Here is a 72089-nt window from a genome sequence, read left to right on the forward strand (position 1 = left end):
TCACAGGTTGCGGGTTTAAATCCCATCACCTTCTCTAACAACTTTAAGCAACATACATACTCTAAATTGCTCTAGTAAAAATGTCCTAGCTGTATAATGGGTAAGTAATGGTAGGAAGTTTACTACAGTGAGTGAGTCTCTTTGGAGAAAAGGGTCATGTTCAGTGAATGAATGACTATAGCAGAGCATAATCATAATGTACCCCTCTATGACTTATACCGCAGAACAGTACGTGTCCTTGCAGTTTGCCCCAGCATCATTTTACTGGCTGTAAAAGGTGCGCAGGACCATCAGCGAGGTCGCACTTTGCCTTCTGGGTGAAACTTGGAGCGGAGCTCGTGCTCATGAGACATGACCACAGCGCGAACAAAGAGGAGCGGCGTCCGGGGGGTCCGGCACTAGGACCCAGCGCGGACGAGGGGCGGAGACCGGCGGACTCCGCACAATGAGGAGCAATTGGAATAAAATGGTACAGTGAATGGAATTCGTACCAGGGACCAACGCCGCGCCTGGAATTCGTACCACACGCAGCATCACAGCGCGCACGGAAAGACGGAACGCAGCGCTCCTCCAGCTGAGCGAAGACAACAAAGGAAAACCAATTAGTGGTTAATTTTTTATTATTTATTTATTGAAAAGAAGAGGGAACCGTTAATCTCGGCGCCGCTGTTATTTCTCCGCGCGATGCTCAAAATGCACCTGCGACGATTTTTTGCAGAGAGGAGATCTTTTGTCCGAGTCGGCCGTGTTTAATTCAGCAGCAGGAGCGCGCTGCAAATGCGCGGATTTCGGCTGGGAGGGAAGTGAAGTGCAGAAGCTGGTGTGACACACCGAGAAAGAGACAACGGGGGGGGGCTGGAGAGCGGCGAGGAGCGGCTTTTTTTCTGCCTCTCCGGAGTGGCTCTGAGCAGGCAGCGTGGCAGGACCATAATAAATAATCATAAGAGGAAGAAGAAGAAGAAGAATCGAGGAGCGTTCGACAGGAGACGCTCCCGATGAAGGTCCGTGTGTGTGTGTGAGTCGCCCGGTGGAGAGGAGCCCTTCCTTCGCAAGTACAAAGAAAGACCGTGGAAGGAAGATCTTCATGGGCACAAGGAGGAGGAGGAGAGCGCTCATCGTCTGGACACAGCGAGCGCCGCTCCCTCTTCACACCTCCGTCGATCGCAGTGCCGCCCCGCCACACACACCTTCCACCTGCTGAGCGAGCCGAGCAGAGCCGAGCGGTACCGGTACCAGTACCAGTACCACAGTATCAGTACCACCGCCGGCTTCCAGCGCTGAACGAGCGGGCGGCGGCGCAGCGCTGCGAGCCCCACCGGCTGTGTGAACGCGCGCAGGGGGTCCCGGGAGCGCCGCGTGGATGCAGGACCATGGGCCAGAGAGACAGGTGGCCGGCAGGTGAGCGGCGGCGCGCCGACGCCGGAAGCCGGACGGTGAGCGCGCCTGCGGCAGCACGTCACCGTCGGCGCGAGAGTCGGTCCGTCGTCGTCTTGCGTTTCTTTGCGCTTCTTTACGCGCGCGCACTCAGTAAAACTGGGTGAAATGTGGGTGAGCCGTGGTGAAATTCTTTGAAGCGGTGTTCGGTCAAGCCCCCTTTTTGCGAATTTCTTTCCGGCTCACCTCTCGCGCGCTGTACTCTTTTGTTCACACGCACAGCCCATTTCTTGTCAGTTGACCGCGAAAAGATGCTGGCCGGGCGGGCCGGGGCTTCACTTCGGATATCCCTCCCTCGTCATGACTCATGGAACATTTAATAACTCCAAAGCATTAAAATTATACCCAGATAGAGCCCGGGATTCGAACTATAAACGCGGTCGTGTATGTGTGTCCTCGCACTGTCATCTCTACTCATTTTAAAGTGTCCGCTACGGACCAGGCAGGTGGACGTGGACCGGCAGCGTCACTCACTCGGTCGGTGCCCTTTTGCTTTTCTCTCGCGAGGAGCTCAACTTCAAAGGAGAAACTGAGCCGGACCTCCAGATATTTCGAGCAGGTTTTAAACCCCCGCCTTTGTACTTTGAAAACGCACTAGAATTAGTCATTATCATTCTCCAACTGCACGCTCTCCGGAAAGAAGCGTTGTTGTCTGAAACATAAACTGCCCCCCCCTTCCGTCGTCTTTCGGTAACAGCTCGTCCTGAGCTGGGTCACGGTGGACCGGAGCCTATCCCGGAATCATTGGGCGCAAGGTTGCTTTCACCCCGGACGGGACGCCAGTCCATCGCAGGTCGGGCATTCATTTGCGAACCAAATGTGTCACCCAACTTTTAAAGATGATTCCTTGTCCCACTTTGACTTAACATATTTACATACTAATTCTTTTCTTGATTCTGATATTTTGACTCCACGGTTGGTTTCACCTCACCCCCCCCAGTCAGTGGAGCCCGGAGAGGAGTTCTTTACATACATCGCGTGTGTTGAGAGATTCGTCCTGTAGGAACGAGCACATCCATCGATACGGAACGGGCCGCTGTGGTGGCCGCTTTCGAAATTATAGGGTCTTAGAATAAATGAATACATCGCAAGATATGTTTTAAGCAAACACTTATTACACACATATGTCCGTTTTATTTACCTAATTTAATATGCAAGTCTCACAAAACGACATATTTACATCTTCCGTGTACACTGACTGTACAGTATGACTCATTCAGGAAAAATGATGCCTTATTATATCTCTGTATTCTGTACATGTGGCTTGAATGAGCACTGCTCAGGACTGTCTGTATTCCACTGTAATGCAGCCACGTCCATGCATTTCTGTAGCAGAATACATTACACTTGTATGCCTTTTTAGATTTTACATTAATTCATTTAACTCGCTCTTTTCACCAAAGCACCTTACAGTGATTTACTCGTTTATACAGCTGGGTAATTTTTTACTGGAGCAATTTTTAGGCTTAAGTACCTTTATCCAGCAGTATGTCTGGCTTGGATTTCAGGGGCAGCTGATAGTGTAGCGATTAGAGTTGCTCCCTCCTTTGGACCTAAAGGTTGCAGGTTTGAGCCTCACCTCCAGCTGTAGTACTCTTGAACAAGGTACTTACCCTAAGTTGCTCCACTGATAAATACCCAGCTAAAGTAAACCAGTAAATAAGTGTAAGTGTCTTAACATTATAAGTTGCTTTGGACAAAAGCATCAGCTAAATGAACAAATGTAATGAACCTACAACCTTTGGATGTGATGGCTTTGCTATGCGGAGGAGCCCCTTTGTATTTAGACTCGATGCATCTGAGCGGGAGTTTCCATCGGCACAGCGGTCCGATATCCGGCGCTGGATTGTCCCTGGCAGGAGCAGCACGTGGACCTGAAATTGGCCCCCCGCTTTCACGCTCGTGTGGCCAGGTGTGCCGAGCTCTGCGGCTGCAGTTCCGCAGCAGCAAGTATTGGAGGCCGGGCTGGATAGCGCCGCAGGCCCCCCCGCCCCCGACAGTAACCCAGTTTCCCGCCGAGCTCTCGCACCCCTCACCGGCCCGTGTCCTCGTCTGCCTCTGCCGCTGTGGCGTTCACCCTGCCTGCGAGCGCTCCCCTGTGCACCGTGCCTGGGGGGGGGACTGCGGCCTTAACGCTCCTCTGAGCGCCATTGCGGGGTCTCTCGCGGTGCACCGACACTGACACTCACACTCTTTTAACTCCTGTGCATTGCCCTTCCCTGCCTTATTGATTTCTCTCCCGGAAGCGTCTTCCTCGAAAGAGAGCGGTAAACATTTCAAGGAGAATTTCTCAACATGCTTTTGTTCTTTTTTTTTTTTTTTTTCTCCTTTTATTTGCTATTTTTTCGCCACCGAGCACATCTCATCTTGCTGGTCGGTTGCAGGATTTGTGCTGCGTGTTATTTTGGCAATAACTGACTGATGTCCACTCCGTGCTGCCAGTTACTCGGTTAACTAGTGTGGTGAGTGTTTTTCCCACAGGTCATGCTGGAGCACCGTGAAATGAGGTCAGTCTTCTCTCGCTTCCTCCCTTTAGCTCGCCGCACCCTTTGCCTATTACTTCCTGGACGCGAATCTCGGCGCAGAGCGAAATCTAAGCGCTTTACCACGGTGGTGCAGGTCACCCTTTGTGTAAACACGCACCAGTGTAAAAGTGGTTGGCAAAGGCGCTCGCCTCTATTGATGAAGTTTTCGCTATCCGTTGATACCGTAGAGTAGAGGCTTCGACATCTGTGTTGCTCTCTTTTCTTCCGCATGACACAGCTGCGCAACGACAGTGACAGCTGCAGTGTAGTGTGTGTGTGTGTGTGTGTGTGTGTGTGTGTGTGTGTGTGTGTGTTACCATAATGACTAATACGGAGTGTTATTACAACACCATAAGGAAATGTCTTTCTTTTTTTATTGGTGTCATGGGGCGATTGGTGGCATAGTGGTTAGTGCTGCTTTTGCACCCAAATGTTGCAGGTTCAGATCCCACCTCCAGCTGTAGTACCCTTGCCATACGGGGTCGCGGGGAGCCGGAGCTTAACCCGGCAGTACACGGCATAGGGCTGGAGGGGGAAGGGACACACTCTAGACGGGACACCAGTCCATCCCAAGGCACCCCAAGCGGGACTTGAACCCCAGACCCACCGGAAAGCAGGACGAGGTCCAACCCACTGCACCACCGCACCCTCCTCTAGTAAAATTACCCAGCTGTGTAAATGGGTAAACAGTTGTAAGTCACTTTGGTGAAAAGCATCAGCTAAATGGAAAAAAATGTACATGTACATGTAAAAATGAGCAGCACGGGGTCACGACAGCATTCGGGTAGAGACGGTAACCTGAGAAGCTGCAAATGTGTCCACGCACACAAAGTGGGGGCTTGAAGTCAAAGGTTACAGTTTATCCCAAGCATGATAAATGTAGCTCTTATTAATAACTTCCGGAAGGGTGTCCGAACATTGCGGGATTCATTATACCTGTCGTGCAAACGTCAGTTTTTCAGTTGGGATAAATTTAACCTCTTCACTCGTCCGTATATTCGCAGAGCAGCCTTCCGGTGTTGACGGCAGCATTAAAATACAATTCCTTGCCAAACATGTAACGGTAGTTACCCTACGTAGCATAACAACATCAAGAAAGAAGTTTAGGTTACAATTTAACAAGAAAATAGATGGAGAAAAAAAAATTTAGTTGAAGCTTTCTTGGATAGCGCCTTATACCCCGGTCCTGCGTACGACGTAGTGAGCGCGTGGAAGTTTTCGTTACGGGCGTCTTCCGTCGTAACGGAGGGCACGGCTCGGCCACGGACCCAACGCCGCGCCGTTCTTCCGGCACGTCGAGCGTTTCGGAGCCGTCCTCCGGCACGGTACGGGGCATCTGCGCGCCAGCCTGTCTCGCCCACATCTGCGGTGACGGGTGTTTGCTCAGGATCCCCGGGAGCCCAGGTGTGGGTGAGTGGGGATTCAGTTTCTGCCAGGAGTGCTGCGGTAAAGCATTGCGAGATGGGGCCTGGCGAGGTAAACATCGCTCCCTTGTGTAAAGAGCGATGCGACTGCGTCTATGTACATTAACTAAGTCCACATCAGCCCTTTTGTAAGGGAGCTGTGCTCCATTGTCAGAGGCTGGTTAAACGGAGGAGCAGCTCGATCATCACGCGGGAGAACGCGCGCCGTGTATTACGGATCCAGGACGGCTGCCGTCTCGTGAGGCTGAACGGGGAAAAAAAGCGAGCGGGCCGTCGCCGCGGGTGAAACGGGACGTCCGAGAGCGGCGAGGAGCCCCAGCGGGGGTCTTGTCCACGCAGGTTGAGCGCAGACGGGCCTATCGGCTCTGAAAAGATCGCTTGAAATAACAGGACTGCGCCCGCAGTTATTGTGGTGGAAACGTTCTGTTAGTAAGACGACTGAGTCCTTGAAGGGATTGTGGGTAAAATGATTCTAATGATCGGGGTTATCGTCCTTTCTCTTTCCCAAAAAGTTGCCTTCTTCGACAGCCCTATGGCTTCCGTGTGTGTGTTATATACACAGTACTGTACAAAAGTTTTAGGCACTTGCTTGGGGAAAAAAGCTGTAAAGTGAGAATGCTTCCAGAAATAATGCTCTTAATTAATGAACTTCCTACAAAGGTTACTAACCATACATCGTCAACAAGCGCTTGTCCCAAGCGGGGTCGTAGCGGGTTTGGCCGGGTCCTGCTCTCCGATGGATCTGGGGTTCGAGTCCCGCTTGGGGTGCCTTGTGATGGACTGGCGTCCCGTCCTGGGTGTGTCCCCTCCGCCTCCAGCCTTCCACCCTGTGTTACTGGGTTAGGCTCCGGTTTGCCGCGACCCCGCTGGGATAAGTGGTTTCGGACTGCGTGTGTGTGTGTGTGTGTGTGTGTGTGTGTGTGTGTGTACTTTCTTTAACGACATACAAAACGTTTACTGTAATACTGTAACTTTTTGCAAAAAGAAAGCTTGTAAATCTAAAATATGCTCTTTCCCATTGACATTAAATAACCGTCTAAAACAAATATTTTTGTGAAACATCTAAGGGCCGAAGACTTTTGCTGTGTGTGTGTGTGTCTATATATATATATATATATATATATATATATATATATATATATATATATATATATATATATATATATATGATATAGCACTGATTGATAGATGTATTGATATGTGTACATACGATATATGTACATACATACTGGATATGTATATGTGATATATATGTAGACGTCCTTGGAGAGATTGTGAATACGTACGTGTGTGTGTGTGTATACATTTGTTTAATAGAAATTACTGTCTCGCCATATAAAAATCCAAATTTCTCTAAGCGTGAAACCTTTTTGTTTCCATGCGAAACAAAAACAAAAAAAATCAATATTTTGCCAATTACTGCCATTCCCCAAATAACAAAAATATGCTTCATTAAGAAAATGATAGCAGCTATATTTAAGGAACCAAGCAGCTGAGCTCTTAATTTGCCGCGATTTGGCCGTTGTTTGAATAAATCTCACGGAACCGCACAGTGAAAAGGATATCCACGCATCGCAATTTGAATCCCAAAATTTTGCCTCGCGCATTTATCAAAATAATTGGTATCCGAACACTGCCACTGTCCTTCATAACTAAGTGTTTAAGGGTAAAATCAATATACGTGAAATTTAACTAGAATACTGGAAAATAAAGGCATCATTTAAATCGCTTTTAGCTGACAGGTGGGTTTGAGGAAAATTTCTTCTGACAGAATGCAGCATTCAATTAATAAATCTCAGTTACATCTATAATATAGTGCAGTGCATTACTACGAGGGCAGCGAAGAAGATCATAATAAGATCTACGAGACTGGCACTCTGCTGGGAGATTGAGCTTTAAAGGACTGGACATCCACCGGCTGCTCAGCAGACAGACTTATGTTATAGATCAATAAATAACATGCAGCCTACAATCTTGCCTTTGATATTATTTTTGTAATACATTTCACCCATGAACCATCGCCTGCACTTGGCGCCTTAGGTAAAATGCACGTCCTTATCCGGCGTTTGCACATTTTTACCTGCCCAAGAGTTGTAAACGTTTTGTCATTCTGCAAAATATTTGCCAAATGTCAGTGTGGACTCTTTGCAGTCATTCTGTGTTAAACTTCTGTAAATTCTGGAATCCCACTTTCCAGTACCTAGGTGGGGTTATACCTCTAATACGTAATTATTTAGCTGATGCTGGGTATTCTTACTGGAGTAATTCGGAGTAATTAAGGCAGCTTCGCCCAGTACTACTGGTAAATGGAGAGGAAAATGTGTATCATGCACGTGCAGAATCATGAACGTGTTGCTTTGTAGGAATTTGGTGCGATACACAAAAAAAAAAACGGTACTTTTGACTCTGTGCTGCTACAATACTGGACCCGTGGGGTTTCTCTGCAGCTAAATTCTGCTTAGAATTGCTAGAATAATGTGTCCTTCATTTATTTGATCATTTCCTTAAGCAAATCTCAACAAATTATTATTGAACCTCATTGAGATTAATAGATACCATATTTGCTTAAGTGCTAAAAATGATTGTCAGCCATGTGAACAGCAGTAATTAACAGTTCAGCAGAAATAATGACCACGCTGTCCTCTTCATTTAAAAGAAATCATTCCTAATGTTGCAGGTACGCCAGGAATAACAGTAATTCCATTGAGCCTGGTTAGAAATCATAGTACACCCTAAGATCAACTTTGCTGATCTCTGCCCCATTAGACACTCATCCATTAACTCGAAATTGCTTTATTTAAAAAAATTATGGCAGTTATATTTAGCTCATTTTGACTTCACATTTTCTGAATGAACACATTCGACGAATAACTCGGAAACGTAATTAAATTAGAATTTAGATCGAGCGAACACCAGCATGCACGGGGTCATCGAGAGCAGGCTTGAATACCCTTGGTCTGTCTTAAATGAATAAAGTCATTAGAGAGAAAATTATGAACTACAATGTTATTTTCTGTAGCAGCTCCTCAACCAGCTCTTGGCAACGGTGGCCACGCTTGGCGGACCACGGCGAAACCGGTGAAACGGAGAGCTTGCGGCGCTGCGGCCGATCCACCTGAAAACCGCGGCCGAACCCGTCGATCGATACCGTTAAGACGGGCCGAGAGTAATTTTAGCATCTGCCACAAACTGTGACGCGAGTCTGGGTTCATCGATCTCTGGGACTCGTTGGGTGATTACTTTACAAAAGGCCGAAGGCGTCTGTGGGAGGTAGTTCGGAGCTACGGTTTTTCTTTAATGATTTTTACGATAGTCCCAAGATCTCGAGAACTGAGCACTGAGAAATTAGCTGCAATAAACAGCCCGTCAGCTCCGCTTCGTAGACTCGAATACGTCGAAAGTAACGGTGCGGCATTCCGAAAACCACGGACGCGCACGGTTCTCGGTCATTGGGATGGAAACGAGGAAGCGGTGTCGTCGGGGGGGGGGGGGCTTTACACTTCTAAAAATTAATCCTGAGATTTTACAAGAGGCAAAACCCATACATTACATGACTACATTTTGTAGAAAAACAATCCTCCTGTCTAATAAATATAATGCAGTAAATAAATAAGAAAAACTGCGTAATAATTAAAAAATTTTGAAAAAGTAAAAAGGGCCTAAATAAAAACGTACCTCGATTAAATACATAGACATGCAAGGAAGGGGGCTTTATTTGTTTGATTCAGTGCGACATGCTAATTCCTCAGTTCCCCCCAAGTCTGCGTTTCAGTGTCGGCTTCAGATGATCCGTTCGGCCAACAGACTTTCCTGACGGATTCCTGTGTCTCGGCCGCGTCCCTTTACCCTGTCAAACCCCGCTCTCGTATTGGTGGCGACCTGCATGCGATACGAAGAACTGGGCCGTTATTCCGTTTCGTCGCTGAAGCCCCAGGTCTGAAGGACTGGATGGTAGATCCGCACACAGAAACAGGCGGTAAATTCACCTTACCTCCCTTTTACCACCTCCCGCAGCTCAGCGCATCAGTTCATTTCCAAAGTGTCAAAACATTACAGCTTCTGTTTCTTGTTAGAAGGAAGTTCATTAAATCTCGTCGGTTTCCTTAATTGCCTTCCGTGGTCCTAGCTTGCCCAAAGCGTTGCTTTCTCGACGCAAAACTTACTTCATGAAGTATTTTTAGGGTCGTTCCCGTAATACACCATTGTATTTATGTGTGTGAGCGACAGAGAGAGTGTATGTATGGATGGATGAGTGACCCAGTGTAAGTAGTGTATCTAGCAGTATGAGTTTTCAGGGGCTCTGGTTTCCTCCCACACTCCAAAGACATGCTGTTCAGGTACCCCCATAGTGTGTGAGTGACAGAGAGAGTGTGTGTGTTCCACTGATGTACGGATGAGTGACCCAGTGTAAGTAGTGTAACTAGCAGTGTAAGTCACCGCGGTGAATAAGGTGTGTGGGCTGGTAACGCTACACAGAGTTCATTGTCGTTCAGGTTGCTTTGGAGAAAAGCATCTGCTAAATAAATAAATGTAAATGTATCACAAGTGTTTCTGCAGGGTGGTGTTGCCCTTTTGACACTGGGCGAATGCAAGCCTGGTGAGAAGCGATGGTTTGTTTTTTGTAAAAATGGGATCTAGGCCTTTTTCCAACGTTGGCCTTACTCTCATCAAATAATTGCTGGAAAAAAACTATTTCTGGGGGGTGGGATTGGTGGTGTGCTGTGGCAGCTGGGGGTTCGTTCCTTGTTTTCTTGCCCGTTGTGTCTTCTGTTTGAAATTCAATCAAGCCTCCTTTCTCTTTAAATTTCCCATTTGCTCCCTCACTCCTAGTAACCTAGCAACCTAACAAAAATGTCTGGCTCCTAATTGGTGAGCTTTGGCTTTTCATTCATTCATTCATTTATTTATTTTTGAGGGCCGGTTAAGGGACCGCGGAGAGGAAGGAGGAGAGGAGAGCAGATCGAACACCAAGCGCCAGTCTTGGCAATGAGTGTGTGTATCGAACTTGGGTGCGTATCGAAACCCGGGGCCAAGGAAGCGGAGACGCAGTAACCGCGCGTACGGAGGACAAAGGCTTGTTTTCATTATTTGTCACTTCCGAGGGGGAGGAACTGGGGTTCTGAACTAGCTTCCCGCTGAGCTGGGAGAAATTAGCTTTTTTTACAGCGCGCTCACGTTGGCGAACGGAGTCCGTTCCCAACAGTTTTTGACGCGCTCAATATGAGAAATGGAACGTGCTCCGCTCTTAATGTTCTCCTGCGGAGCGCTGCCTTTTAGAGCATCGGGGAGCGTAGAAAGGAAGACAAAAGAACCCAAAATAAAATGGCCTGTTTTCCTTCTGTTCCAGATTCCGGTGAAAATGCGTAAACGATTTTATGTCATCATAAAACGTATTTCTTATTCCACCGGTGACATTTCCGGCCGTTTTCAGCGTGTCTGGTAAATCGCACGGGAACGGTCGGGTCTCACGTGACAGCTGTCTCATCACTCTAAGTCCACAAGATAGTGCGGGTACAGCGGTGTCTGAAAGTATGAACCCTGTAGGGGTGGTCATTATTCTTGTATAAAATATTAAAATAAACTGGTAAAATGAATAAATGACTGTGATTTACAGTCCTGGTTCAACTTGGATTAACCAGTGCAACTTGGGCTTCGCTTATTTTTACTGGAACTGGTCATTGCACACATATTATGTCACATGAGAAACACCGATTCTCATCAAAGGACCGTTTCGTGATAGAACTACGAGACAAAAAGGGTCGTCGTACTTTCGAGCAGCTCTGTAAATGTTCACTGGGTCGATAACCACGAAGCACATCACACACAGTTATTTCACCATGTAATGACAATGGAGAATTTCCCGGGAAACCACGTAAAGCCCGAATGCTCACGTTCTTTCTGCTGCAGTGAGCAGTTATCCTCCAAAACCCAGGTTTCTGCTGGTCCGCCGGTTTTGGTCGCAGATTTGCCCCCACCCCCACCCCTGCTGCGACCAAAAGCGCGTGCCAGGCAGGACGGTCAGGGATGAGCGCAACTCCCTCCGATCCAGGTGCGCGCCAGGGTGGAGCCGAAGGTCAAGATCAGCGTGAAGGTGGCCGCGTGATCTCGGACGTTTCCACGAACCCGCTCCGCAAGGCGCGGGACCGAAGCCCGTTCGCGGCCGAAAGCGAAATCGGTCCGACTCCCAACCCAGGGAGAAATGTCGGAAGGGTTTCGGTGAACGGGACCGGGTGCAATAAAGGGAGCCACGCTGTGAAATTATTTCTAATCTCTCCTCCCCGAGACGCGCTCGTGGACTCATCGCGGCATCGTAAACGCGTGGATGCGCGTTGAGGTTTTCCGATTGTTAAAACTCCCTCGAAGAAGAACCTAGAAGCTGAGCTGACCATGCCAAAGTAATATAAAAATAGTGTCATATTACGTGTATATTATACAGTTATAATTCCAAGATGATAACACTGGAAAAGACAGAGGCTAAGAATGTACCCGCTGCATCAATATGTAGTTAAGATGTTAAAAATGAGAACCACAAACAATTTCTGGAAAATTGAGTATCTATCTATCTATCTATCTATCTATCTATCTATCTAATGAAATATGCACATGTGGAAGCTGAGTGGTACTGTACCCTACTTGTACATCTGGACCCGTGAGCTGGTCTCGGCCCAAGCCGTCCCTTTCGATGCCCTTGGTTTCCTTGGGTGTTCTGCTTCTTAATGAGTCACGTTACACTGATCTGGCGCAGCAAATGTGCGTCTCAACTAACAAACGTATTCCGGATTTCACAGCAGTTCAGCCTAGACTGAACAATTTAAATGGTCAGCGTTTTTTATAAATGAGGCTGGACATAAAATGGGGAGAGTAATGACTGCCTGGGTTCGAGGAGACATGGTGGTATCCATCCTTGGCTTCTACTGAGACCCCAGAAGAAGAAAGAGGTCAAGAGACACTTTGCTCTCTTGGGCTCTGGAACTGGACGCAAAAAAGTTACCCCATTAATCCATTAGAGTGGAGTGGGTCAGAAGTGGACATCTGATTATCACTCTTCAACAGGAATTTGTCTTATTATTCTGTTATTATTATTATTATTATTATTATTATTATTATTTTTTTTTTTTTTTTTTATGGGGAATGAGATGCCTGAGTGCACACATCTGCAGTTCTGTTTCAGGAGGAAATTGGGCCAAGAAAAAGCATTTGTCTTGTAGCTGTCAGGACACACTCCTTGTGCGATCGCTCTTCGCGATGAAGGTCAGCCTGGGAAAGGGTTCATTTTGGGTTTTTGCATGGTTTTGGGGAAGGAATGAATGTTATAAATTTGAATTTTGCATCTGAGCTTGAGAGTCTGTTTATGTAGTATCGATACAATTACAGGTCGGGTCTTATTCCTAAAGAAGCGAGTGAGATGAGGGGTTTCAGTGGAAATTTTATACTCGTTGTACTGAAACACAAGCTTCCCTTACGAGTCTTAATTCATTCCTGGAAATGGGTTTGGTCCAGGTGCTCTGGTTTCCCCCCACAGTCCAAAGACATGCATTTGTGGTCAGTTGGTAACTGTAAATTGCTTGTGTGTGTGTGTGTGTGTCTGTGTGTGTGTGAGAGAGAGAGAGCGAGAGCGAGAGACTGAATAAGTATGTGATTGCCCTTCAGTGGACTGGCATCCAGTCGAGCATATACCCTACCTCATGCCCAGTGCTTCTGGATTAGGCTTTGCACCCCAGGACCCCTTTCCTGGATAAGTGATTATCGATAATGGATATTTTTTTTATTGTTGCAAAATGGGTAACTAACGGTTTTTTTTTTTTTTTTTTTCTCTAAAATTTCTTATCTATGGAGCTGAAACTCCTAGAACTTCCTGTACTGTGAAGTCTGTTGAGAAGCTGCTCTTAAATTTTCATTGTGAAGTAAAGATTACTTACATATACACTTATTCATTTAGCAGACAATGCAACATAGAACTCAAAGGAATGAAAATTGCATTTCTAGTTAATTTCGCATTAGCAGCCAGTTGATTATTGAGTAACCAATCAATCTAGAACTGGATCGGTTAGTCAGTTATTTTTATCATTATGGTATCTTGTCCAGTGAGTATTCTGCTTCATTCCCATTGCTTCCAGCAACCTATGCCATCACACAAAGTCATGCTTAATGATGCTGCTATTCAAAACAAGTCTACGTGAGAGTAGTTCTGCTGTCGGTGTGAGAGGATGTGGGTTCGATCCCTGCTCGGTGTGTGGAGTTTGCATGTTCTCCCCATGTCTGCTCTGGTTTCCTCCCACCATCCAAAGACATGCTGTTCAGGTTCCCCCATAGTGTGTGAGTGACAGAGAGTGTGTTCCACCGATGTATGGATGAATGACCCAGTGTAAGTAGTGTGTCTAGCAGTGTAAGTCACCATGGTGAATAAGGTGTGTGGGCTGATAACACTACATAGAGTTCAGTGGAAGTCGCTTTGTAGAAAAGCTTCTGATAAATAAATAAACTTAAAGGTTTCCTTTGTCTTTTTGATGTTTTGTAGTTAAAACTTCTTTGCTTTGAGGACCTTTTTTATGATGGCTTTACACTGTACTACACCAGCTGGGGATGGTGGCTGCCTGCCTTGTGTCCGGCTCGGCGTCACCAAGCCTCATATTCTGAATTTCTGTTCTTGTTTCCCATAAGTGTTGGTTTGTAGCTTTGTCTGTGAGTTTTAGGGTACAAGTTACACATGCTCATAAGTCAAGATTCTTCAGATTGTTACGGGAGGGACGTTCACATTTCTCGTCACTAGGCGTGGCATTATTCCCATTGTTCCGTTTGTTGTACCGCATGGTGCTCATACAAGTTGCTCTGCGGTGAAGAGTGACCTTTATGTAGGTCTATCAAACTAGGAACACCTGCACCACACTGCAAAAGCAGCACCTTCTCTCCCAGGTACCACAGTCTTCTTTCCGCTGTATTTACAGGTGGGGGTGCTTGCTTGGGTACCTAAATAAAACACTGCCTTATAATTAAAATCATCAGTCTATATTCACTGAGTAGAAAGTGGTGAAGGAGTTCTAAACGCTCTCTGTAACTCTGTCCTTTTTTGGCACCGTCTAGGAGAACGACATCTCGGCGTTTGACACACATATGACACGTTCTGGTTTTGAAGGGTCTTCTCCTGTGGACTCCACTGTTTTTATTAGCACGTGGAAATGGGTCTCTTCCTCCTGCAGACTCCGGGTGACCTGCTTGGGGAAGGCGTGCTGTCACGTACCGGGGGACGCGGCACGACGTGTTTCCGTGGCGCCGTTGCGGCTGTATGTCATTTCCGCAAGGCCTGCTCCTCCGTTGGTAACCTCTAATGACGCCTTGAATGTTATCGCACCGTTACCTTAGCCGTCTACATCCGAATTCCCGGTATCGGTTACATCTTCCTTCTGTACAAGAAGCTTTCCCGTCAAAATCAATCGCGAAAGGTCATTCGGCAGAGACCGCCCGGCGCGTGGCCGCTTGTTCGCCGCACGGCTCCCGTTGAGGAGACGGCGCTCGGTTCGCGGTATCGGACACGTGGGATCGAATCGAAGCGACGGCTCCGTCTCCCCCGCGGTCTCGCCCAGGAGAGGCTCCCGCGCCACTAGGACCGCGCGGTTTCCGCTCGAAAGGTCAGTTTCGCCGCGCGGTTCTGCCGCAGCTCTTCGCACCGAGGCGCCTCATCGCGGCGGGGGACGGGAGGGAGGCGAACGGATGTGGCGATTTGGCGCGGGTTCGAACGGCAGCGCCTCCCCGGCCCATGCTCTGCAGCAGAACTGAAGTTATGCTCTGCGGTGAGGCTTTGTTGGGCGGAGGGGCCCGGCTGCTCTGCGGGGCTCCGAGGAGATAAAACCCAAATGTCAGCAGTAGGCCTGCTGTAATGTGCAAACGCACAAACGATTAAAGACTTCAAATAAGCAGGCGGCGAAGGCGCGGTGACAACTGCGAAGGGTGGCGGCGGCGGAACAGCAGAGACGCCTAATGTGCTCGTGGCCTGGTGAGCGCGTGGCCGAATGGGATCATTATAAGAATAGCTTTTTTCCACGCTATTCGAGGCCTTGGGGAGAGTTTCGGGTTCACCGCGCCCTCGCCGGAGATGCGGCAGCGGAGGAGAAAGTGCTCTCCAGGATCCCGCAGACGTGACCGAGCTTGTCGCGAAAGCTCGCCTTCCACCGGCGCCCCGCTGCAGAGGCCCCCTTTTCCCGCGCTCTCCGCTCCTCTGACAGCCACACCAATTACAACTATTGCCATGGCAACGGTGTTGCCGTTAAGACGGCCACGTCCGAAATTCGGAAGGTGACCGATTTCGTCGGCGATGTTTTTGCCGTCCGCTCGCAGATAGAAACACCGAATCCCCCGGAATGGAATCATCTTCCTTGGCAGATGCAATCCGACACGTTTCAAGCGCTCGCGAGGATGAGAACAGATGACCTGCGGGAATACAGGGCCGGAGAGACTGGCAGAGAGGAACTGCTGGAGGATCGAGGTCCATTTGTCAACGGCTCCTAAAGTAGTAATGACCACCCGGCTAACAGTCCTTTCCTCTGTTCTGCGAAAGGAAGAGACGGAAACATCCCCTTTGCCTACATCCCTTCATTTAGAAGTTGCTTGTCTTGCAGTGATTTACCCATTTATGAAGGTGAGCCGCGCCCCTCGCTTCCCCGGAACTCAAGGGTCCTACAGTAGGAGTTGGGATTCAAACTTGAAGCTCTGACCGTCGCAGCCCCCAGAACTTTGTTTCAACCCACAGTGGTTCGTGTCCTTTTTTTTTTTTTTTTAACTTGGTCTTATGACCCACACATGGTCACAGCAGCCTCCAGGTAGGGATAGCATGCTGAGAATTTCTAAGTATGTCTGCATACCGTCGCACCCCTGACCGCGTCCCCGACGACCGCGCACATGGCGGATTCGGAGGCAGAGTATAAAGAGGTTGACCGGACGCACCCGACCGCGAAACCTCAACTTGAGAAGCCGCAGCTCACGGTGATCTCCAGCAAAATCTCTTTCCCTGTTCCCCGTCTTGTTCCATTCTCATTCCCCGTCCTGGACTGCTACGATTTGATGTTTTCTGGCTCGTCGACCCTCTGCTCCGTGACCACGACTCTGACTTTTGTGTGGTTCCCTGAACAATGTCCAACGATCGACCGATCCTTGCCTGTCCTTGACCGTGATTTTTGTCCGCTCCTTACTGGGATAAAGCCACCCCACTTGAGTCCGTTGACTTGGTTTCCTGAGTGCGCCATGACACATACATAGAGCCTCGAGGTCAAAAGAGTGCAACGTATCACAGGTATGACCAGGTAGCGCCTTCTAGTAGCTTCCGGAAGGGTGTCCAGATATCCCAGAGTTCGTTAGAATCATCGTGTAGATCAAATGTCACTTTTTTCCATGGGAGAAATGGAAACGTCATTCATCACCATGTTCACAGCGCTCACGTTAAGATGCTTCCCCTCCCGTTCGGTTCCGGGCGGCGCCCCTTTGTCGCTCGTGGGCAGCGGTGAACACCCTCCACCATCGCACGCTCCCTGCGCATCGGCGTCCTCCCATCGCCCTCACACCAAAAGTTCAGTTAGGACACGTCGCCGGATTTCGCATCCAAACAAACCAGCTGCAGACCTTTCGCCAATCTAATTTACTGCCTTGGTGCGTTTCGTCCTTCCCCTCACATTGAGGGTACGACTCACGCCTTCGCCTCCTAAGTTTACAGGTGCCTTTTTCAAATCCCGTGCTGCTGCAGTACGCTTGGAATGGAAATTACCCTAAATTGTTCTGGTAAAAATACCCCGCTGTTTAAATTGTGTAAAAATTCTATGTGCATATAAACCTGACATGATATACACAGTATATACACATTATACACAGCATATAATGTACATTGACAACAATATACAGAACATTTAATTTAGCAGATGCTTTTGTCCAAAGCGACGTGCATCTCGGCAAAAGTACAATTGATGCATTACATTAAGAGAAGGAGACATAGCTGCAGAGATGAAAGTCTCAAGCAAAGCCAGTTCGTTCCTTACCACTTGCTGTACCGAGGTTCATCGTTCAAGGAGGTGCATAAGACACAGGATAGATGAATCCTGATACCCTCCTACCATTTTTTTTTTTTTTTTTTAATTTTTTATTATAAGATACACAAGCAATCAACCACAATGCCGGAGTAGTGGCCGATTAAAGGCTTTATCTGGTGATGCTCATGAAGTTACGGTGCATGACCATTTAAACCGTACTGACAACAGAAGATTGAAGAGTAATGCTTGAAGTGTGTGAAGCCCTTGTGTCCCTTAGTTCTACCACAAAATGGTCATTTAATGAGAATCAGTGTTGTTTCTCATGTGAAATAATAGGTGTGTAAGGACCAATTCCATATGTTGTTTAGAGGAAATCGTGTGTCGTAGAAACGCACAAGTAGTGCAGCTGTAAAAATAAGTGAAGCCCAAGTTGGATTGGGTAAAGTAAGTAGGTGTCATGGCCGGTTCCGGAAGGAAGCGGCGGACCCAAGGGCGGAGTGGAGTTCGTGGTTTATTCGGGGAAATCCGAGAGACGTGGTCACAGGACGGGCAATGGGTCTTCGAGGCGCGAACGTCATAACAAGGAGTATCCAAAAGGTAAGGTCGGTAAACAAGCAAGAGGTCGTGGATCATAAGGTGGTACAAGGACGAAGGATCAGGGTCACGGGACAGGGACAGGGACAGGGAAAGGACTCAGGGATCAGGGAGGACTAGAGCACTAGTCAGGAGGTCGCAAGCAACAAGGCTGAACAGCTCCTGGTCTGGCACTACCTTTTACGCCTCGGTCCGCGTCGGGCCCCAAGTGTTCTGCGTTGGCTCGGCGGCGTGGGCGTGGCACTAGGTAAGTAAGAGCAGGGGTGTAGATCGTAGTCATTTGTTCACTTTACACGTTTAATATTTAAGATTTCGATTTTATGTGTTTATCGTAGGGGGTGCGGTGGCACAGTGGGTTGGACCACAGTCGTCCTGCTCTTGAGTGGGTCTGGGGTTCGAGTCCCGCTTGGGGTGCCTTGCGACGGACTGGCGTCCCGTCCTGGGTGTGTCCCCTCCCCCTCCGGCCTTACGCCCTGTGTTACCGGGTAGGCTCCGGTTCCCCGCGACCCTGTATGGGGCAAGCGGTTCTGAAAGTGTGTGTGTGTGTGTGTGTTTATCGTAATGTTTTATTCAAGAATAGTAAGCGTCCCTATAGGGTTCGCACACTTTCAAGCAGCACTGTAAGCCGCCTTGGGCGACGGCGTTAATAACAGCAGACAAAGTGCTGACTCTCAGCTTCCCGTTCGGCCCCTTTTTCCACCGTTAAACCTGCGACCGTGGACGGGGCTTTACTCGGGTTTACCGCGCAGCGCGGCCGTGAATAGGGCACGGGTGCTGTAAATACGCAGGGCATTTAGTCGTAAGCGGGAGACGGGCGCTCGTTTGCGTCCGTCCTTCTCTAAGGAAACGAGGTGCCGTCTTTCTTTTTCATTGCGTTGGCTTGTATAGCAAGATCAGGAATCACACTTTCGCTGAGAACGATGCGCGCAAAAGCTGCGGATGAAGCGAAGGCCTGTTTCGTGGGCTCTCTTAAATGGGGCCTTGAATATCTCTTTAACCACACAGGGGGCCACGTTGCGTTCCAACATTCGCATCTGAAATTTCTTTCGTTTAGAAGTAGGAGCTGCGGCAGGTCCGGCCGAGTCGGCGGTTCCGATGCCGGAGACGGATTTGGGAGCGGAGCGCGGTCGCGGTCCAGAACGAGGAGATCAGCAAAAGTCGTCCGCGCTCGTTGCACTCGGTCTTCTTGGACGGAGACCTTCAAATGTCTCCTTGTCCTCCCGGCTCACAGTGTGTCTCACAGCTGCGTTCTTCCTTGTCCTCTGTCACCGAGGAGGATTGAAAAAAAATTGGAAAAGGAACAAGGATATGGAGCAGTGATGCCTGCGGAGGGGGGGAAAAAAAAAGTGCCATCTTAAAAAAAGGGTGTTTATTTTTAAATGGTCTGATGATGCCGCGTGTCGTCGGAACGAGGTCTGCCTGCGTGACGGATCGGGGCGCGTCCAAAAACACGCGGCGGCAAGAGGACGCGAGGGTTTGGACACGCGCGGGGGCTCACCGGGTTTCTTTGCGTGCAGTCTGTCCCACAGTGCCAAGGTGAGCCTGTACCCGGGCGAAGGAGGGGGAGTGGGCTGCGCGGGGGGCTCGCCCACGGGGAAGATGGGATGCTGCGGGGTCCCCATCGAGGACATGCAGGCGCTGGCCATCAGCTCCCTGTCCGCCGCCGACGTCCACAAGCACTACGAGCACATCCGCGAGCTGGGGAAGGGCACCTACGGCAAGGTGGACCTGGTGGTGCACCGCACGCAAGGTAGGCGCTCGGCCTCGGGGGGGCCCGCTGGGGTGGGCGCGTCACCCTCCATCAACGGTACGCGGTAAGAACAACAGCAGGAGTAAAAACGACAAGAATGAGGTTGTACCTCCAACTCGATGGGCCTGGGCCTCCGCGCGTCCGCGACTTTGTCGGCGTCGGAAGCTCGGCTCCAGACGGCGTCTAAGGATGCACGCTTGTAACCGGAAGATGACCAGTTCAAAGCCCAAGGCTCCTAGAGCAAAATACTTATCCTGCACTGACTATGTTTTTTTTAAAAAAAAAAAAAAAAAAAAAAAACACCTAATTGTGTAAATGGTAGAATTTTTGTTCTTTGGGGATTTTAGCAACTGATAAATCAGTTTTAAAAAATTAAATAATACTCCTTCATTTAGAGCTGACACTCTCGGAGGGGCTGCTGGTAGCATAGCAGTTACAGCCATTGCCTGTGGACCTGTAGGTTGCAAGGTCAAATCCCACCTTTGTCTATCGCACCCTTGAGCAAGGTACTTACCATAAATTGCTCCAGCGAAGTTACCCAGCTGTACAGATGGGTAAATAATTGCAGGTAGATCAACACCGCGCATCACCTTGGAGAAACACATCAAGTAAATTGCAGTTTTGCTAGGAAAATGCAGCATTTTTGTGTCTGTGAAGTTTGGGTCCTTTATGCTTTGAGTGGTTAAATAGAAAGTCACACATCTGTCTCCACACTGATCAGTACAAAGGAGAGTGTAAAGGTGTGCGTTTCCTCGAAACACTAAGTGCAGACTAACCATGAGGTCATGTGCGGGACTCGTGACGATCCAGCCACCGTCAAACAGCATTAGCGTGTTGGTTCGCGTCCCCACAGCCCCCCTATGAGCAGCTCGGTGCTTTATTAGCTGTGGCAAACAGGCCACCGACAGCCAGAGTGACAGCTGTCGGAGGGGAGAGCGTCACATGGTTCTCACAGGCTTCTTTATCAAGTCCCGAGACCAAACAGAGCTCAGGGTATGTGAGACAGCAGCGCTGCTTGCTGTGCCACTGTGCCACCCAGTAATTTATAAAAAAAAAAAAGAAAAAATTTATTTATTTAGCTGACACACTTCTCCAGAGGACCTTACACTATTAAGCTATTTGCACTGATTTTACTGGAGCAATTTACAGTGAAAACCTTTCTCAAAGGTACTACAGTGGGTCATTGGGATGTGAACCTGCAACCTATGACTCAAAGGGCAGCAGCTCTGCCCACCATGCCACCTGGAGTAAAAGAGTAATTTTTCTCATGCAAAGGGTTAGGGCTGTTAGGTAATGTTAGGGTTAGGGGGGCACATCAGTGACCCCACACATTCCATGAAGTCTTGCTAGTCGTGTTCAAGCGAAGCTGATCAAGTTAACAGTGCAGATGCTGTGTGTGTGTGTGTGTGTGTGTGTGTGTGTGTGTGTGTGTGCTATTTCAGGAACAAAACTGGCTCTGAAGTTCGTGAACAAGAACAAGACCAAGATGAAGAGCTTCCTGCGCGAGTACAGCATCACGAGCAACCTCAGCTGCAGCCCCTTCGTCATCAACGTGCTGGACGTGCTCTTCGAGACCGAGGACAGTTACGTTTTCGGCCAGGAATACGCACCCGCCGGAGACCTGTTCGACATCATCCCCCCCCAGGTACTCTGCAGATACGGTATCTCTGCGGAAGGGCCGTTGACTGCTCCCTGCTCTCTTGACGAGATGGTTTGGATCCGGCTTTTTCCAGCCATGGAGAAACCTGCATGCAAACTGGCTTGTTAAGTGAGCATAAAAGGCCTGTTTGTAGAACTGTTTTTTAATGTAGGTTCCAGGAGCTTGAGAGTCTTGGGCAAAATCCATAGCCATAGCTCACCGACATCACCTCTCTTAAATATTTCTCTTGATTAATTTTTTTCTTAATTTTCACATGTGAAAGATTGTTTATGCTGGAGACGGGGTTAATTTCCCTTTATATTAATCCATTCAGTATCATCAGTGTTTGTAGGAGCTTATGTATGTGTCTAATGACCCCAAGCAGACTATGACCATCTTCCACCTCTGGTCGTCCGCTCCCCAGGGGTCCAAAATCGAAAGCCTGATGGTTTTCACTTTCGGCTTTGATGTAGCAGAATGATCCCCCCTCTCTCAGAGCTGCTGAATCCCTTTCGACGTTCAAGGCTCTCGCAGCTGATTCGGACTCGCTTGTCTCCCGATCGCCGGTCTGCTTTCTAGACTTGTGTTAGGTCATGCGGCAAGATCACCTTCCTGTCCGAATTTACTCTGCATGCGGCTACTGGTCTAATGTGCGTCACCGAAAAAAGCAGCACTGGACAAGCTGACATGGAAACGCGTTTAGCTTCTGGACGTCAAGCAGCTAAAATTCCTTCCCTTGTAAAGGTCCGGCACACGTGGATAAACTGAGACACCGAGGACACTAAGTGCAGCTCCTGGTTCTGTCTCTCCTGCTGCAGGTGGGTCTTCCAGAGGAGATGGTGAAGCGCTGCGTCCAGCAGCTGGGGTTGGCGCTCGACTTCATGCACAGTAAGAGCCTGGTGCACCGTGACGTCAAGCCGGAGAACGTGCTGCTCTTCGACCACGAGTGCCGGCGCGTGAAGCTCGCCGACTTTGGAATGACGCGCCGGGTGGGCTGTCGGGTGAAGCGCATCAGCGGGACCATCCCCTACACGGCGCCCGAGGTGTGCCAGGCCAGCCCCGCCGAGGGCTTCCTGGTGGACTGCAGCCTGGACGTGTGGGCCTTCGGGGTGCTCATCTTCTGCATGCTCACCGGAAACTTCCCCTGGGAGGCCGCGCTGCCCTCGGACACCTTCTACGAGGAGTTCTGGCGTTGGCAACGGGGGCCCTGCCGGCCGGGCGTCTTCCCGTCGCAGTGGCGCCGCTTCACGGACGACGCGCTGCGCATGTTCCAGCGCCTGCTCGCCATCGAGCCCGAGAAGCGCTGCGCCGTCAAGGACGTTTTCCACTTTATCAAGTACGAGCTGATGAGCGTCCCGCGTCGGCGCGCCTCCTGCAGGAACAAGCGGACGGAGCGGGGCGTCGTGGCCACCAGCGGAGGGTCCTCCGGCCCGCGCGCCGCCCACCGGCACCCCGAGCCCTCGACTCCGCCCTCCACCACCTGCCTCCGGCCCGCGCCCCTGAAACGCAGCGTTCCGTCCGACCCCAGCTCCTCGCGCTCGGACGCCGCCCTGCACCAGTCTCCCGGCAGACAGGAGAAGGGCAAAGGTCAGATGGTCATGGCTACGGCCATCGAGATCTGCGTGTGAGGCTGTGCTCCTCGGCATGAGCCGCACCAACGCTTGAGGCTCATGGCTCATCTCGGACTGACCACAGGACAGCTTTTTTTTTCACGCCAGAAACTGTTGCTTTTCCACACGACGAAAAATATATCCGACTTGTCAAACACCAAGCGAGGCTGCGGTCGTGTCGGTTGGCCTCTCAGTCTGGTGCTGGACCGATGCCGCAACAACTAGAGAGCAACACCTCCCCGGTCCAGCAGGACGTCTTCACAGCAGGTGCGAGATCGGCCTCCTTCGGCACGCTTTTGCAGCGGATCCGCTGTGCTCCCGGTGCCCTCCTGTCGCCCCTCTTCCTGTTCGCGCTCCTGCGCCTCCGCTTTCCCACGGTTCTCTGCGAGGACTTCTAGGGACGAGTTTGAAGCGAGCGAGTCTCCCCTCGCGCCGCGTTCCCTGAGGAGGCCCCGGATGGTCCTCCCGCGTGAGTCCGTTCCCCGCCGGGGCCGGTGATGTCAGGGCCGCGCTTTGCACCGCGCTCGGAACCAGCCGCCGATCCGCAACCGCGGAGACGTTCGCAGGACTACAACCGGTGTGCGTGAGACGAAAACTTCCGACGAGGTTGCGAAACAAGCACCAGATGCCCGAAAGTAGCAGAGAAGTGATGGGTGTCTTGTCATTTTTCTGTTTTGCCCGTGCGTGTGTATGTGTGTGTGTGTGTGTGTGTGTGTGTCTTTTGTGCGCCTGGCCAGAGGCACTGGACTCTGCAAGTGTATAAATGAAATCTCAGGACTGCGCTCAGGGGCAGACCTCCTGTTCTGGAGCTGTTTTTGGCTTTTTCAACATCTACCTTTCCTTAATTACTCTCCAAGGACTTCGACATGGGACGGCTCCCGTGAATCCATCATCACTGCGAGAGGACCGTCGGGGGGTGGGGGTGGAGGCGGTCGGGGGGGTCATCTCTTCCTCAGCTGAGTACTCCGGCTGGTACCATTGTGTTACAGGGGTTTACATTTAGAGGGGAAGTTTTGTACGTGTGTGTGTGTGTGTGTGTGTGTGTGTGTGTGGATACGTGTTTGATAAATCAGCAAACCGAGTTTTACTATTGAAATCTTAGGAATAAATGCTAAAGCACAAGCTGTTAGAATAAGGGATTGATGTTGCATAGAGTTGCTATTGTTTTACATCATCAGTCCCTGCCCCTCCCCTTCGCCGCTTCCCGAAATAACAAAACCGCGGCAAGTTACTGTGTGTTCTCAGCCTCAGCCCCCACCGCCGCCGATCATTTGGCAGACTTGGCGCTGCCTCGCGTGCTCTCGGACGCAGTGGTATTTTCATTTTGCAGAACTGTTCCAAAAAATCTTCTTAAATCTTTGTTTTAATATAAGAGGATTGCCACATGATTTTTTTTTTTTTTTTTTTTTTCTTCTTTCAATTTTCCACCCCCCCCTTAAACAGAAAATCTATTTCCTTTTCTTGCAATAGCGAGGTACGGGGTCTGCCGGAGTCCAGCACCACGGTAAGTGTTGCGGTCGGGGTGGCGCACATCTCAGATCGGCCAGCAGAGTTTGTTTAGCACTTGTAGGGACACGCGTTGACGTTTAAAGTTCTGCTGAACGCTCGTCGGTTGACTTGATTTCGGCAACTCTCCTACTCCAGCGGAACAGACTGCAGGTTTTTCCCACAATGCTTTGCACAGGCGTGTCAGAGTTCCTCTGCCAGAGGTTTCTCAGTCAGTCCTACTTGTCTTAATGTTCAACATGTGAGTAGTTAGGAAAGGAAGGGATGGGGGGGAGGGGTGTGGGACAAGGAGATGGGATGTCCATCAGAGACATGCACTGTATGTAGCAAAAAAAAAAAGGCGACATTCTTATTAAATCACCTATTGTACAAAAAGGATCGAAAGTTTTTTTTTTCGTAGTAGAACTAGACGAAAGGATCCCTTAAAATAGGGCAGCGGTTGGGCAGAAGGCGACGGGAGTTTCTACACGTGGATGCGATGCCGAGTGTCAGAATCCGGCTCGTCCGAGCTGTCATCACTTAGGCAGCCAATTTCGCACGTCGCGAAGCCTCGACGCCGTCGCTTTCTCGGCTCTCGAGAAGCGGAAAGGATCGCTTCATACCTGTCCTCGTTTCCGCTTCACCCGTCTTCCGTTTGGATGTGTGACTTTCACGCAGCCTCCATTGCGCTCATATCAAGCCGCGACTCTCCCTAGAACACCGTCCAAGTTCTCCCATGTGCTCCCCGACCCTTGTCCGCTCGCACTCGCACGGGGTTTTAGGAATAGGTTCTATTTCTGCCTTAGGCCTCTGTGTTTCCAGATAGTGCAATAATATAGAAGATGACAGGAGTAGTTGAACTATGCTACTGTTTACCTCACTTGTTCTATCTGTACCAGCTCAGCTTGTTTCCCCCTCGTATGCATATCTGTGACAATGTACATAAAGGGACATTTTAATACCACCCGCCCCTCCACCAATAAAGAAAGGAAGAAAAAGTAGTCTCCTAGCCTAAGAAGTCCAACGTGTGTACTGTACTTGAATATCAGTGTCATTTTCCCTTATTGTGTGTCATGATACCTGTTTAAAGAAGACTAGAATTAAAGCTCATATTTAAAGTGTTTCGCTTCTTTGTTTCCTGAACCTTCTCTGTTTTTCCACGATGCAGGGATGGTCACTCTGTGCTGTCCCGGCAATGGCGTGTTCCCGCGCTGCGGTTTCGGAAGGCTTGCGCGGGTTTGCATGCCGACGCGAGACACGCGAGGGGATTGGGTGGGTGTGTGTGGCCTGTTACTCCGGCTGTGGGGTCTCAAACCCTTCTCCTGAAGGGCATCAAGCCAGTTGCTCTTTTGTACTATATTAAATGACTTATTTCAGCTGGAATGAAAGCCACCCGTTTACTTTTATTTATTTATCAGACACTTTTCTCCAAAGCAGCTTCCAATGAACTCTATCTAGTGTTATCAGCCCACACACCTTATTCACCATGGTGACTTACACTGCTAGACACACTACTTACACTGAGTCATTCATCCATACATCAGTGGAACACACACACACACACACACACACACACACACACACACACACACACACACACACACACACTCTCTCTCTCTCTGTCACTCACACACTGTGGGGGAACCTGAACAGCATGTCTTTGACCTAGGGGAGGAAACCAGAGCACCCAGAGGAAACCCACACAGACACAGGGAGAACATGCAAACTCCACACAGACTGAGTGGGGCTTGAACCCATGTCTTCCTGCACCATCCAGGCACTACGAGACAGCAGCACTACTCACTGTGCCACCTGTTGAGGGCCAGGTGGCTCTTTTGAGGTACTACCAGGAGCGTCAGTTACAATTACCTGCCTTCCAGTTCCAGAGCTTTTTTTCTTTTATCTCACTAACTTTCCGCTGTCATTGACTTCTGTTCTCAATACTTTCTTTTTTCTCCGCCTGATTTTCCAGCATTAAATCAATAACCCTAAAAATTAAGCCACGCAGACTCACATTTTACCAGCATTTAATCATAATGAGAATGAGTTTATTGCTGACGCACACAAGGAATTTGCTGTGGTTCTAGATGCTTCCAGTATTTACAGATGGCAAACAGCTTCCACAGAATTACAGAATAAATAGATAAATAACATATTTACAGAGTATACAAACACAGGAGTATAAATAGTAGTATAAATACAAAAAAAATTTGATAAGTCCATCCATCCATCCATCTTCCTCTGCTTATCTGCAAAAAATTTGATAAGTAAATTAGAAAAAGTGGTTGGATATTGTTACGCTGACAGGAGACCTATAAGGGAGTGTTAACTGTTAATATATAATAGTGAGGACTGATTCAGGGTTTCTTCTGTGCTGGATCTACATGATATGACTCCATCGTTGGACTCTCACAGTGTCATCGAGATCCGTGCAGCAGAATCTCAGCGTTGGCTTACTGCTGACTTAGTTGAGAGAATCATGCAAAATCAACGTCAGATTTCAATTTTTAATAATCGTTACCATCAGACACGAACACCTACTGAATTTTGAGTGGACAGGCATCCACCTTCTGTCTTTTTTTTCCCACTGTCCCGACTGAGAGTCACTAGGCAGCATCCTTCTCGTCACCTCAGCCAACTACTGCCTTCATTCCTTCATGTCAACCTACCTGGACCACCCACCACAAGCGCAAAAAGAAAGACGTGTTTTGCTCTTAGCAACATTCTCAACTCACTCTTGAAAGGGGTCACATGTCACTTACAGCCTGCTACTTTATTCTTATGGACTTTTCCTTCAGTCTATAACCCTTCTTCATTTATTAAATGGACATTTTAAAGGAATATTTAAAGGTCGCGGATAACGAGTTTGTTGCCGGTTGATGTCAGCTCCATGCCATAACTGTCAGAGCGTTGCCATGCTGTCATTGGGGCAGCGACTAATATTGGCAAATCCACTTTTCCCCATTTAAATCTGAGAGGCCTTAAATCAATCATATTTTCAATACCTGTCTCCCTTAGTGTATGGCAGGCAGTGAAATCTATTTAAATAGACTGGTTGCCCACTGGAACATCTATTAACGCATGGCAGAGTTTTTATCTGTCTTCTGGTGGAAGGAGGAGCTGGGGAGAAAGAGGAGGGAATGTAAATGTGACTCGGAGAATCAGAATCACGGCTAACGACCTGTCACCGGGCTTCTACTGGTGCGTTTCTATTGCTTAGGAATGACATTAAGTGTCTAAAACTGGAAACAAGAGCCGCGCTTGTCTGATGATGCAGAGATGTTACCTAATACGTTCACACGAAGCAGGGACGCAAAAAATGAGGCGCTGAACCTCAGGTAGCTGACTGCCTCCTTCGTTGAGGTACACGTGGGAACCACGCTATCGTAACGCTCTTCTGTGTGCAGGAGCCCGTGGGCTGATGAGCCTGGATAAGGCAAGAAAAAAAATATTGGTTCTGCTGCTCTACCTGACCTTAACCCTAACTCCATTTCTAACCCTAACCCTAACTCTAATCTCTAACCCTAACCCTTAATCTTAACTCTACTCCCTAACCTTAACCCATAACCCTTTACCTTAAACCCTAACCCTAAACCCCAACCTGAAACCTGTGCCTAACCGTAACTCTAATGGCTAACTCCTAACTTTAAACCTAACCCTAACCCATAACCCTTTACCTTAAACCCTAACCCTAAATGTAATCCCTAACTCTAATCCTAACCGTAAATCCAACCCTTAATTTTAATTCAACTCCCTAACCCCTAACCTTAATCCTAATGCCTAACTCCTAACCCTATCCCTAACCTATAACCCTTTACCTTAAACCATAACCCTAAATGCAATCTCTAACCCTAATCCTAACCCATAACCTCTTACCCTAACCCTAACCCTTAATCTTAACTCTACTCCCTAATCCCTAACCCTAACCCATAACCCTTTACCTTAAACCCTAACCCTAAACCCCAACCTTAAGCCTGTGCCTAACCGTAACTCTAATGGCTAACTCCTCATCCTAACCCTTTACCTTAAACCATAACCCTAAATGCAATCTCTAATCCTAACCCATAACCTCTTACCCTAACCCTAAACCTTTCCCTTAATCTTAACTCTACTCCCTAACCCCTAACCCCTCACCCAAACCCTAACCCTGTTGCAGTTTTTCGGCTCCTCAGTGACACTGAGGTCATCTGTTAGAGAATGCCTCGCAGCCATCCTTCTGCTCACGCATCTATTTCTCGGTGACGATGGACTCGACACTCTTTCCGCAACGTGAAACACCACACGTGTCGCACACGTCAGCGCTGGAATCGTTTCGTTTCCACCCTCAGCTTCGCAGACACGAGCGGGCCTGCACAAAGCCGAAAGCCTTTTCCCGGAGCTGTGCCCCGAGCCCAAGCTATTCCTTACATTTACGATTCGGGACATTTCGAGCACTTAACTCAGTGCTGGTACTCTGTTTACACAGCCCATGTCAGCGAAAGCTCTTTCTACACGACAAATCAAAGCACCGGAAAGGCTTCAGATCCCGTTTCACCTAATTACGTTTTCTTCTGAGACACTGTCTTTAGTCATTCGTCAGACTCTGCAGCCTGAACGCTGCCCGTGTGAAGAAAAATAGATTTTATTACTGCAGACAGTCTTGCAGCAGAACCCTTCAGCTGCTGAATTGTTATTATTGTTGTTGTTGTTGTTGTTTCTTTTTTTTTCCCAAGCAAGTGTTAATTGCTTGCTGTTAAATGGTGTGAGACACATTCCAAGAGCAGGTGTAGGCTAATTAGATTAGTGGAAACAATTTGAGGTCTTGCTGAATAATGAGGATGTAAAAATACCTCCTGCTTTTTCGGGATCAGAGGTGGTTCTCTGCGTTCACAAATGGGCTTGTTAACCACTCAGCCGAGGGAAAATGCAGAGAGAAACGTGGATCTGATGTCTGGGGTGAGAGCGCTGGGAACACATGCTCAAATGCCGTGGGGCGTACTGTACTACGATACGTCAATCTTCGTAGCGTGCCGTCTGAAATCGCTGCGGGACTCTGCAGCCCCCCTGCTGAGAGCAATGGACTGTTTTCCCTTTTCCGGAAGCCACCTCTTTTATTCCTCCTCCACGAGAAGCCGCACGGCATCCGAGCTTCGAACCGAACGTCTTTGTGCAATTCTTTCTTGCGGTATAGACGGCACTCTTACATCTGCACAGGATCTTACGTTAATTCATTGAGCCGACGCTTTTCTCCAAAGCAACCTACAATATTAAGGTACCTACTATTTACCTATTTATACAGCTGGGTAATTTCACCGGGGTAATTTTGGGTAAGTACCTTGCTCAAGGGTACCGCAGCAAGAGGTGGGAGTTAAACCTTTTGGTCCGAAGGCAGCCGCTCTAATCAGCACGCCACCAGCTGTCCCTTAGAAGCGCGTCTGTTGGTCTGTGATGGGTCTCATCAGCAAGATCGACAAGTCAGCATACGGAGACGAGGCGCAACGGCTAATGGACTGGTGCGGAGCCAACAACTTGACCCTGAGCGTGGACAAAACGAAAGAGATGGTCGTTGACTTCAGGAGAGCACGGAGCGACCAATCTCCGCTGAACATCGGCGGCTCCTCAAGAGCATTGAATTCCTTGGTGTTCATCTGGCAGAGAACCTCACCTGGTCCCTCCACACCAACTCCATAGCCAAGAAATCCCAGCAGCATCTCTACTTTCTGCAAAGGTTGAGAAAGGCATATCTCCCACCGCCAGCAACACAGGGCGGATGGCTGGAGGGGGAGAGGACACACCCAGGACAGGACACCAGTCCATCACAAGGCACCCCAAGCAGGACTCGAACCCCAGACCCACCAGAGAGCAGGACCTGGCCAAACCCACTGCACCACCGTACCTCCCCATGGTTCTTCGAACAAATGCAGCCATTAGAATTTTCTTTGGTGAACCTTCAACAGAATTAACAAAGCAATTCATTCAAAAGGTGGTGGCACAGTGGGTTTGGCTGGTGCCTGCTGTGTGGTGGGTCTGGGGTTTGAGTCCTGCTTAGGATGCCTTGTGATGGACTGGCATCCCGTCCAGGGTGTTTCTCCTCCCCTTGCGCCCTATGTTTCCGGCGTATGCTCCTCCTTGCCGCAGCCCAACTCGGGATAAGCGATTATCGATGTTGATTCGTTAAAAAGCCGAGATAAAATCATCCAAAAGTCAAGGCCCGGTGCCTTTGCTATCTTGGGTTCAAGCGATAAACTATCTGAATCGTGCCATTGTTGTCACGCCACCGAAGCCACCTGAACTGAAGTTGCTGGTTTCCCGGGTGACACGGAAAAGACAACACAGGAGACGCAGGATAACGCTGACTTTCGCACCGTGCAGCATGCTACTTGACCTGGATTCCATAAATAAATTACCCAGCTGTGTAAATTGTATCTTCTGTAAATTGCTCTAGATAAAAGTTTTCACTGAAGAGCTATTATAATAAAACATTCTGCTTTTTTAAAGGCATTTAAAAGCACCGTATATTCATTTTTTCATTTAATTCTTTGCGGATAGCTGCAATTTTCACATAAAGTGTGCCCGTTTTGGAAATCATTGTAAATGTAGGGACAGTTAGCCTCCACGTACCAGTTACTCGTGCGCTGGCTGGAAGTTTCTGGAACTTTTTAGCGGGATCCATTGTGCCATGACAATGTGGAGCTTAAGACGCTCGTTCCGCTCCAGCGAAACTGAGCTGGAACCCCGAATGCAGTGCTGGTGGTTGTTACTGCGCTGAGCTCCTCCGGGATAATGCAAGTTTAGGTTCCCCGGCCACACGAAAAGACGCGTGTGCTTACGGCCTTGCTGCGACGGCAACCTGCCGACGAGGGCGGACCCCTGGCGCCGTAACAGTACTACCCCGAGAAGGCTACGGAGGGCCTGAGTCACAACTGCGATATCGGGTTTTGTTTGTTTTATGACAGACATCCAATTGCTTGTTTATGCCTTCGGTTCATTTACTCTTCTTTCTTTAAATATTTAGTGTATTTCTTCGTTTTGGACCCGTGCGTCTGGTGCGTAGTTGCAGTCCTCCGTTGGCAGCTTCTCGGCTCTGTCGCAGTAAATCAGTCCCGAAGCACGTCCTGCTTCCTTCAAATTTTAACCTGGATCAGTGCGTGTGTGTCTGTGTGTGTGTGCGAGAAAGAGCCGAATCCTCGCTCTTTTTGCCTCTGACATTTAAGGTGGCCTTTCCTTCGACCCCGCATTAGCGCTTCCGGCTCGCGCCGCACACGGGTTCTGCCCGTTCGGCGCCAATGCCAGCGGTCTCATTCCGAGCATCTCCCTTCTGCAGGGAGAAGGACCCGTCTTTATCAGGGCAGAGACATCGCCCGAGGACAGGGGCGTGCGGCGCGTGTTCCGGCACGGGCCACGACGGCAAATCCGAACCCCCCCCCCAACACACACCCGGCGACTTCGCGATGTGACGTCAGCCCAGTGTTATTAAATCCCCGGGTTCTTAGCAGGAATTTTTCTCGTGGACCAAGGCCAGTGTGTTACCGCCTGCTGCCATTGCCATAGCAACACACCAGGACTGGCTCCGATTCCAAAAGCACCCCCCCCAAAAAAAAACAGTCTGTAAAGCCACCCGCCCAGAACGCACATTGCATACAAACAACGTTTGCGTTACTGCGTGACTATACAGTACACACCGAATACGGTATATGAATAGAGCAAAGACGTTTTCCATATGGTGTGTATGGAATTTGTGCGGCTACAAGCCATGAGGACAGACTAATGCGCACGGAGCGGTGCTGCGAGGACAGAGTGCTTGCACACCTCGGCGGTCCAACGGCTCGTCCCCCCCCTTCGTGCGTCGAGCAGGTTGCGTTCCGTGCCGAGCGCCCGGCTGACGGAGGGAAATATGTTCTCGGTTAGAAGCCGCGAAGAACCTGGCGCGAGCCGCGCGTCTCCGCTCCGGAGCTCCGCTGCTCCGCTGCTTTGTCCAAGCGCGCGGAGGGAACGGCAAGGGAGCACGGAGGGCCGCGAGCGACGGCCACAAGAGCGCAGAACCGCCAGTCATGCGATCCGGCCTAATAAACTCGGCCCCGGGGAGCGGAGCCTCCATCTGCCTCGCTGTCGAGCCGCTTTGCTTTGAAAGGGCGAACCTGCGGGGCTACAGGCTGGGATTCTGCCTGGCTTTCAGGGTCACTCCACGCTTCGGGGCTCTCTGGCGCTCGGGGCACTGTCACCATCTTCACCCTCCCGGGGCTCACGCTGAACCCTGCCGGGCTTTCACTCACGTGGCTATTTTTCCATAGCTTTTCAGCCAGGTAGCCATCATCATGTGATTTCACCTAATTTAACATCTGATCTCCTCATTTTGTTGTTTATTGGCTTTAAGTTGGAGAAACATCTAAAGGACACTCAGACATCCCAAAAAAAAAAAAAATTAAGAAAAAAAATAATAATAATATGCAAACATGGAACCGTTTTGCTCCAGAAGAATCATCTTGTTGCCTTTCTGCTCGTACCGCTGTCTACCTGTGGTGTATTAAACACACATCCCCAGTGATGTCTGCAAGAGTCCTGTTATTAATTGTCAACCGCTGTCCTTAATTACCCTGAGACGTATTTGTGTAATGAGGAATTACGATGATTAGGGCCGTAACGCTAGTGAAATGTTTAAAATTTGCTTGCAGCATTTGATCTTCTTATCATCTATAACTTTTGGATGAGTGCTATCGTTTTGTAATAACATTTAATTTATAGGCTACAATATAACAAATAAGAGCTGCTCCTTGAATGCTAATTATGAACCTGTAAATCAGTGTCAATGTAAATGCATTTGTAATTATAATTTTCTGCAAATTAGTTTCCATGTCTGTGAAAGGAGGAGAAAAACATTTAAGAATAGCAAGGTCCATTTACTTTTCTCGTTTACTTTATATTCAGCAGAATGTTGTTTGTGCTGTATTTCATGATTGCCCGTGAAAACAAGATCAACAATACGGGCGCAAATCCTCACCATGATCTATGTGCACTTTTTCCACAGGGGTGTTTCCGAAGTAAATGCTGATGCAGTGATTTATTACAAGAAATATGCAATGTCAGTTTTTACAGCAGGTTTTTTTTTGTGTGCAGTGCAAACTCCACATCCCGCTACGTACTTTGTCACATCTGTGATGTTGTTTTAAGAAAATGAAAATAATGGGATATGGCAGAAACTGGGTATAATACACACACGCAGACACACATTTTCTGAACCGCTTGTCCCATACAGGGTCGCAGGGAACCAGAGCCTACCCTGCAACACAGGGAGTAAGGCCGGAGAGCAGGACCTGGTCCAACCCACTGCGCCACCGCACCCCCTACCTGGTTATAATAATCTATTACAATTAAAACTGCTTAGATATTATTGGGGTTGCCATTCTTAAGACTGAATCATTATTATTACATTTACATTTATTTATTTATCAGACACTTTTCTCCAAAGCGACCTCCAATGAACTCTATGTAGTGTTATCAGTCCACACACCTTATTCGTCAGGGTGACTTACACTGCTAGATACACTACTTACACTGGGTCACTCATCCATACATCAGCAGAACACACACACTCTCTCTCTTTCTCACTCACACACTATGGGGGAACCTGAACAGCATGTCTTTGGACTGTGGGAGGAAACCAGAGCACCTGGAGGAAACCCACACAGACATGGGGAAAACATGCAAACTCCACACAGACTGAGCGAGGATCAAACCCATGTCCTCTCGCATCACCCAAGTGCTGTGACACAGTAGTGCTACTCACTGTCCTACCATGGCTTTATTTTAATTATTATTATTATTATTATTATGGGGGTGCAGTGGCGCAGTGGGTTGGACTGGGTCCTTCTCTCCAGTGCGTCTGGGGTTTGAGTCCCGCTTGCAGTGCCTTGGGACGAACTGGTGTCCCATCCTGGGTGTGTCCCCTCCCCTTCCAGCCTTATGCCCTGTGTTGCCGGGCAGGCTCTGGTTCCCCGCGACCCCGTATGGGACAAGCGGTTCAGAAAATGTGTGTGTATTATTATAATTATTATTATTATTAATATTATTATCACAGCTACACATTGCACATGTTCTCTGTGAGACTGTGAGTCACTCCACTAAGTCGTGGCTGGTCAATCATATCGACATCACCCTGTGTGCTGTAACACCCTGTTGCGGTCATACAGTTTCTGCTTTCATTTTTCTCATGTTTCTCAAGGGGTCGCGCCGAGGTCAAGAGGCTGGCATTTGAAGCAACAAATCCATTGATTGGCTTCCTTTTCACGAAGCGCTTAATGTGGCGGAAGGAGTGTGCACCCCTCGCGGTGGCTGGCGTTTTGCACCCAGCGAGACGGCTCATGCCCCTCGGAGCTTTTGGAGCCGGTCCATTGTCACTTCGGTTAGTCACAGGACACGACCAGCCTTCTGCTATTCAGCCCACTCTTAACAAACAAATGTGCTGATACTTATTCATTGGACATTTTAGACAGTCATGGAGACATTTACCAAAACGTGGCTGCATGGCACCGGCTCCCTGGGACAAGCTGCTTTAACCCCTTAAGCCTGGAAGTTTCTCACTGATTTCAGGTATCATTTATTAAAGTACTACACCCTAAACATGACAGACAGATAGCCTTTTAAGTATATGGAAAGCAATCGTTTCTTCACTTAATAATACAGATTCAAACAATGCAAATCATTGCTCAGAAATCCATTTATTTTCTTTCCTGGAAACTGATATGAGCGAAATACAACTAAATGTATCATAGCAAGATAAACAAAATTAAACGGAATCATAAGTACACTGACGCTGTGTTATGATATGCCATAAATCACCGAGGCAGTGCAAGTCAATTAGCTGGCCATCATAAATCACTGACCAGTACCAGTTAGAGGAACTACTGCTGCATTAAACTTGAACTGCCTGTAGGGTTTCATTGTTTTAATTTGCATACTCATGTTTAAAAATTCCAAATCAAGAGCCTTGTGCCATTCAGTCATCCACAATGTATGAAGAGGCTTGGGGTAGCTGGTAGTGTAGTGGTTTGAGCTGCTTCCTTTTTGCCTCAGAAGTTTCAGATTTGAATCTCATCTACTGATGTAGAATCCTTGAGTAAGGTCCTCCTTCTTTCTTCTTATGCCTTCCACCCCTCCTGTGGCCGCCAACAAGGTCTGTTCAGGCGTCCCTAAGAGCTAAGATGTCATGAAGTTTCTTTGTTGGTATTTCTGTAGCTGGCAAGGTTTTTACGGTGTGGGGTAGCTAGCCCTACGCCCAACCCTGCTCCTTTCTCAGCCCAGCTTTCGACTATCCATGGCAAAGTTCTTGAGTAAGGTACTTACCTTAAATTGCTCTCTTCAAATTACCCACCGTTATAAATGAGTAAATAGTTGTCGGTAGCTCAGCATCTAAGATACTTTGGGGAAAAGCATCAACTAAACGAAAAAAGTAAGAGACTGACTTTTGCGGTTGTGCCTCCCTTAGGTTCACCCAGTTATGGTGGATCTCAGACAAGGGGGTTGAAACCCTCTAGAGACATAATGGTCACCTGTACCAAGGAGTCCCAATTGAAAACACATGTGCCCTTGTTTCTCTGGGTTGTTGAGGTGGCAAAATTTTATTTTAGGTCAACAGCCCTTTGTTGACTTTGAGTTCTTTTTCAGGTCATTCTCATCCACAGAAATTCATTCTGGCCTAGTCACGGTTTCCTGGCAAGTACAATTTGGCAGAAATGTCTTGGTGCTTAATAGGGGCTCTTTTTAAGATAAATGACACCATTCATCTTTTTTAATTAACAGAACCAGGCCGCAACAGCATGGAGATAGAATCAGCATACCAAGAAAACACAAACGCTAACAATATTTAACAGGGTCGGTCATGAAGCACTATCTTATAAATTCAAAAATTCAATTCAATTTATTTTTATAGAGCGCTCTTCTCACACAGTGACAAAGAGCGCTTTAACACAGGCATAAAGCAAGAAAAACAGATACAAACAAAGAAGACAGTCGACTAATAGCTACCATAATGAAGAACTTATTATAGAGCTATAAGTATACCTACTGGCCACTGGGAAAAGGAACAAAAACTCCCAACTGAAGGTTGAAGGAGAAAAAAACCTCTGGGGGTCCATGGGCCAGTGGTTTCCCACCCCTCCTGGGCATTCTAGAAAGTAACAGTTGTAAGCCAGTGTGTAACAAGTAATAATCATTATGTAACGACCCGCGTTTCTGGTTTTATGTAAATAGTTGCATTCTGGGAAATCTGTAAATAGAGTCTGTAACCACTGGGGGCACTTCGGGGGGAAATGGTGGGTTGGCTGTGGCTTCCAGGGTACTAGGTAGGCTGGGAAGGCTGGCTGTAAGTGCAGGTCCTGGAGAAAATGGGGTCTGTGGCCTGAGAGCGTGCTGGTGCTGGTGCTGGTGCTGGTGCTGGTGCTGGTGCTGGTGCTGGTGCTGGTGCTGGTGCTGGTGCTGGTGCTGGTGCTGGTGCTGGTGCTGGTGCTGGTGCTGGTGCTGGTGCTGGTGCTGGTGCTGGTGCTGGATCATGAATGCTGTCTCTGCATCATGAATGTTGTCTCTGCATCCTTCTTTGCCCCATCCAAACCCCTGGTACTACGTACCACAATTTTGTTGGTAAATGGCATCTTGGATCCCCAGCTTGGTGTAGAATGTCTTGTGAGTAAGCAGATATTCCAAAATTCATAAGGATTATGATGCAGGTTGAATGTTAACTTTTCTAGCAGAAGAAAGTGAGGCACTTGAATCGGCAATGTATTCGTGAAGGAAGCTGATCATAACAATGAAATATATTTCCTTGCCAAAAGAGTAGGAACAATCACCATACAGTATGTTCCACATCCTCATCAAACACGGAACCTGGGCTGTGATTTCACGTGGAAATGGATGTAGACAAGTCAAAATGTTGTGAATTACTTTTTGTGCACTTGAATGAAGCCCATTCCAGTAAGGCTGTGTCCTATCACATTCCCAGAATAAATGTACCAGAGCGCCCTTACATCCAAAACACAACTGAGGTGTATATACTTTGAAGATGTACTGGACTAAGGTAGATTTTGCGAATGATCTTTAGATTTGGTTTCGGAACACCAAGAGAAGATGGGGCAAACCAGAGAGCATATAGACAGCCTTTAATCGCCACTCAAGGACAAGTCAAGGTCACACTCCCACGTCTCCCCCATTGCATCATAAGAACAGGGGACCAACGCTTGCTAATATAGTATGTAGAGCAGATGCTATACCACTGGAACTGTCCCGAGGAACAAGCAGCTGTTTTTTCCGGACAAATTAGTTTTCACATGATTTACCACAAGAAGAGCCCCTGACCAGAGGCGCATCAGACATCAAAGATCCACCATTATACTTCACAGGAGATATGATTTTTTTCTCTCTCTTTATGCCCCCCACCGATCTGGCACCATATGTACTAAAACATGCACAGTCAAGTTTTGACCTTATCTGACTGCAGCACCTTTAGCACCAGCTCCAGTCGATGTACAGGTACGGTTTCACCAAACTCCAGGTGCTGCAATCAGCAGGTTCAAAATTAAGGTGTTTTTCCAACAACCCTTCGGAATGGTCAACTGCCATGGATGTAACATGTGACAACTGACTTGAAGGCTTCACATTTATTCATTTAGCTGACACACACTGGCTGAAGCCGCTTGTCCCGTACAGGGTCACGGCAAGCCAGAACCTAACCCGGCAACACAGGGCATAAGGATAGAGGGGCAGGGGACACACCCAGGACAGGATGCCAGTCCGCTGCAAGGCACCCCAAGCGGGACTTGAACCCCAGACACGCCAGAGAGCGGGGCCCGGCCAAGCCCGCTGCGCCACCGTGCCCCCATTTGACTGACACTTTTTTCCAAAATGATTTACAGTATTAAGCTGCCTACGATTATTTACCAGCCTGGGTAATTTTACTGGAGTAATTCAGGATAAATACCTTGCTTAAGGGTACTACAGCTGGAGAGGGAGTCAAATCTACGACCATTTGGGTCCAAAGGCCACAGTTACCACTACCAGAACCACTACACTGCCAGCTACCCATCGTGACCCCAACATAAATAAAATAGGAAATCAAGGAAGGCCAATATGCAGTTCCTGAAGCAGACAGATACAGTGACTGTTTTTCTATATTAATCCAAGTGTTCATTGACATACACCACGCTGTTGCAAAAATCAAGGTGTGGTTAAATGGTGGAATACAATGTAATATGGTACTCGGGTGTTTAATACAACGGGGGTGCGGTGGCGCAGTGGGTTGTACCGCAGTCCTGCTCTCCGGTGGGTCTGGGGTTCAAGTCCCGCTTGGGGTGCCTTGCGGCGGACTGGCGTCCCGTCCTGGGTGTGTCCCCTCCCCCTCCGGCCTTACGCCCTGTGTTGCCGGGTAGGCTCCGGTTCCCCGTGACCCCATAAGGGACAAGCGGTTCTGAAAATGTGTGTGTGTGTTTAATACAATGATTCTGACGGTAAGCATCAGTATATTCACAGCTACTATCCACACCATCCGTTATCTCTGCATCAGCAAGTCAATGTAGGAGCACCTGGCAAAAAAGCGTCATAAGGCCCTTTTACGTCCATGAAGCCCACATTGTTTTAACTATGAACATGCGCGCGCACACACGCACACACACTGTCTACAACCACTTGTCCCGAGTGGGGTTGCGACAAACCGGAGCCTAACCCGGCAACACAGGGCACAAGGCTGGAGGGAGAAGGGACACACCCAGGGCGGGACGCCAGTCCATTGCAAGGCACCCCAAGCAGGACTCGAACCCCAGACTCTATGAACATGCAGCCTTGATCATTTTTCCTGCTAATTTTATATTTATATGAGAAGCGTCAGATGTTGTCTTGGTGTTTCTGCACCACGGGCAACTAAAGAGGTGTGCCCAGGTGGGGCACGTAAGTTTCTCTTAAAGGTTGGGAGTGGCAGAGCCTGCACAGGTTGGCTGAATATATGAGTCCTCATCTGCACGACCAAGAAGCGAGGCTGTGATCTGTGGTGCAAAGTTTCTGCCAAATTAACGTCAATAAAGGTAGAACGCAGGCGACCGTCCCGAGGAAAGACGAAGCGCATACTAATGCGATTTCCCTGGATATGCTTAAGTCATCTGGCGTATGTTATGAATGAAATCACATTCCCATTTAGCTTCTTCATTGACTGCAGTTCCCTCAAAGGCAGAAAAGCACAACACGTTTGCCCATTTTCCATTCTCCGCACAGATGTCATGACGGTTGTTGATTACACATGTTCATAATTCTGAATGGTTTGTTTACAGAGTGAACCGCTTGGGATTCGGTGTCTACTGTATATCCTTCCCCCCGTGAGCGAGAAGGGCCATGCAGAAGAGACGCGAAAGTAACATGAATATGAATTATAACCGGCACCGTTTTCCTCGTGCACCAGACACCGTTGCCTTGCACCTCTGTTTTTGTGCGTTTTGTGAATCTGCCCCGCTCTCTCCCGGAGGCTTCCTGTGTGCACGTCAGCTCGGTTTCTGACGCACCAGCCCCATTGGCTGGGTTATTTTTGTTATGCAGCCGTAACTTGCTCTGCCAAGTGACTCACATCATTATTCAGCTGGCTCAGACTGTGGAGACCACTGGGAATGAATACGAAGAAGAGGCCGAACAAAGCACTGTTCTTCAGCTGCTTGGGATCTGAACCTATCCCGAGCAAAGCGTTGGGCTGGTTCACTGCTAGACGACAGTGCATGACCCAGTACATTGTGCCATTGAAACTATTGCTCAGCCTCGTGAAGGTGTCGGAGGCTCCTTGAACCTTATAAATGCTTTTGGAGGGAATGGTAACAGCAAGGACCGGTAACTGCTGTGCAGTTTTTTCATAACTCCAGACTTGCGGTGGGGACCCACAGGCATACTGTGCAATACGCTGCCATAGCATTCCACCACATTGCACTTGATCCAGTATTGTTTTACTATGCACTGGGCAATGATCAACCACACACACACATTGTCTGAAGCCGCTTGTCCCAAGCGTTGTCACGGTGAACCGGAGCCTAACCCAGCAACACAGGGCGTAAGGCTGGAGGGGGAGGGGACAGACCCAGGACAGACTCAGGACAGACCCAGGACAGACCCAGGACGGGACGCCAGTCCACCGCAAGGCACCCCAGGCAAGACTCGAACCTTAGACCTGCCAGAAAGCAGAACCCAGCCAAACCTGCTGTGCCTCCGCACCCCCCCACAATGATCAACTAATAAAATAAAAAAGAAGAGCAACTTTCCTGAAAGGAGTTTAATCAAACTTGATATGCCAGTCTTTATCTTCTTGTTGAGATGGACTGTCTAGTGGAGCATGGATTTGTCAGATGCTGGTGAATTTGGGTAATGGACAAAGGGAAAAATGAACACTCCTTGTAGTGTGAGAGAACTGAGTGCATTAGATTTATCCACCGCTAGAGCCTCATGAAGCCAGAGTAATGGACATTAAATGGGTAACTGAAACAAGCACATGACAGAGTGGAAGTGTCCAGCATGGAGTAGATTTGTTGCTGTGGTGTAAACGGCTTAGTAAATGGACTAGTCGTACAAACCAAGACTTTTTAGGAAGCCTGTTTAGGAAGTGAGCTCAAAGGGCGGTTCCCTAACAGAAAGATGCAAATTCAAAAGATAATGGTAGTAAAAGTTCATCCATGATAAAGCTGTAGGTAGCATGATGGTTCTGGAAGTAGAAAGGCAGTTGAGAACATGAAATGTTTCTGGTACAGCTTCCATGAGAAGCCTGTCCGTTGTACCTTTCAAAGTGGTACTTAAGACAAAATCGCAACAGTAAGACCCAGTGTAAAAATATGCAAAATTTTAAGTCACTTTGGGTAAGAGCAAGAGTCGTCTGTCACCTCTCAAGCACCGTTATAGGAAATATCCTACAAATAAGAAATCTGTACCTGGTCACTACCTGTACACTATTTGCTACGTTCATGATGCCAATAGTTTACAGTATCAGAGGTACCATTGATCATCATGGACCACAGAACATGAACTTCAGAGTATTCAATCTTCCAAACTTCAGTTGTGCAGGAGACATGTTCATAGAACAGGAGCCAGTTTTGTCTGAAGACCCAGTCACAATGACATGTCCCATAACCTCATTAACTTTCTACAGCTTGATTCATCACCTTGTATCAAAGAGAGCTTTGTACAGAGGTGGAGTAAATTTTAGAAATGCCACCCAAAATTGTACTTAAATTCTTAAGTAACTAAGTCATAGCTACACTTGGAAATATGCAGATGACTCATGATTAATAAATTCCAGTCACCAATGGATATCGGCCATGGAAGAAACCTGACAATGAACACTAAAAAAAGTGTTTCTAAAGAAATGAGCAAACTAACTGAGCTCACACAAGCCAACAAGTCAGCATCAGAGCTGGAGGTGTATCAGTCACCATCCATCCATCCATCCATCCATTTTCTTGACCACTTGTTCTTCTAGGGTCGTGGAGGCAACAGGGAGAGCAGAGAAGCCCAGACGTCCCTGTCCCTTGCAACTTCCTCCAGCTCAACCCAGGGGATCCCCAGCCGCTCCCAGGCTAACTAGGAGATATAATCTCTCCAGCAGGTCCTTGGCTGACCTCTGGGTCTCGTCCCAGTTGGCCGTGCTGGTGTACCTCCAAAGGGAGGTACCCAGGGGGCATCCTTACCAGATGCCCGAACCACCTCAACTAGCTCCTCTCAATGCGGAAAAGTAGCAGCTCTACTCCGAGTTCCTCCCGGATGGCCGAACTCCTCACCCTGTGTGTCAATCACATCAATCAAAATCAAAGCTGTAATATTAACAAGTGTTTCTGAAGGGATGGTGTTGAAAGTTGCGATGGCTTACGCCAAACAGCTGCATTGAGAAAGAAGTGGTCATGAGCCAAAGCTAGAGATTCTAGATGGACAAGGTGTGAAAAACCACAAGACAATGGCTAACAGAATTAGCACAGAACTGAATGGAATGAACACCTCTTTGAACAGAAACCCTACATCATGGGGTCTGCAAAGCGCATATTTACGGTGGGGCTGCCATTTGGAATCTGCTGGCATCCCAGGCCACTGATTGAAAATGCATTACCTGGTGTAATAAGCACAAAATCTGAAGTGGGAAAAACTGAAATGGTTTATTGCATAGTTTTTGCTCTTCTCATACGATCCAAATAGGTATGCGTTTGGAAAAACCTAAAGGATACATTCAGCCCACATTGTCTTTTACCACCTGTTAAACATGGTAATGGATCTGTGATGGTGTGGGCAGCCATCTCTGGGGAACGGTTGAATCCTCATGGTCCCTTTTCATGGTCGCAGGACATTCTGTGAATATCATGTTGTCTTAAGGTGCCAGGTGCACCATATGGGGCAAACATCGTAACCTCGCTATATTCCCATATTCCAAGTCATTAGCACTGTCCTACTCTCTGCTGCACTGATATCAGCATGATTTCACACACACTAGGATGACCTCCTCACCCGATCAAAACACTTTTTGAATTTCTGTGAATTTATATTTATATTTTCCTTCCCAAATACAGCCTCAGTATGGTAGCACTCACAGTTCCAAGAAACTCATAGATTGATCTGAAGGCAAAGGATGTTCTTTAGTCGTCACCACATATATGGCTTGGTGTTTCCAAAATGTTGTCCACCCCCTGTAGTTTATTTCTCCTTCTTGCTTAAGGCATATTTTAAAATATTGTCAGTAGGCGGTGTGAATCACTTCAGTTACAAAGCCACTTTATTAACACAGCATAAGGCCATTCATTAGCGCTGAAACATGCAAGCTGGAAAGCACCTATTCCAGGGAGAAGCTTTTGCAGCCTAGATGACTTCAACGCAGGTTCCGAAGAGGAACTGAAAGCAGAAAAAAGGGCAGTAATAGACAGCAGCAGTAAGCGCAGCGATTACATGTAACCTGAAGGTCGCTGAATCAGTTACCACTTGGGGCCCTGCTTTAGTACCCTTGAGCAAGGTCCTTAACCTTAACTGCTCTTGTAAAGCATCCAGCTGTTTAAATGGGCACAACTATAAATTGCTTTAGATAAAAGTGGCGGCTAAGGAAGAAAATAATGAAAGGGAAGATAAGAAAAAGTTTTAAGCACCACCGTTTCAAATAAAAGTCAGTAATAGGTGAACAACTGCTATTGACTTACATTACTTTACCATTAATTAAGATAAGCAAAGGAACTATGTGACCTCACCACAAAGAAATGTTTGCAAAAACGTTAACTACTGCTAAATCCCCAATGTTAGAAGTAGTCTAATTACCTTATTAAATTAATTGCATGTTCCTCATATTTCTTATAGCGTGCTACTAAACAATAGGAGCATTTATTTCTCTTGATTTATGCATAAATCAGAAGGCAATGCATTATTTGGGGGATGAAAGGGGGATATTAATTGTATGACCTTTTAAAGGTTGGTGTCAGAAATGGAAGGTGTGTCTATTACAGGGTACGAAAAGTATTGAGCCTTTCTGCTTAATAGATGGACATACCAGTGAAGGTCTGAGATGTTCGTTTAATTAATGATTGGAAAATGTATGGCAGGAACACATTTCTATGATCGGATTAGGCATACTTATGTTTTAGTATTGTTTTGAAGAAACGATAAAAGCCGGAGACACACACAAAAAAAAAATCCCAGAGGTTCGCAAGCTGATTTGAAATGTGTCTCCTTGTTAGCAGGGACTGTGTTGTTGTTCTGACCTCCGCCAAGTGCAGAATGTGACCCGCTGTGACCTTGAGAGAAAAAAGAAATAAACAGAAAGTGGGTCGATCCCTGCAGACTGTTTGAGAATGAAAAGGATAATTCTCCAGGCTCTTGTAATTTACCATGTTCCACCAGCTTTAAAATGAACATTTCGATAGGCTCTTCGCTGAACTATCTGTCCGGATGTAGATGCCTAACATCTGGTATCTCGCAGCTACAGCCACTACAGTTAGAGTCAGTGACCACATCCACAGTAATCGAAACACAGGTGTTTTTGTAACTTAATTTGCTGATGTGCTTTCATAGCTACCCTGTCGGCAATTTTTAGCAAGGCACAAACTGTCCGGTGAGCTAGAAAAAGTAAACATACTACGTCTATGTTTTTAAAATACAGGCAGTCCCCAGGTTACGAACGTCCGACTTACGTACAACCCGTAGTTATGAACCGAACCCCGTAAAGCCTAAAAATTCCAGTTGCATACAATGATTCATAATAAGAAACGGGCGCTACTATGTGACTCTCATCAAAACATTTTGCGTCAACAGCGGTTTGTCGGCTCGTGGGAGGAGCGCGTGAGGCCGAAGTTGGACTAGGACTTCCTTCTTGTTAGTCAGTCCATGTTGCTGTTAACAGTGTCTCGTGTTTGTTACTGTATTTGGCTTTAATATTTTTCGTTTTCACCCTTGTTACCATGACACCAAAGTGTAAATATGATGCAGGTGATGGTGACGCATTAAAGAAAAGGAAAACGATCACGATTGAAACTAAAGTGGAAATAATAAAGCGATCGGAAAAAGGTGAAACGCCAACGAACATTGGAAAAGTATTAGGCTACAGTCGGTCGACGATCGGGACAATTTTAAAGGACAAAGCGAAAATAACGGAGCGTGTAAAAGGCTCTGTCCGGATGAAATGTACAATTATCCGATTTACGTACAGATTCGATTTAAAACAGACTCAGGAACGGAACTCGTTCGTAATCTGAGGGCTGCCTGAAATATTTCAAATATTTACACTTGTTTCCCCGCAAATTATCAAGAGTTTAAGCAAACTGACTAAGAAACTATTATACTATTCTGGAGGCCGCTAGAGATCTTCACAAATTCCACACTATTCAACAGTCAGTCATTCATTAATCCAAAAACCCACTGCATAATCCGTCCAGCATCACAGACCGGAAAGAGGGAAACGGTGACATTATACATGTCGTACTGCATACGCGCGACCCGAGCTCAACCGGAACCCTTTCCGAGCAGAAGCCAGTCCATTTGGACCGCAATCATGGAAAGTGTCAAGAGTGCAGTGCGGATCTGTAGAAACATGGCATTTCCTACTGAACATGTTTTATAGAAACAAATCTTCCGGAGAAGCAGTGAGAACAGCTGCAAACCCTCCAAATGGCAAAAGGAGGAGAAACAAATAAAAGGTATCCGGGCGCTCTCATGAAGCACAGCTCTTACGATGACTTGAAAAGGACGTTTTTTTGCGAATGGAACAGACGCACGGCGGAAGACGCCGCCAGTCGGAATCGGGCCAATAGCCGTCTGTGCGGCCCCAGAGTTCTCCACGCCGCAGAGATGGCAGGGAAACTAAGCCGATTGGCTTGATGAAGAGATTAATTATTCGAAATGAATCACGAAAACTGACCCTTTGATGCAGTGAGTGGACCGCATCATTTCAATATTGCTCTTGCTATTTTACTGGTGGGATGAGGGATGCTGAACACTGAGCGCCGCATGCCCTAAATACACTAATTCCAGCGGGCTCCCTTACATCCCCACCTACAGACAGCTTTCTGTAGGTGGTCAAACATGTATAAGACGTCTATATAAAGCTCTCTTTATGCTATTAAAAAATTAAGTACCAGCTTTTCACAGGAAAAAACACAATCTATTGCCAAACCAAAGTATATTCTGGTCTCAGTATAACTGCTGCTGCTATGGGGGGGAGGAAAGATGATGATGAGGAATTTTTTTCCATGCTTTCCTTCAAGGATGTGTTTTGCATTCATTCGCTGTCTTTCTTCATATGTAAGTCCCTTGTCACTGAAAATACCACAACACTGTTTAATCACATTCGAGGGCTGAATAATAGAAAATAGATTGGACTTTTCGGATTCCCTTCGGCAGCGTGTACTAATACGGCACCACGGCCGCACACGGACCGCAGTTTTAAATGGCTGCTTTTGACAGATCAGCCTACATGAAGACAGAAGACAGGTCAAGGAAAAGTGCTCCACTAGATCGCACAAAAACACTGCCTTGAGCTCAAGTTATTCATGCTGAGGTTTTAGGAACACGTCACGTCTCTCATCTGTATTTTTAATTGTTGCACACACAATGGCGCGTCGGGTGTTCTTTTAGACGTAGCCTTGAACATACATTTAATAAAGCAGTTTGTGTGACGGAGGTTGTCATTTTTGGATTTCATCGAATCCTGAATTTTAGGTCGGAAGCTCTTTGGCACAGTTATGCTGTATAAGCTGGGACGTTGACTAAATGTCACAGTGCACACCTTCAGATAGTTATGAGAAGATACCTTCTAGACGTGTCTACAAGACTAATTCCTGCGTAGCCTCGTAAAGAACCGGAATTCGCGGGATTTCTTATGTTGCCGTATAGGTCACAACAAACCGGAGACAGATACGGAGAGAAGTTGCTGAAGCTCCTTTCCTCATTAAACAAAAGGTCAGACAAGAATTTTAAGTGGAGAATATAAGTCAGCAAAGGAGAACCTTATTTAGCCCAATTGCAATATTTTTTCAGTTTTTTTATAAACAACACTGGGTCACAGCAACAGAGGGAGAAACCCACAGCAAGGAACTGCAAACACATCCAGCGCGCACAGAGCATGGTCAGAAGGTCAAAAGGTGTCCAGGCATCCCATGAATCACTTTGCATAGCTTAATAACAATTAGCCATAATAATAAGCATAAATTGTAAAAATTCTCAGCGCTCAGGTCCAGTTCAAGCTCAAGCCTACTTCATATTAGAGCGAAATCGCTGGGCTACACACAGAACCGCCAAGTCTTACGAGCAACAGAAAACCCTCAAATGACAGCGAAATGGAAGAAGAGACACTAAACTCAACAATCGGTACCTCAAGTTCCCAGGCTGCATCTTACACCTTCGTCAAAATGAGTTTTATTGGCCGACGGACGCAAGGAGTTTGCTGTGGTTCTAGATGCTTCTAGTATTTACAGACAAACAAACAGCTGACACAGAATTACAGAATAAATAGATAAATAACATTTTTACAGAGTATACAAACATGAGAGTATAAATAGTAGTACAAATACTAAAAAAGTAAATAAATAAGAATTAAATTACCAAAAGTGGCTGGATAACATTGCACTTATAGGAGACCTATAGGGGAGTGTTAATGAGTTAATGAGCGTTCATAACAGTAAATATGGAAATTCCTCTCTTTAATGCAAGCAAGCAACCCTTTAAGTGAATACTCAACACAAGACTCCAAAGAAATTAAATTACCCACAAAAATACATTTTTTAGATACATATGTTCATATGTAAAAAAAAAAAAAAATGAATTAGCAGGTGATCAGAAATCATCAATCCTCTGAAAGTTTTATGCGGCTGCTCGTGTGACGTCCATTTGTTCATAAGGTAAAAAGAAATAAACTAAGTTTACTTAAAAATCGGGGGGGTGCAGTGGTGCAGTGGGTTGGACCACGGTCCTGCTCTCCAGTGGGTCTGGGGTTCGAGTCCCGCTTGGGGTGCCTTGGGGCGGACTGGCGTCCCGTCCTGGGTGTGTCCCCTTGCGCCCTGTGTTACTGAGTAGGCTCCGGTTCTCCGCGACCCCGTATGGGACAAGCGGTTCTGAAAATGTGTGTGTGTGTGTGTGTGTGTGTGTGTGTGTACTTAAAAATCACAGGCCTTCATAAGTGTCTCTTCCTGCTAACGTAATGTACTGTAATGACCCATGTTACTGTTTTAGGTGGGAAACCTGGTCAATGTAAATAGTTGCATTGTGGGTAATTTCTAAATAGCGTGCGTAACCAGTAGGAGCATTTCTTGGGGAAATGATGGGGTGACTGTCTACCAGGGTGTTGGGGAGAAAGTCTGTGGGTGTACAGCAGGTTAGGAAGGTTGATTATAGGTACAGGTCCTAGAGGAAGTGGACTCCTTAGAGACCAAGAGCATTATTCCCCTGTGTGCAGGTGTTCAAATAAGCGTTTGAAATGAACGCTGCCTCCGCGTCCTTCTTTGCCTCATCTAAACCCCATGGTGCTGTGTGCCCCAGTACATCATGTAATTAGTTATGTAGATAAATGTAATGAACACAGTGTATTTTCTCTGAGATGCATGTTGTTTTGGAGAAAAGCATCTGCTAAATGAGTGACTCTAAATTTAAATGTAAAAACACAAAAAGCCTTACAAAAAAAGAGTAAATTCACACCATTTTTTTACTCCATGAGAGTAAAATAGAGTACAGCTCCGGTCTGGACACTCGGAGCCAAGCTGCATCCATATGCAGACTGAAATAGACGTAACGTGTGAACGACAGAAGAGGAAATAAAAAAGCGCAAGGGCATCGCTGGGCAATTTGCGACAAGGAGGAAGAAATGGAACGGGGCGTTGATATGCCACCTGACGGCTTGATAGCGGAGCGCATTTAATGTTGTCTCTGTCTGGGAAATGAGGCAGTAACATGGGAACCGCATTTGTATATTTTTCTTCATAAACCTCCTCTCCGGTAGCAAGGCTGTTTGCTCCCCGCTCATTATAACAGCACTAACGCCGTTCGCATCACAGAACGCAGCTATTTGCACAGTTCATCATCACAAATACACTTTCTCATGCATGCACCAGGAAGCCTATATATAAAATACGAATATTTCATGTAAGGCGGTGGGAAAGGGAACGTAACATTTGATTGCAGTGTTTACTCCATTTATTGAGCGCAATTCTACGAATGACAGCGAATGCAACGCTTTTTTAGTGTCTAGCGGCTTTGGCAGCAGGTGAATTGGCACAAGCTACATCTCAAACTGTAAGGTGAAATGATTATTTTAAAGACGTGCTCCGTTGGGTCGGAGAAAGCACCGGAAATGTGTTTTGCTCTGGCTGGAAATCGTCCGCTGCAATTTCACTCGGCCCTCGTACGATGGGTCCCATCAGGCAAAAAAAACCACTACGAATTATGAAAATAAATACCCCTTTTTATACAACTATTCAGTAATTGGGCAATTTTGCCTGCTACAAGTATTTTGTTCTGTACAATGCCTTGTACTGAATGTTTTGGGACAGACACACACAACACGGCATCTGAAACCCTCAGTGGTTTCAATCTGACAATTTTCTGGATAAATCCAGTGTATAAACTGCTGCGTTACCCTGGAAACAATGACTGAGTTCGAATGGCGATGGCTGGACTCCTCCCTTTTAATATAGGCACTGGATGGAAGCAGATATTCCTGCAAGCAGTTTAATAACATGCCCACATTCATAATTATTAACATTAACACATTCACAGTCTCAGCCAATCACTATCACTGATTCATCCAAACATAAATCACATTATCATTTTTTTTTGTTACATTCACATTTATATGTATCTTCTATAACATTTTTATACAATATGTTGGCATTATTGCCATTCGTAAACATACGTTTTATTTTGGTTTTTAATTAAGTTTAGGTGACGTCTTTCTCATATGGGATTTTTCCTAACGGGGTGATTTCACGGAACAAATTATATGTGGAATGTAGAAATATACATATATATGGTGAAATGCAAGTGTAAATATAATAGAACCCTGAGCCCTTTATTTTTACTTTTACATGAACACAGTTCAAAGCAAAATGGAGCAACATCACATTTAAGATTGCGGACTCCATTGAAGCATCTTTAACTGCACCCTTACAGTAATTCACTGCAGCTCACTGTTGTCTGAGCAACTTGATGGCAGCGCTAACGTCTTTGTCGAACAGGTAAAAGGCTCAAAGTCAGTATAACTTTGGCACATTGACAGATTGTAAGCAACTACAGCATTATGCCCCTCATACGTTTTTAACGGTGCTTATACATTTTGACCCTTTCTCCCTTTTTTTAAAATACATCATTATCGATGCCGCATGCTTTGCACTTTTACCTACATATTATCATCCATTTACATTTATTCATTTAGCAGACGCTTTTCTCCAAAGCGACGTACATCTCCGAGAAAATACAGTTTGTGCTTTACATTAAGAGAAAGAGACATAGCTGCAGACATGTGGTCCTTAAGTAAACCTAGCTTGTTACTTTCAACTTGATGCACCGATGTTCATCGCTCGAGTAGGTGCATGAAACACAGGATAGATGAGTCCTGATAACCTTCCTACAATATATATATATATGTTTTTAATAAGGTACTCAAACATTCACATACAATGCAACAATAGTGGCTGTGTAAAGGTTTATCTGGAGGTGATCATAAAGTTATGGTGCATGAACATTTACACCATATATGAGCTGGAGAGATCTTGGGCAAAGTGAGTCCGGAAGAGGTGAGTTTTCAGACCCTTCTTAAATGTGGACAGAGTTTCAGCAGTTCTGTGTGAGAGGGGGAGGTCATTCCGCCACAATGGAGCCAGAAGCGAAAACCTCCGTGCTTTACTTTTGATGCGTGGGACCACCAATCGAGCAGACCGGGTCTGGTTGGGGTGTAGCGAATGATCAAGTCTTGTAAATAGCCGGGAGCAGTTCTGCTGATGCATTTATAGACAATAACCAGGGTCTTGAATTTGATCTGGGCAATTATAGGAAGCCAAGTTAGAGGACATACATGGGAAACATATAACTATTTATATTTATTTACTTAACAAACACTTTTCTGCAAAGCAACTTCAAATGAACTCTATGTAGTGTTATCAGCCCACACACCTTATTTACCATGGTAACTTACACTGCAAGATACACTACTTCCATTGGGTCACTCATCCAAACATCAGTGGAACACACACACTCTCTCTCTCTCTCTCTCTCTCTCTCTCTCTCACTCACTCACTCACACACTATGGGTGAGCCTGAAGAGCATGTCTTCAGACTGTGGGAGGAAACCCAGACAGACACAAGGAGAACATGCAAACTCCACAGAGACCGAGCAGGGATCGAACCCATGTCCCTTCACACCACCCCACCTGTGAGACAGCACCCCTACTCACTGTGCCACCATGCCACCCACCGTCAGTTTTACTTTGACTTCCCCATTTATATAGCTAGGTATTCTTACTGTATCAGTACAGCGTAGGTACCTTGATCAACAGCAGGAGTGGGATTCAAACCAGAAAGCTTTAGAGTAAAATACGAGTACGACAGCACCCGCTGGCCATCATTCCAGGGAACACGCAGCGCAGCCGAACATGTAGGTAACGCCTCCCCGGCTCGGGCAGGGTTTTCGGGAGCCGGCGACTGAGCCGAAAGACGAAAGATGCGCAATATATGGACCAACGCGCCGCAGATAATGCTGGAGACACAGGTCTGGCGCTGTGCGGTCATATCACTTTGGATCTCCCACGGGAGCGATCCCCATTAAATACCCTGCCCCCGGTGCTCCTGGAGCTGGATCTCCGCACGCTGCACTTACATCACGTTCCTCCCCATCGTTAATCCCTCTTAAAGCCAGTCATTTAAAACAAAGATTTTTGCAGCGATATGGGCTCAACTGCAGGCAAAGTCCAGGCAGGAGAAATTAATAGAGACAATCGAGCTGATTGAGTTACACACTCAGACCTCCCGTTGGGACCCGGCCCGTTCAAAGCAAGGATTTCGGAAGGAAAAAGAGTTACTAAGCGTAGACCTAGCGGTAAGAACATTACCACGGATTATTAAGGAATTAAAGTCATGTACTTCGTGTAGAGTATGGTTATCCTTCCGCAGCACTTACATGAAACCCATAAGAGATATGTAGCACTTGGGTGACTGATCATATTTACACATGATCCCATATACATTACCTGGTTTTAAGGCGAGCAAGGGCAAACGAGGGAAGGACATGGATGCATTACAAGCACAGCCATCTGTCTGTGCCAAGTTGTTCCAGCTATCTTTACACTATTCCCAGCAGAGGGCTCATTACAAGCTTGCGTTGGCTCTTCGTTTCTCTGCGTACCAGGCCGGCCATCGGACGCTGACCTCGGCAGACCTAAGCGAGCGGCGTTTTCACGCCCGGTTCCAGGATTCAGGGGAGCGGAGCTAAGCCGCCGCAAAGTCGGCCACCTGCCGTTTACTGGAAAAGGTAGAAGCTTACAGTAGAAGAAGGTCTCGAGGACAGCGGGCGTCCCATCTGTCTCGCTCATTCCCTTTCCGACGGAGTCGCTCGACCGGTTGTGGGGGCGCAGGGCCCCTGTTCTCGTCGGCGTCACCGCGCGCTCAACGCTGCGTCACTCCGGAGGCCGAGGGAATGCCACGGTGACCTTGGCTCGTCCCCCCGCTTCCCGGTCAAAGTGGAGCGCGCGGAGAGGGAGGGAGACGGGAGCGGATGGAGCAGATTTGGGAGGCATGTGAGAGAGGAGTGAAGGAAGGAGGAAGGACAGTACTACCCCCCCCCCCCCCCCCAACACTCCCCGGAAGGGACTCCACAGCGCAAAGCCACAGGCATCCCCAGGAGAAGCAGATCAATCTTTCCCTCCCGTATTGTTTACGCTCATCCGAACGCAGCGCAGCTCTAAAAATAGTTCCGTTGCGCCATTCGTCGAATTACAGACGCGTGGATCTACAGCCGCCGGAGCCACCGAGCAGCCTGTCATTACCTGGCTGCCGGCCTGGAGTTCCACGCGCCTTTTGTTTGCCTCCTAATGAGGCTGATTTGCGAAGCTTTAAAGATGGAAACACATTTTAATTGTGTTCGTCTTGCAGGAGGACGTTCCGGACGCGGCTGTTCTTGTACCATTCGTTTCTCATAACAGATATCGGCGCATCACTTCGGGTTAAGGTGCGGCAGGGCGAAAAAAATCCCGTTAAACCCCCGTTGCTTGTCGTACGACTGCCGACGTTCATCTCTGGGGTGGTTTCAAAAGCCGAAATTGCTGCGGCGGTGAATATGAATCAAAGCGGCTACGGAGCAAATTCGGTAGAACCCTCAAGACGAGCACGCAGTTGCATTTGGTGGCGGTCCTGAGGATTTATGTAATGGCTCCAGAGAATTGAGCGACTAAATCGGAACGTCCCGATTGAAAGCGAGCCGGACAAGAGAGCAAATGAGCTTGGAGGCTGTGACACGGACGGCTCCCTCTCTCCCAGGAACGGCGCTCTTTGTGGAAAAAGACGAGGCTTACGGAGGAGCTACCATCTGGCCCACCGATGCTTGGCACCTTGGTAGACTGACAGTTATTTTTAACGGCAGTTGAACCCGATGCCTATAAATAAAACGGGAACATATGGGACATTCATGTGTGAATGCGTAGACTTTCCTCGCGCCGCTTTCATGTATGACGGATCTGACACTCTTCCTGATTCGCTGACTGTTTTTTTCACGCGTTACTAACCAGCGTCTTGGGTTACTCGGAAGCATCCGGGTTCTTAAGCTCATCAGCTATCGGGAAGCAACATCGTGGGCGGTCAGGTCAACCGAAACTGACGGATATCTATTCAGCTGACACTTTTCTCCAAAACAACTTACAATGTTAAGTTACTTCCAGTTATTTACTCATTTACAGAGAGTGAAGGGGGGCGTGGTAGCGCAGTGGGTCTGGGGTTCGAGTCCCGCTTGGGGTGCCTCCCCCTCCCGGTTAGGCTCCGGCTCCCCGTGACCCCACATGGGACAAGTGGCTTCAGATAATGTGTGTGTCTAGAGCGATTTTTACTGGAGCAAGAAGTACACTGGTGAAGTATACTACAGCTGGGATTCCAACCTGCAACCTTTAGGTGCAAAAGCAGCAGCTCTATCCACAATGCTACCAGCTGCCCCTTTTTTCCCCCATGTATCTTCCTAATGCTGGGAGCGCAGCCTCTGTCGACATGTCCCTCCATATTATGGCTCTTTCTTCATATGCACATACACGCACAGTGTCCGAAGCCACTCGTCCCAAGTGGGGTCGGAGCGAACCGGAGCCTAACCCGGCAACAAAGAGCGCAAAGCTGGAGGGGGAGGGGAAACACCCAGGACAGGATGCCAGTCCATTGCAAGGCACCCCAAGCGGGACTCGCCAGAGAGCAGGACCTGGCCCAACCCGCTGCGTCACCACACCCCCTATTTTGTGCAGGCATGTAGTAAAAATTGTGTAAAGTGAGAAATGTGAAAAAAAAAAACAAAAAAAATCTACTTCCATGGATCATTTGCGATATCATCTGCGAGAAAAAAGCAGCACGCGAGCGACGCCCATCGCATGCGTGTGTCAGAATGAAGAGTTTGCCATTGGTTATAATCTCAGGCACGGCATCATGTCACAAGGCGAGAAGAGGGTGATGGTAAATGAAGTGACATAACTGCTCACTTTATCTACCCATCTGAAACGAGGCAAGAAGTTATGGAAAGGGGAACGGAGGGAACAGAAATCTTTTTTAATAACGTGGAACAGAATGGGTTCACGGCAAAGCAGCTGTGGCGGCGGCGGCTCATACGTTTCGCCGAATGACACCGTTTCGGAAGAGGAGCGGAATGTAATGGGGGCTACATGGCGGCAGATGGACCTGAGCTTTGCCCTTTGGCACTGCCAGCATCCATTGCTGTCATATGGAGCGCAGCACCCGCCAGGCACTCTCTCAACTCCGTGAAGAAAGAGGGGAGCCTCGGATTGTGCGCCGCCACCTGTGCGGTGTAATTATACCATGAATATTTAAACCGGAAGCTTGATAATACGGCGGGAGAAGCAGAGCAGACCCTCGCTCCATCAGCTCTAATGCTGAACATGCTGTCTCTCTGCTCGCGTCGCACTACGTTTTACACGAGCGCACCTCACGCTCCTAAGATGTGCGCCCTTCATTTTTCGCCTGTTCTCTGCTGTTGCTCCGGGTTCTTACCGCTCCGTGTTTTGAGCTTCAGAAACGCAAACGGTTCTTTTGTGGGTGGGGCAAGAAATGTAAGAGCATCCGTGTTTTAAAAGTTGCTCGGACTTGATACAATTAATATCGATGAGTTTATAACTCGTTCTCTAAAATTATAGAATCTCTATAGAATTATAGAATCTGCTATATATATATATATATGTGTCGTGATATAGATTTTGCGGTTGAGATTTAAAGATTTCTGCCAATGGTCAAGGGGATAGTGGGAGGGGGCGGAAGAAGGGTACATGTTTTCTGGGGGGGTTTGTCCTGCAAGTTTGGTTGTTCTACATTTTAAAGTGTAAAACAGGAGGCTTTGAAAAAGCCAAGGAGCCCCTTTCAAGAGCAGCAAGGGGATTGCGGTTCAGTGCCGTTCCATTACTCCTTGGTGGTGGTGTGATTCCATCTCTTTGGTGGTATATGTGAAATTCAAAGGTCTTCAAAGAGTTTACTTTTTCATTTTTGTGTTCACATCCCAATAGTTCCAAAATTAGGTTGCACCTAATTGCAAACCATCAACATCCAGTGGCAGCATTACATTTATTCATCTTGGCAACACTTCTCTCCAAAGTAGCTCACAATTACTTGACCATCTGGGTAATTTTACGGTAAGTACCTTGCTCAAGTGTACTACACTCAGAGGTGGGGATCAAACCTACAACCTTCAGGTCTTTAGGCAGTACCGCTAACCACTAACCTACAAGCTGTCGCTACTACACCGAACCAACCACCACCTTGTCGAACCCTGGCATTTACACGCCAAAGGCAGATGTTCCTCAACTGTCTCAACCCAACTCCGCTCCATCTGTAATTCAAAAACCGATGAAACAGGACCTTTCTGGCCCTCAGATAAATATAATTTTATTCCAGGCCTTCATAGCAGGAAGCCCTGCACTTCAGTGACTGCACCACTATAAATGTTCAAAAAACAGGGGGGGACGTGAACTTGCTGCCGTCAGGGCAAAATGTGTTTGTAACTAGTTATTTTGTGATCGGTTATTAAATTTAAACGCCCTTTTACGGTGCGCAAAGACGGCTAAGTAAGGAAGTGCTCCGGTGCACCTTTGACATTTCACAGGTATTCATTTTAAATTTGCTAAACATATTTTGCGCTCGCAGAAGAGGGTTTAAGTGAGGGAATCGGAAAGCGCGGAAAACAATCGTAGGGCACGCAATGCGAGGATGCGCGTCGGCAGCTCCATTTATTCACGCTTTTATCTTCGTCGTCGCGAGACTCTAAACACGGGGCGCGTAACAGCACCTTCCCGGGGGGTGGTGATGCAGGGCGGCGTTACGGCAGGAAGAGGCAAGAGAAAAGGGGGAAGTCAAATGCTCTTTACGGGCAGGCAAAGCAAAAAGGGGGGGGTGGTGGGGGGAGCTGGAGAGGAAAACGCAGCACGGCATCTTGTTTGGTTGCTCTGGTGCACAGCAGCCGCCCCTTTTGTCGCACAGACAATGTGAAGCGGTGATGTTTACAGCAGCATCTTTTGTTCTGCTTCTGATTATCTCAACTGACGCCTCCATGGCTTGAAAAACACTGTTTTTGCGTGGTGTGAATATCAGTGAAAAGCATTGCAAACACACACACACTTTCAGAACCGCTTGTCCCATATGGGGTCACGGAGCCTACCCGACAACACAGGGTGTAAGGCCAGAGGGGGAGGGGACACACCCAGGACAGGACGCCAGTCCACCGCAAGGCACCCCAAGCGGGACTCAAACCCCAGACCCACCGGAGAGCAGGACTGTGGTCCAACCCACTGCGCCACTGCACCCCGCATTGCAAACACACATACGTTATTACCAGGTAACACTTCCTCCGTGTTATGACCACATAATCGACAGGATTCCATTCTCGCATTTATTTATTTATCAAATGCTTTTCTCCAAAGCGACTTTTCCAATGAACTCTATGTAGTGTTGTCAGCCCACACACCTTATTCACCATGGTGACTTACACTGCTAGATACACTACTTACACTGGCTCACTCATTCATACATAAATGGAACACACACCCTGTCACTCACACACTATAAGGGGAACCTGAACACCATGTCTTTGGATTGTGGGAGGAAACCAGAGCACCCAGACAGACACAGGGAGAACATGCAAAGCCCACACAGACTGAGTGGGGAGATTGAACCCACATCCTCTTACACCACCCAGCCACTGAGAGACAGCAGCACTACTCACTGGGCCATCTGCTCACATGAGAGTACCTTTCCTTGTTATTATTATTTAGATGCATGGAAGCAAAAGAGAAACGTCATTTTATTAGCACTTTTCCTAATTGTAACATGTGAAAGGGATTCATTTTGTTTTCTTTGTTATGCTTGTATGCTTTTTTTTTTCTTTTTTTACATATTACAGTTCACTGGAGGTAATGTCCGTGAGAAAAGTGCCAAATGGACTGACAGATCTCAGCCTTCATCCGCCACACGCTCAGGATTTGCAAGGGCCCCTTTTCTTTCCGAGTCGTCCCCATTTGAAGGAAATCGGTTTTAAATGATTCCTCCTGGATTGGATTCCGTGTCTGTTAATCCAAAGATGTTCAGAGCTTCCTACTTCCGGACGGTTTTATAGGTAGGCGCAAGGTTGCCGCTCCGGTGCTCCTTCATTAAGAGGAGAGCGGCTCTCGGCGCATCCAATTAACAAGGACGAGCAGAGTCATTTACAAAACGCAGGGTGCTTTAATGAGTTTGTGAACTGTGCTTCCCCGAGAATTCGACTGTGACACCCTGCATTACCCTTTCCTTTCACTCTGTGTCTATGATTTTCTGTATCTACCTACTAATTGGGAGTTGTGCACAAAGACCTTGGAGGAAGTGTGTCATCTGCAGTGAGTCTTTGGTGGCAGAGTGGTTGGTTTAGGTCTGCTTATTGACCTCTAAACCTGAGCTTTTGGGTTTTTTCCTAACTAGTACTTCCCCCTTCTGCTATATCCAGAAGGAAGCCAATGACACCTCTTACCTTAGCACCATAAAACAAGTCAAAAATAGTATCAAAAGTACTTAAAATAACCAAAGTGTTACTGTAAGCGGAGAGGCACAGTGGCACAGCAGGTTTGGCCAGGGCTTGCTGGCCAGTGCGTCTGGGGTTCAAGTCCTCCTTGGGGTGCCTTGTGATGGTCTGGCATCCTGTCCTGGGTGTGTCCCCTCCCCCTCCAGCCCTTCACCCTGTGTTGCTGGGCTAGGCTCCAGCTTGCCATGTCCCTGCTTGGGACAAGCAGTTTTAGACTGTGTGTGTGTGTGTGTGTGTGTGTGTGTGTGTGTGTGTGTGTTAATATAATCACTTAATTAAACATGTAATATATAACTAAATAAAATATATAAAAACACATATAAGATCAAATTTAATAAAAGGTTTGAAATCGCTATAGCAATGTATAACACATGACTGTGCACAAGCAAGTACTAATACAATACTGTCCATTTTCCCCTCCCTGCTCATAAATTTCATATTCATACTTTAAATTTGGATGCATTGTTTGCTGCAAGAAGTATTATGAAGAAAGCCATGTGACTGACATTTTTGTCATTTAATTTCTCTCCTTAATAATGCTGCTCCTTCATGAAGTTGCGTTGATACACATTCAGTATTACTTTCACTCGTGACTTAGCGTACGCTTTTATCCACAATGACATAAAAGTATTTGACAGAATTACATAGCTGCATATTTTTGTTGCGGAAATTTGTCAGTGCTTTGCTCAAGGGTACAGGGCTAAAAAGGGACACTGGGAGTCCAATGGCTATTATGCTGCCTTTACACCCAAAGGTTGCTGGTTCAAATCCCCCCTACTGGTGTAGTCCGCTTGAGCAAGGTACTTACTGTAAAACTGCTTTAGTGAAAGAAAAACAAACTTCCAGCTGTGTAAATGGGTAACAAGTTCCTTTGGAGGGAAGTATCAGCGGAACTGAAACCAGCATCATTCAGGTTACAAACCCATGTCCTTCGTACCCCGATGTGCATCAAGCAGTTCCTTTCGTGCCATGTTTCGTCTTTACATTTCCATTTTGTAAACAAGGATTATCTGTTCAAACGCATTCAGAAGGTTGATGAACTGCATAAACTAAAACTGCTTCTGTATTTCCATGCCTGATAGAGGTAGTTTCGCAAATCGGAACTTCCTCGTAACTCAGACATCTGCCTTGCGTCTGGCACTTGTGAATTAATATAGAACTGAAGCGTATAATCATTTTTGATGCCTTATGGTAATTACTGTAATTTTGCGAAGTTAGAAAAAAAAAATAAGAGTAGGACCGGAAGAGTATGCCAAGCTATAAGTCAACACGAACGGAGGAAGACACAAATCTACAGGATTATATTATATTAGAGGAGGATTCAGAGAATAGCAGAACCTCCTACGCTGACTGGTACAGTCAACGAGATGCATATCCGCTTCATCAAAATACAACTGCTCTTGTCTAGATCAATATTCCTTTTGTGTTTGTGCAACATTGAATTAGTCATTCAGCAAAATCAACAGGGGCCATAGAGGGAAATTTCATTTTGCACATGTCAAAAATCCCTGAACAGTCTGTTGGTGGGCTGTACTGTGCTGTCCAGCTAATGTCTGATATCAAAAGTCCGTATCTTGCTGAGTAAATTGCACAGAAGGGGGTTAAATTTTGATTTTGCAATTAATTTAAAGTGTTGGGCCACAGATAACTGCAAGAAAGACAGAGTGAGTACAGGTGGTCCCTGACTTACGATCGTAGGTCAAAAATATCGTAAGTCGAAAACGCACTTAATGCACTCAACCTACCGAACATCGTTTTCGACTCACGATATTTTTGACTTTCGATGGGTTTCGTGGATGTAACCCCATTGTAAGACAGTCTGTCTTTCTTGCAGTTGTCTGTGCCCCAACACTTGAAGTTTATCATAGCCTAGTATACATGCGATGACCATTACGTATTTGCCGCTTTCATGCTGGGCAATTATGTTGAGTTTTTCCCCAACAGCAACTGCCCTCCTCTTCTTCTTCCCACCAGTAGCAGGAGACACAGATCGGTATTTCTGTGACATTATGGATGCACAAAACACAACGTAGATGCAGGGGAGTATCTATATAGTGACGGCGTGGCACACTGGGAGATGCGGATCACTGCCGCTGCCCAGCATCACGAGAGAGTATCGCACCGCATATCGCTTGCCCGGAAAAAAATCTAAATTCAAAACTCAAAGTATGGTTTCTACTGAACGTCTATCGCCAGCTCATCATCGTAAAGCAAAAACATCGTAATCGAGGAGCATCCGTAATTAGCACCTCATTTCGTTCATTTACCCAAATTGCTCATGTCAAAATAAAGTCGTACGGGAATATTTGGACTCCCAACATCTGTCCTTCTCAATACGGTCTTGTACAAAGAACCAAGCTTTCTTTTATATATTCCTTCATTGTCATCCAGAGCTCCTCATTAGCCTTGCTCCCCTGATGAAATGCTCAAGGATGAATATGCTTTCATTGCTTGAAAGGTTAAATGATGCTATAAACACATGGAGCGTGGCTGACTGGATGTGGCGGAAGCGCGCCAAGTGGATGAGCTTAACAAAGGGCCTTTCATGAAAGTTTAATAAATGTCAGCCAAATAATTCTGGAGATTTCTTTTAGCCTTGGTGGCAGCCTGACACTCCTCTTAATGAAGGCATGGAAGCCAAAATTGAAATGATCCACTCTCACCGTCATCAAGGTCTTCCAGCTTTAAGCAGGTGAATAGAGACCCACCCCCCTCCCCGAAACCCCATGTTTTCTGTCACTCGTGGTGCTTCAGTGACCTTTGAAGCACATAATTCTGAGGCTAAGAAAAACAAAGACAGATTTTACACTACATGACCATTAGACCTCGGTTAGATGCTGCTGTCATATTCATTGGCCTTAAGTACGAAAGCGGTGGCACCACACAGAATGTCATTGCTGTTCACCCTCACAGATGAATGTAGAGCCAGTGAGTCCAAATTCCAACAATTTTGAATTTGCTTTGTGGGCTGCTGGTTCACTTTTTGCACTTGTGACATACAGTAAAGGAAGAATATGATTAGCACAATGCAAATAAATCCTTAATTTGCTTTAGTAAGGAAATTAATTTTTGCACAGAAAAAAAAAATGTGGTGTTAGAAAACCAATTGTATAAATACTTCATAACATAAAATACAAAGGTACTGAATAATGTTTAATTTACAAAAAGGTTTAAAATAGCATTTGCATGTATGTACTGACAAATATAGTTTTGTAACTGTTTACATCTTATGCTTTGTGTCAGTGGACTTTGTTGCATTTAAGTTATCTGCATATAATATATGTAAATTCAAAAAAATAATTGATTATCTTTCTTATATATCCTCATGTGAAATGTTATGGTTTATTACATTTGAGAAGTCAGGGTTACAAGGCTTTGTTTTCTTCTTACTATATTAATCAAAAGAAGGTATTGAGTCATTACGCATATTGTAAGGTCTCTGCTCAATAAATCACAAACACCGTATTAAATTTATCTTATATTACCCCAAATAAATCCAAATGATTTAGTGTGGTCTGAAGGAGCTTGGTAAATAATGGCAGTGTAATTTATCTTAAAAAGGTTGCAGTTCAAAACCCTTAAATCTAAGCTCTGCTGGATCAATTTAACTCCCACCGCTGAGAAAACTTCTCCCTTGTTCTGAGTGAGACCTGGGGCACTGAGTCAGAATCGACCAGGCTGAAGACCTCAGCTGCTAGAAGCTGTGGTGCTGGTTCTTTGTGTGGCACCAACCATAGGGCCTGCTGCTGGACACCAGCAGTGAGGAAAGCCACTAAGCCGAAGAAGGTGGCCTTCCAGTCAGAGATTTTGAGGGAATCCCTGATTTGGTTGAGATGTACCAGCATGCCAAGAAGGCTGCTGCTGAAACGAAATCTCAGGCATGGGAGATAGGTTTTTGGAGAAAAACTTTCCGATGGCCTCATAATTCTTCTGGCAAACCATATGGGGCCTTAGGAAGCAAAGTCATGACACTGCCCAGACTGTGCTAAGCAATGGTGGGGAAGTGCCAACCAATCCTGGGAAGACTTTTGAGTTGTTGAAGGAACATTTTGAAGAATTCCTCAACCCATTGGATACACCTTTGTACCAGGAGGCAGTGTTTGATGTTTTTGGTGAATTAAAACCCATCACTGTTCCAGTGTTACTATGGTGGCCTGTGGCCTTGATGGTGGTAAGGCTATAGCAGTTAACATTTCACCCTCAAATGTGTCAAGCCATGGACATTGTTTTGGTTATATAGAATGGACCTCTGAACATTCAATGAACCTCAGTCAAACTGGGGTGATGGGCACTATATGTAAAGAAGACAAGAGGGTGCCTTCCACCTCCAGCAGGACCACACATCTCAGCCACCCTGGCAAAGCCATGATTGTAGGCCCTACACTAATATGTGTTGGGGAAATGGGAGCTGAGTGTTCAGACCAGGCTCTCAGTTCTCCACTGAATGTACATGTCCATCCCTATTTGTAATCACGAGTTTTGGGTAAAATTAAAAGGATGATATTACAGTTACATGCAGCCCAAATGGGGTTTCATCACAGAATTGTTGGACTTTTTCACTATGTCATGCTAAGGAGCTGAGCAATCCAGGAGAGCTGCAGAATAGTGTTGATGCTCCTCCCTATGAAGATAAGTCAGCTTAGGTGGCTTGGGCATGTTGTAAGAATGGCTCCTGGTCAACTCCCATTGAAGCGATGTCAGGTATGTCCCTTTGGGAGCAGACCCCAGGGCCGTCTCAGGATGTGCTGGAGGGATTATATCACTTTGATGCCCTGGAAACAACGGGGTGCGGTGGCGCAGTGGCGCAGTGGGTTGGACCACAGTCCTGCTCTCCGGTAGGTCTGGGGTTCGAGTCCCGCTTGGGGTGCCTTGCGACGGACTGGCGTCCCGTCCCGGGTGTGTCCCCTCCCCCTCTGGCCCTTACGCCCTGTGTTGCCGGGTTGGCTCCGGTTTCCCGCGACCCCGTATGGGACAAGCGGTTCTGAAAATGTGTGTGTGTGTGTGTGTGTGTGTGTGCCCTGGAAACAACTAAGATTCCCCCAGGTGGAGCTGGAGCCTGGGGAAACAAGGTTTGATTCTGCTTTCTCAGCCTGCTTCCTTGACCCTAACAGGGCAAGCAGGATGAATCTGACTGATTGACAGATTCTAAGCTCCCTCGAGCTCTTGGCAAAATTAAACGTACCGTGGAAAGAATATCACCGAAGAAGTCATATTACAAAGTGCTCAAATATTTAACTAGTTAAAAAAAATTGAGCTCATGCATACTGTCACCACTTCATATAAATCAGAACACACACAAACAGCCTGAAATTGTGGCACAAGGCTGGAGGAGAAGGAGATACACCCTGGAGGGGACGTCACTCCATCTCAAGGCACCCTGAGCAGGTCTCAAACCCCAGACCCAACAGAGAGCGGGACCCTGCCGAACCCGCTGTGCCACCGCATCCCCCTTAAATCAGAATATTTTCACATCATTTTATTGCACATTTAATTACTTTTTCCTCTTTCATAAGCAACATTCGGTTCCTTCAGGGATCCTGTTTTGTTTTGACTCCTGGGGAGTGCTGAGATTTCTGCCCATGCTGCCACCAAAAAGGTTCATAGAGACAGTGTGTCGTCGCTAATTACCTCAACATCTGTACATCACAGCCCTAAAATGGGTCAACGTCGTCGCTTTGTGAGTCATCTCAATTTTTTTACGAATCGCGCAGATGCAGGAGGAAATGTTCTTTCCCACTTGCTCTTCGTTTCCTGTCAGTAGAAACCCAACAAACTAAGTGTATTTGCCACTCTCCTGCACATAGCTGTCTGACCCACTTTCCCAGGCTGCCGTGCGTAGGTCTGTCACGGGGAGTTAGCAGTGGCTGCGGGAGGCGTCCCTGGTGGCTGACCTTGCCGGGTGCATGGTGGGGTGGATATTCCTGGCTTGGAGATCTGCCCTTGCTGAGAAGCTTGACAGCCCGTCAGCCTCTATGCCTCATCTGCGGCCATGGCTGGGGAATCTCTCCCCGGGAACTGTCGGCGGGTGCTCACCGGGCACAGGTGAGCAGCATCTCCTGCCTGAGCTCAGCTGTTCGCCGATGACAAACTGAGGCCGAGTAGTGCTTAACTCCTTTGTGGTAAGCTTTAGGGTAGCCTTCATTTGGAAATGCACAAGGGAGTTGCAAGGTGACTCTAAATGCCATTTAGGGGTGCAGAACAGAGCAGGATTCATTCGAATACGATCAATGGTGTGAAACCATGTGAAGTACTGGGCGATCAAAAAGCTCCTCGCAACTGTATTCTATGGAGTTATGCACAGATATGACATAGAGGGTGTATTGAGCTACTGGAGCATGAAAAAGTCCACTGTCCCCCTCTCACCAACAAGAGGAGACTTGAGGTGATCTGCCAAACCAGGGCGCTATGCCATAGAAGGTCAATAGAACGAAATAGAAGGGCAAAAGAAGAGTAACTGGGTAGCGGGGGGCCATAGTCATCGATGCTTAGTCATACTCTCTTCTCGTGCGGCAAACTCTCCCAGTGTGCACAGCTGCATCTGTGCACACACTGGCATATGGCATTACACACAACTGGGGCTGCCTGCTCTCGTTCGGCGCACGATCAGCTGGGGAAACAGAATGCAGAGCTCAGAGCATCTTTACGCTGCAGATATAAATAACCGGGGAGTGACACTCAAAAGACCATAAAGAAGACAGCACGCTTTGAGGATCCAGCATGACGCTTCCTTGGCCTAACCAGGTACATGCACCAGTAACCCTGTTTTACAGTTCTGTGATCTGAGGATGAAAGACGTCTAAAAAAGGCATTTGTGAGTCAAGATCAAGCTCAGCCGTCATGTGTCTCCTAAAGCCACGGAACTCTTTAGTTTAGCTTTTAGCAAGATTTCTCATTAAATATGCAGATTTAGTTAGGGCAGTGAAGGTGAGGGAGGTGCATTCTGGGAAATTCAACGTCACAAAGGCTGATGAAAGCATGTGAGGAAGTAAAACCTCCCTGGGAGACTGCTGGATATCTGCAGGGAGTCATTAGTCCTTGTTTTTGACATAAAAAAAGGGAAGGCGACCAAGCAGGGATTTGATTTGTAGAGGTTCATTCCAGCCATGGAAATCGAATGACAACTATGTGAACTCGTGAGCTCAGGGGATTTGCTGCACCCTTAAACAGGAGCTTATGGTCTGAAGGGACCCAGTCTAAGCTGCCGCCGAAGAGGCTTGTGGGAAATGCAGATGTTCTCACTGATCAAAAGGAGGAAAAGAGCACCGTACCGGTGCCCTCGGTGATGTCAGTTGTGCCGTTTCAGAGAACTGCTCCGTCCCACGTGAGACGGATGTTCTTCGGACATTTTGCCACGCTATTAAGGCTGTACAGCTTGGTAGCACTACTTTACTATATGTGTCAGATGCACATGACCAGCACTCATGCACACAACACTGAAAGCATAAAGTAGAAACTGTGTCCTTAAAGAGTTAAAAATCTCCTAGGTAAAGAAGAGACGTAAGCGATCCTGCATCTGTGGACCAGCCAGTCAGTTTCTGCAAGCCATTCCATTTTCTCCTGTCCCTCCTGCCAGCCAAGCCAATGAAGAATGATCCCATTAAGAACCCCTTGAGAAATGGCAGTAGGCCTCTTCACCTTCCCCTATTCATGGCTGATGCTTATTCAAAGATGTAATTACAGAATAACAATAGCAAAGGGCAAGAATTCCCAGGTTCCCAAAGACCAGAACCTCGTGTCAGTAGTCTACAGTCACCAGGTACATAATCAATAGTCATCAACTCAAGTTGCAATGTTCTCTTTCGGTTGTAAAAAGATACCGGTCGCATGGAATGCCTCTTTAACCCCCAGCCTAAAAAAAAGATGTGACTTAAGTGTTTCTAATAAATCGTTCAAAAATAAAATAAAAATTCTGAATCTTGCTGGAATTTTGTGTACAGAATTCAAGATCACAAGACTGAATCATAACAAAGTGACGATCTATGAGCTGTTCATACCCACTGAGTGGGAGAGTTAAACTGGGGCCTCCAGTGCACCTGTCCATGTAGAAGAAGGCAGCTTCACCTGAATGAGGTTTAATTTACTGTCTTTACTATGGTAGACAATGGGTAGCAGGAAAGTGACTGTAAATGTATTGCGAAAAGCTGGCAGCAGCACTGAATCACGAGTTTCTTTTGTTCTTCACATCGTTAATAAAAGCAGACAGAATAATTAGGGTCTGTTTAGTTCACGAACCTCATTTGTCACACCAAGGACAAATGTAACCCTAACCCTATAATCGAACCCTCAGTTTACCTTATGTTTGACATGTTTATGATATGAGTCAGTGCAGCAAGTGCTACGTTTGGGTCCAACAGCAAATAAAACATTGTGCAGGTCATCAGGTCTCGAACCCTTGTTCAGCGTGTCTTGCTGCAGCCTCCCAGTGTAAAAACCAGATTTGCCCAACTGCCCTTTAATTACTGAACTGATTAACTTCTCTCGAGCTTTGAGGTCGCTCTGGCATTCTAATGTAATCCTTTCAAGAGATTCAGCGGATGCACTTTGTCTTGGCTAGGACATCATGACTCACAGCCAAATAAAAATTGTGCAAAGGTCAAGCTGTTGATATTTCCATGCCAAGCTGTTAAATGTTTTATGGCACAATTAACAAGGCAGATTTATAGGTTAATTTTTTCTCATAAATTTTCGAGAATAAGTTATGGCACAGGTCACACTCAGCCTTTAAAACTCAAGCTCCACTTAACTCAACTCTGCACTGAGGGGTGACGTGAGCTGCCAATCGCTCTGAAAACGGAGAACCGCGTGCATGTAAGAGTCAGTTTTCTGCTCACGAAAGTGAAACGGCTTTGCAGCGTTCACTTTTTGGAAAGATAGCGTTCATCTGACAAAAATCCAGCCAGTTTTCGAATTTTCGAAGAGCCGAAAAGGAGAATAACTGCATTGTTCTTTCTCCATGCTGAGTTCAAGTGTACGATTAGACAGTCTGAGACCATCCCTGAATAATGGCAATGAAATAAATGTGAAAAAATAAGTTCCAACATCTATATTTCATAGCCATTAAAAGTGCAGAGTCCCTCTACATTTTTGTCAGGTGTGACTTACACTAAAATTAATAGTACAGAGTGAACTATGTCACGTCCACGCCCACAACACAAGCAACAACACCTGACTCCGCACTAGCTCATGAGTAATTGCTCACCCTATAAAGACCCTCTTCAGCTCCTGTACCGTTGCGGAATCTCGTCTGGGACAACCGCCCTTCCTCGCATTACTACACTCTTGCTCTGTCCACGATCTCCAGTTTTTTTTTGACTCCTTGCTTCGTTCTCCGACCACGTCCACGGATCTTCGTTCCTGTCCTGTTCGCCAATCGACCGACCCTTCGCCTTTCCCTGGTTTTGAGACCTTGCCTCTTCCCTCAACGTCTAACGAACAACGCCGCACTTGGGTTCAGCCGTCTCGGCTCCCTGTGTTCCGCGTGACAAACTGTTGAGCTTTGAATATTCTGTATCATTCTAATTAAATGGATACGTTTCACAAGAAATTTTACACTGCTCCTCATCCAAGCCATGGTATCTCGCCTGGACTACTGCAGCTCGTCTTCCAAGCTCTGCTATGAAACCTCTTCAGTTAATAAATAATGCTACTGTTTGACCTGCCAAAGTGTTCCTATGTATTCCCCTCCTCATCTCTCTCCAATGGCTTTCTGTAGCTGCCTGCATCAAGTTCATGACTGGTCAAACCCTACAACACCACCAAACGATCTGCACCCTAGTATCTACAAGACCTGATCATTTGCTACACCCCAACCACACTGCCATGCTCCTCAACTGTGGGATGCTTGGTGGTCCCACTCACATTATTTTTGTTTTTTTTTTCTGTTAATGTTGGTTGTTTTGTGAGAATGTGGTATCATAACATTCAAAACACACACACGCACACACACACACATTGACTGAAACCACTTGTCTCAAGCAGGTTCGCAGCAAGTTGGAGCCTAAACCGGCAACACAGGGCGCAAGGATGGAGGGGGGAGGGAACACACCCAGGGCGGGATGCCAGTCCATTGCAAGGCATACCAAGTGGGATTCAAACCCCAGACCCACCAGGCAGCAGGACCCAGCCAAACCCGCTGCATCACTGTACATACTCAGCAGAAACAGTAGCTGTAGATCAGTGGGAAAAGAGTCCAGTTTATTAACCGAGGGTACGTCTATGTGCCATCAGTCAAGTGCTCTTTATCCACTCTCTTAATGAGGCCCTTCGAGGCAATTTCCTGATTGTTTGTCTCCAGTATGTGTTTATTTATTCATGAAAATAAACCTTTCGGACATATTGAAGAGGTGTTCAATGCACCTTTTCAACGTTTGGAGGACCAGTGTTGGTCACTTGTTTCAGAAAATATGCACCGTAACATGATGACGATGGTGCCCACTTGCCATGAACTTCCTATGTCCAAACCTGAAAACATTGTGTTTGGCTGTATTATTTATAAAGATGCTTTCAGCATTAAAAAAACTGGGAAGTTACTTGTGTTTAATACGTAATGTCATCCCTAGAGAGCACTCAAAGAACCTTCATCTGTTTCAGATTGGGTGTGATGCTATGTATATTTTTGGCTTTCCTAATATTTAGGGGTCATATGTCACTCAGGTGCAGTGTAATACCTGGGGCAGCATGTCTGATAATGTATCATATCTGTAAGAATTACTCTGCTGTTTCTGAAGTTTAACCTGACAGACTGTAGACATGTCTCCATTTAAGCTAAGCGGGAAATTTGCTCCGAGGACCCCGTCAACCATTTCTTCTGGTTTCATTGGAACTGCTTTATGCGGGATGGATAATGAGCTTTCCAGATTAAGTTAGGCACCTCTGGGACCCAAACAACACACGAGTCTTATGCAACATAAGAGAAGAGAGGAGAAGAGCTGCTAAACAAATGCCCTCAAAACAAGACAATACATCCAGATGAGGGAATAGAGTAGAGCTGAAGTGTGCAAGAACTGATCGTAGCCTCAGTCCTTGGCGTACTCATTACAGTGATTGGTACATTTCCAACTGAACAGGGTGCCACCTGTTTAGATATTCTGTTGACTTTGTTGGCATTGGTCGATATTGGGTGGCACAGGGAGTAGCGCTGCTGTCTCACAGCACCCTGGGTGGTGTGAGAAAATGTGGGTTTGATCCTCGCTCAGTCTGTGTGGAGTTTGCACGTTCTCCCAGTGTCTGTGTGGGTTTCCTCCGGGTGCTCTGGTTTCCTCCCACAGTCCAAAGACATGCTGTTCAGGTTCACCCATAGTGTGTGAGTGACAGAGAGAGAGTGTGTGTGTTCCACTGATGTATGGATGAGTGACCCAGTGTAAGTAGTGTATCTAGCAGTGTAAGTCACCACGGTGAATAAGGTGTGTGGGCTGATAACCCTACGTAGAGTTCATTGGAAGCTGCTTTGGAGAAAAGCATCTACTAAGTAAATGTATTGGGAAGGATGACATCTTTCTGATAATAAGGGAGAATCAAGTCTTGACTGTGCTAATGGCTGAGTCTCCTAATCGCCCTCATTTCCCAGAAGTGCTTGTCTAGAACTCCTTGGGCTCGATTCTTATTGCATGTCAATGTCAAGAAGCTTCATTTGAAACAATCGTGCCACATGGTCAACAGAGGACATGAGATTTTTTGCAGGTCCACACCGGTGCAATCCAAATGTTTACAGTCATGTCCTGCAGAGTTTTTAAACTATTTTGGTCTAGTTATAATGGTTTTTAAACCGTTTGCAATGGAAACAATAATCACATGGTGAAAAGGACTTCAGGGCTAAAGTGGAGAGAGCAAAAACTGAAAAATTGAAAAGTTCAGACTTTCTTCGCCCCAGTGGTACAGGTGGAACATGGACTGCTTTCTGTAAGCTTACTCACTGTGGGCTTGGGATGGGGTAGTAAACCCGGGCTGAGGGTCCAAGGTAGCAGCTCCTTCCTAATGGGTTGTGCATAAGCAAGAAAGGAAGTAAAAAAATGTGGATCTGGAGCACTGGAGCGCTCTCATGTACGAGGGCGACTCTTGTACTAGCAGTTCGTATGACTCCACAAGCTTGTTCTTAAAAAACCCTTAGAAAACTTCAGTTACTTACTTTAAGTAAAATTTTCAACATCCAGATAACAAATCTTTTAAAACCCACCTTATATTTGACCATGCAAATTCATTCATTGGTTATTAACTATATGCACCGTATAAAGGACAGTACTCTTGAGATATGTGTTTCAACCAGCCAGAAATTATTCCCAGCGTTCAACTGTATCATTACTTCCTTTTGCTGCATCACTTATTAGATCTAAAGACAGTTTCATTTGTTTCGGTGATTGATTGCCGGTGCGTTTCGGCATTTCTGTTCCTTCTTTTATGAACCGCTGCATAATTGCACAAGTTAGGCTGAATCTTTGAATGAACACAAAGATTATCATAATTTGAAGGACTTTCTTTATATTAATCACCACTGCCTTAAAAAGACATTTCCTTTTCATTCTCATGTGTCAGTTTACAGACATAGGCCCCATCTGATTATTTTCAGCTTCAAAACAAGAGGAGTTAGAAAATGTTATATTAATTCAGCAAATCTGGTATCTGGTCATTAATGAGCCAATGGGCTTTGGAATTCAACCACTGATGGACAAGCTGTACTTGCTCACGAGTTAAAGAATTTCCCCGGAGTGGTGGAGCAGTGTGTCGGGAAGCAGAAAGTGAATTTGGAAACGAGGCCAGTGCTGGCTCATTGTGGGTCTCGGAGAGCCCAAGGCAGCCTCAGCACACGCAGATGCGGATGAACACAGATCTCAGGAGGGAAGGAAGAGAAGCATAAAGACACTGGTAAATTGTAGCATTTCAGAACCTCTTCTCAAAGATGTGTGGAGTTTGCATGTTCTGCCCATGTCTGTGTGGGTTTCCACTGGGTACTCTGGTTTCCTCCCACAGTCCAAAGACGTGCTGTTCAGGTTTCCCCATGGTGTGTGTGTGACAGAGAGAGTGTTCCACTGATGTATGGATGAGTGACCCAGTGTAAATAGTGTATCAAGCAGTGTAAATCACTGTGGTGAATAAGGTGTGTGGGCTGGTAACACTAGAGTTCATTGGAAATTGCTTTGGAGAAAAGCACCTGCTAAATAAATAAATGTAAATAAATGTAAATGAAAGATGATGTTGGATGATTTTGAACTCCATTGATACAAATGACACTTTCATAGATTTATAAAACATATTAGTAATATAATAATAATGACAAAACCCATAAATGTTACTTTATTTTTAAAAAAATGTTTCAGCGCTGAAATTCCACCTGTTAAAATCACATAAACACTGCATATATGCTGCATTCGGCAAAGAAGCCGAGCATGACGCGGCACACTCGACTCAACCCTTGAAGTTCTTAGCAGTATGGATTACTTTCTATTAGTTTATTCTGATAGACATTTGCAGCGATGTGAGTGCGCAATATGAATCTCGTGAATACTATTTACCCCATTGCTTAGGTTCATTACCCTCTGATTCACCGTGCAGCACAAGACCATACTTATCCAACTGTAATGACTGTAACTTTGTGTATTTACAGTCTGCTACTTGAATGCACTTACTGTATCTGTGTGCTCTTAACCTGTAATTTGATTTGGACAAAAGCATATGCCAAATGGATAAATGTAAGTGCCTATAGTAAAAACAAGCCTTTATGTGTTTGAACATTTAATTTTAAAAGCCTACATTGCATGCAACTACCAGGGTAACTCAATGAATAATTGTTTGAGACACATAAAGTTCTACTGACGCCTATATGTTCCAATAAGAGTGTTCAGTAGCGACAATCCACTAGAGTGATCTCCTTGACTACACAAGATAATTTAGTCTTTATGA

The 72089-nt window shown here is 46.8% G+C and overlaps 1 protein-coding gene across 2 annotated transcripts; it reads left to right on the forward strand.

The window, feature by feature from the left end:
* Positions 1 to 467: 467 nt before the first annotated feature.
* sbk1 (SH3 domain binding kinase 1) lies at positions 468 to 25310 on the forward strand. 2 transcript variants are annotated; one of them, XM_029246539.1, is made up of 4 exons: positions 468 to 1398; positions 19506 to 19738; positions 21181 to 21383; positions 22196 to 25310. In XM_029246539.1, the coding sequence occupies exons 1-4, from the start codon at positions 1361 to 1363 to the stop codon at positions 23003 to 23005; spliced, it is 1284 nt and encodes a 427-aa protein (XP_029102372.1). In that variant the 5' UTR covers positions 468 to 1360; the 3' UTR covers positions 23006 to 25310. The 2 variants fall into 2 exon arrangements, with proteins under 2 accessions (XP_029102372.1, XP_029102373.1); XM_029246540.1 differs by lacking the exon at positions 468 to 1398 and adding an exon at positions 5305 to 5369.
* The last annotated feature ends 46779 nt before the right edge of the window (positions 25311 to 72089 follow it).

Source organism: Scleropages formosus, chromosome 20, assembly GCF_900964775.1.
Source record: "Scleropages formosus chromosome 20, fSclFor1.1, whole genome shotgun sequence".
In the NCBI taxonomy this organism is placed as follows: Eukaryota; Metazoa; Chordata; class Actinopteri; order Osteoglossiformes; family Osteoglossidae; genus Scleropages; species Scleropages formosus.

What these genes read in the sequence shown, in the direction of transcription:
- sbk1 (XM_029246539.1), top strand. Translation starts at nt 1,361, where the DNA reads ATGCAGGACCATGGGCCAGAGAGACAGGTGGCCGGCAG. An exon ending in GGTGGTGCACCGCACGCAAG is followed by an intron (nt 19,739 to 21,180) that starts GTAGGCGCTCGG and finishes GTGCTATTTCAG; the next exon opens with GAACAAAACTGGCTCTGAAG. An exon ending in TCGACATCATCCCCCCCCAG is followed by an intron (nt 21,384 to 22,195) that starts GTACTCTGCAGA and finishes CTCCTGCTGCAG; the next exon opens with GTGGGTCTTCCAGAGGAGAT.